The sequence below is a fragment of the Archocentrus centrarchus genome, chromosome 6, assembly GCF_007364275.1.
Source record: "Archocentrus centrarchus isolate MPI-CPG fArcCen1 chromosome 6, fArcCen1, whole genome shotgun sequence".
Taxonomy (NCBI): Eukaryota; Metazoa; Chordata; class Actinopteri; order Cichliformes; family Cichlidae; genus Archocentrus; species Archocentrus centrarchus.
In genome coordinates this window covers 26,889,955-26,949,414 of record NC_044351.1, presented here as the reverse complement: position 1 = coordinate 26,949,414, position 59,460 = coordinate 26,889,955, and the positions used below count along the sequence as shown (strand labels likewise).

The following is a 59,460-nucleotide window of genomic DNA, read 5'->3' as shown; positions in this document are numbered from 1 at the left end:
TGGAGGAACCCCACCTCTCTTATATCCCAAGTTGGCAGGTGCAAAATGGATCATAGTCTCATAGAGATTGTAGTGAATGTAGATGTTTGGGTCAGTTTTCAGGTTAAACTCTGTATTACAAGCTCCAGGGACTGGATCAGTGCCCAGGTAGGGGATCAGTGCCTGCCACGGTGTGACCCTCAAGAGAGGACAAGAACAAGTAGAGGGACATTTGACCCGCCTGGAGAGCTGACAGGAGCCCCGAGTCTTAATCTTGTGACTCAATCCTGTGCGTGTTCTACTTTTATTGTGCTTAATAAAACTATATATTTTTGCATTAGCCATAATTTAAAGATCAGTGGCTGCATTTCAAATTACTTTATGGAAGCTCAGCAGAAGCTCACAATTCAGCTTGTTTTCCTGGGGTTACTAGCTGGTTAGTCCAATTATGTATTTGTGCCTGTGTGAAGAATTATTGGGAAAAAAAAAAGTATTATCTCAGTGTATAATGGAGGTTTGTGTGACCCTCCAAAGATATGTGTCCTCAGACCATTACTAACCTGATGCCAAACCGGTCATGCTGGATGATGTTCTGAGCAGCATAACATTCGTCGCAGCGTTTCCAAGCTCTTTCACGTCCGTCACATGTGCTAGTTCTCATCTGTGAAAATGCAAACACCAGTGCCACTGGTGAACCTACAAGTTCTGATGGTCTCTGGAGAATGCCAGTCAAGCTGCACAATGCTGGGCTGTGAGCACAGGTCTCAATAAAGGACAATGTGTCCTCTTACCACCCTCATGGAGACTATTGGTTCAGAAACATGCATATGAGTAGCCTGTCAGAGGTAATTTTGTAGGATTCTTGCACCTTGGGGTGGTCTTTTTTGTCCTCCAAGGTCAGGTCCTCTACCAGAGGCCTGGGAGCTTGAGGGTCCTCTCAGATGTTGTTCCTGGAATCTGCTTGCACCCTGCTGTTATGTGCTGGATTGTCTCAGGGGAATCTCTGCACAGCCTGCACATAGAGTCTTGCCTTGTGTGGTAGACCCCAGCCTCTATTGATCTTGTGTTTAGAGCTTGTTCCTGAGCTGCCATGATTAGTGCCTCTGTGCTATCCTTCAGCCCAGCTTTGTCCAGGAATTGGTAGGATTTTTCGATATCAGCCACTTCTTCTATCTGCCGGTGGTACATGGCGTGCAGGGGCCTGTCCTTCCATGATGGTTCTTGTTCTTTCTCCTCTTCTTTCTCAGGTTTATGCTGTCTGAGGTACTCGCTCAGCACATGTATTTGCATCTTCTAGTAGGGTGCTCTACTACACTGAGATCTGGTGATTGTGGAGGCCATTAGTGTACAGCATTTTTCCAACCCTCCACCGTCCTATTTTGGTGTGTCTGTGCAAAATGTAGCCTCAGTTTCCTGTTCTTAGCAGACTGGGCTGATCCCCAGTGTGGTTTTCTGTTATTGTAGTCCATCTACTTTAAGGTCAGATGTGTTCTGCTTTCAGAGATGCTCTTCTGCATACATTGTTTTTAACGACTGGTTGATTGAATTACTGTTGCCTTCCTATCAGCTCGAAGTAGTCTGGCCTTTCTCTGCTGACCTCTCATATCAATAAGATATATTCACCCAGAAAGCTGCTGCTCACTGGATAGTCTATCTTTTTTCGGCCCATTCTCTATGAATATTATATGATATTTTTATTAACAAGCAATTGAACAGATGTACCTAATAAAGTGGCCGCTGAATGTATGCAGCATGACTTTACTGGACTATACAGTAGTTGGTGCTATGTTCTCAGATTGTTCTCAGATTATATTTTCTTTGTCTGTTTTCTGATGCATATAGTTTCACAAGTATAATTTTGTTTTTCTCCATTTCAGCAGTTTTGTAAAGATTCAAATGAATTTTTTTTTTTTTTGTCTGAACACTTTTTACTCTGCATTAGGCCTAAATTTTAAAGTACTCTTTCCAAAGTCAGTAAGGTTTTCATTAAAGTAAAAATCTATCTGAAGTCTTAAAATGGGGGTTAAAGGATTTTTGTTCATTGGGCACAGAGCTGAAGTGACTGACTGGCTTTTCATGTTTCGACATATATACAAAAGGCTTTCACTGGTCTAGTGTCTTTTGTACAGGTGAGTCTGTGTTGTGAAAAATGCCTTAACAGTTTTGAGAACTGCATTAAGCGTGCTGATCATGATATTTCTGCTGCGACAGTTGTGCCTTGATTGAGAAAAACAATTGAGAAAAATTGTAAAATTGGCTATAAATGTTTTTTTTCTTCTTATCTTTCAGTTTTAAAGAAGAGTTAATCTGGTCTGTGTCTTGGCTCCTTGACTATCTAGCATTTTTAGCTACAGTAGACACATACACATGTAAACATGCACTCACACACAAAGCCTGTCACACAGGTGTGGCATGTATGTGCAACAAAGGGCACTTATACTCATGCATGTAGCAACTATATTTGCAATTCATTGTTAAACAGACACTTGGCAATGGTCACTGCATAACTGAAATTACACTTTACTGATATCACCATCACTTTTTTGGTGTGTCAGTGTGTGTGTGTGAAAGCGAGCAAAACAAAGACAGCGAGAGCAAAGCAGAGATAGCTTATTGTGGGACAGTAAAAATTGGGAGACAGTGCACAAAAAGGGAGAATTCAAGGGTGGAGGAGGGAGTGCTCTAATAGCAGAGGTGGATAGACGGAAACAGTTCAGTCTACAGTGGTATTGTCCTGCCAAGAGCAAGCACTGGGGCAGCATGGAAACTTTCCCCCTCTGACTCTCAGGCAGTCGTAGGAGAAGTTGTCGGTATTGGATATCCAAGAGAAGGAAAAAAGGAAACGGTAAATTAAAGATCCAGACGTGGATGGAAAAGTTTGTCAGCTGAATTGAATAGTTTTGCATGTAATGAGATCCACTGTTTTAGTGTTTCCTTCTGAAGCCGCTTCAAACTTTCTTGAAGAGTGGTCCATCTGATTCATTAAATAATTTTCCTAAATAGTTGGATAAAATAGGCTGTGTGGTAACTAATGTGACAAAGATGCATGACAGCATTGTGCACGTTTGTAACACTGTCATGCTGACAAACGCTGTCCACAGATAGATGGACACAAACACCTGCCAAAGTCCTCAAAAGTAGGTCTCTGTGAGTAGAACAATTTACCCTGATGGCACAAAGGCACACAACATACACAGATTCGTAAGGTGAAAACAATACTACCTAAGCTATTTAAGTTTCAAATAATTACATGAGTTTTTAATGAGACACTTTATCGGCAAAACATCTCACATTCAGTGGATCTCACACAAAAGTAGCACTTTATTAGCATTTTAGCATCTCGATGCATAGAAACACAAAAAAGTGGACAGTTAGGAATCACAGAAACACGATCAAAGACGGACAGCAATGAATGAAAGAACACTTTGAGTCTAGGATTGAGTTAAAAGTGGCCTGCTGCTGCTGTTACAGGCGAGGCACATATAGTAGGTTTGGAATACAGCATGTTATGCGTGTTATGTACTACATTCAGGGATGAGGCAGAACTGTATCAGGGGAACCAATTATCATTTTTGGCAGCAGCTGTTTATAATACCATTTTCATCCCTGCTGACAATCTATAGCAGATGTTTCTGAGATACAACACTGTGGGACTCAGTGGCTTGTTATCCATCAACAGTCAGTTAACAAGTCGTCCAAACTATAGTAACATTTTGTTCATGGAACATGTAGGTGTTGATCCACCACCATGACATACACCAAAATACTGCCATAAATTCCAGTGACTTTGTGTCATGGCTCCTGGTGTAATGAAAAAAGGCAAAACTTCAGAATTAATAATATTTACCATCAGTAAACAGCTAAAACACAAGTTTTGGCCCTTTAATACAGACCACAACAAGCTGACTGCAGCACGTAGCTCTCGCTAACAGTGTGGTATAACTTCCCAAGATCATAGATTTGACTTATTAAATTAATCAAATTAAGAAGCAGATCAGGGAATTCCAAAGAAACATAAATTACTGCCATGATGATAAATGATTACTGTACTCAAGCAGTATTGCTGTGTTTTTTTTAGTGTATTTTCCTGACAAAATCTTATATTTGAGGTTTGATACATGAGTACCTGAATTAAGTTTTTAATCATTTTAACTCTGAAGTTAGCCTAAATAAAGTTCTATAGAAGTCTAAACAAAGTATTATGTCTACCTGACATCCAGTACATAAATCATTAGCCTGTCCATCCTACACCAAATTAAACACTTGCCCCTGTGCCATCAACACTAAATAAGTGGTCAGATGTAGTGGCCAGTTAAGGTCAGATTCCTCTGTTTTTTCTTGTCCCATGTTCACACAGTCGAATGGACTGGGTGCATGCCGTGCAGCAATCCTCTGACTATTAATAGCAACCAGTGTCATGGACAATCTGGATAGCGTGTAAATGTAGACCCCCCCCCCCCCCCCCCCCCCCCCCATTCCCCCACAGTTGAAGTTACCAGCCTGACCTCTGACCCAGGAGCCCGGCTGTGACAGTGCTGCCGGTAAACTTGAATTTCAGGGGTTCGAATGCAAGCTTGAAAACACAAAGACATGCAAACATATGTTTGTGTGCAGTGCGTGCACATATGCAAAAACACATTTTCTACAATGCAGCATTTGAAACAGTTTGAGGCAGGTAGCGGTTCAAATGTGTCACCCAAGGTACTGAACACTTGCTACATTCAATCATTGTGGGAAAGACATAAGCCAAAGCATCAACTGACTGTGAAGCTTCTTTGTCTCCCTTTGTCTCTTGTGCTCAAATAGAAGCACTGTAAAAAGCAAAACAAGACTGTCTTTTTCTACACTTATTTGGCAATATATAATCATAAAGTTGCACACAGATGTCCAGAGATTTTTAAATCAGCTGCATTTGGAATAAGGTGATTAGGTAGAGCATTCACACGGGTTCCCACAGACTTATCCAGTGTCTCTGCCCCTGCCAGAGCTATGCGATAGATCAGGGGGGTAGGAGGGGTGGCTGACATGCATAAACGGGGACAGGAGCAACTGATCTTCAAGGTATGTCAGTCAACACTCTTGGGATATCTGGTGCACTGCACCAAGGAGGACCTCAACCTACAAACATAACAGCATTGTTCCTGATCCACGATCCCCCTTGTCTTATTTTGGGGTCCAATAAAATTGTTGTTGGATACTAAAAGAGCCATAACCATGTTACAGTAAGAATTTTGTTGAAATAAATGGATGGCGACAAATCAAACTGAAATGAATCAACATGAGCAGCATACAGTTTAGGTTTCAAAAAGTTACTGCATAGCAAAAAATATGCTTCTGTGAGAGCATCAGCAGCATAGCGCAGTGATTTATTATCAACAGTACGAGTCGACCAGAAATCCAGTGAATCTATGTTGACATTATAACTCAAGATGCAGTGAATGCCAACGGTCTAAAATGCCAACAAATGCCACTTTCAACCAATCGAACATCACCTGCCTCTCTTGAGGCACTCATAAACAGCATTCCTGCCCTCAGATGTCTTTTGTACACGACATGAAACTGAAACACTCACACACAACTAAACCTCATACAGTTTATGACATACAGGTTTTTTATATATATTCCAACACATATTGAATCCACCACAGACACTTGCTTTGAGAGATTCTTTTTATTGCATTCGTGAGCATAATCCCATTGGCTGGACAAGTTGTTGCACATGCTGGAATGCAGATCATTCACAAAACAAGTGACAGTAATAAAAAGGACAGAGAAAAGAGTATCTGCATGTAAAAGCCATAAACTCATTTAATCATCACCATCATCTTGTATCATGTTGTCTGTTGAGTATTGGCTTTGCTTTCTGTGCCATCAATTTACTTTAATGGTCTATTCTTCTGTGTGATAAAGTTTTACATACATATACAACTAAGGTTTAACACCAAGACTAGTAATTGATATTTGCCTGTTTGACTTTTGCCAGTTTTTTTTTTTTTTTTAATTTGAAAATACAGCTTTTTGTTATAACATTTGTACATAATGCATAATGGGCTAAGTTTATTTGTTTTGAGCTATATAACTTTGGCCCCGGAGTTACAGCAAAGATGTGTGATGGATAACAGGTGGCTCATCTCACTTTGTAACCAGCAAATCTGACAAAAAAAAAGTTCCAAATCTCTGCAGAATTTGTGGATTAATAAGCCCAGAGATACCCCCACGGATACACACATACACAAAAGAGGAAAGAAAAAAAAACAGCAAAAACAAACGTACAGCTTGAAGACATCATTGGTCTTCCCTGTTTCACTTAGATCATTCATAATTTCAATATTAGTCCTGGACATCACCCTTTGCTTTTCATTAAAACATCCAAGGATCTAATTTGGATCAGGCATGGTATGTTCCCCGACCTTGCCATTTCCAATAGACGTTCCTCGCCGTCTACCAAACCAGCAGATGACAAGTGTGCCCAGTCTTTACGCATGGAGAGCTGCGAGAGTCTGCGAGCACGCATGGGGGTCCCTCCCTTCCTTACAGGCTGCCCGTGGCCTCCTCACCCCGGCGGGCACCTCCAAGACTCTGCCAAACCCCCTTGATCCCCTATTTCCCCCTCTCTACCTTTCCTCTAAAGAAACAACCCGGCGTTACGTCAGAAAGTGCAGGGCAAGCAAGACAGCGTCTTAGGAGCTATTCGTAGGCATTGCTGCCAAACCCGGTTTGAGGCTGCCTAAGAGCTCACTGCAGCCAATGCACTTTACAAATTCAGCTCTTCTAAAACATCAGCAGTATGTGGTAAGTCAGTTCCTCATTCATACCGTTTTATTTTTGCGCTGGGCTTTTGTTTCTCACAGCTTTTTTCACATGACAGGTCTCTGTTGCTGGCACAATTGCGCAAAAACCCCAAACAGCAGTGTAAACGGTGTAATGATAAAGAGTAGACTGGTTCACACTGTAGCCTCACTGAAAACACCATGACATGATGAAGCACCAGATGTTTTTGACGCTCAGAGGTTTCTGCAGCATTTTTTCTGTTTGACTCTTTGCTGATCTCAAAAAACAACATGCCCCACGCTCGAAATAGGAACCCTAGCCCCATCCCAGAAGTAACATGGGATACGGGATTGAAGGAGATGAACGAGACCTGGAAAGGAGCTATAGCCTGTCTCGGGGTGGCCGTTTTCTTCGTAATGACCATCGGGATCATATACTGGCAAGTGGTGGACCAGCCAAACAAAAACTGGATCCTTCGGGGGACTTTCAGTGGACTGATTTGGGAGAGAAAAACCCACTCGCTGGTCATACAGACCCTGACTGAGGATAAGACCTACGTGGAAATTGACGTCGGGAACGTGGGGAATCCCGACATAGAGATTCCCTTCGTGAGGAACCTGTGCTGGCTTAATAAAACTGAGTTCTGCTACACGTGGGACTCGGTGGCTGAGGTGAAGATCTCGCTTGAAGTGAAAGAGGATAGGGAGACGGAGTGTTACAGCATGACTTGGGCGCCGGTACACTGTCATGTGGAGCTGAAGGTAGGGTTTCTCTCAATTTGCACACGAAATACATACGGTACCGCAAAATATGGAGTGCAAAAGTAGTTTTACGCTTTTTTCAGGCTAGGAACATCCATGTCCCCATTTGTAGTTTGCGTTAAAGGAAAATGATAGTGCGCTGGTTTTGCTGATATCCCATTTCGTGAAACTGTAAAATTTACAAGTAGGCCCCTTATTACTGTAACGTAAGGCAACACATTTTGTAGATCACAGTTTTTATGATTGTTATTATTTTTTTATATTGGTGATCTACGAAAAAATATTTGATTTCACTTACTGTTCATAAAAAGTCTTAACGCAGAAGAGACAAAAACTAGTAGATATATTTAAAGTGGTGGAATTATCCTTTAAACAGCAAACCGAGCGCCTTAAACGCCTATTTTGTTGTTATTTTTTCTCTTTATGGGATTTGTGTTTAATTCCATCATTTTTTCTTGATTAATTCTGACATTCACTGCAGTTTATGTGTACTTATTCTTAATTTAGCTGGATGTGTTATCTTGATCTCAAGTGTATAGCCACGAAATTGTGTTAAATTGCATTAAATATTCTCGTGCACATAGAGTGCTGTGAAAAAGTATTTGCCCCCTTTCTGATTTTTTTTTTTTGCATATTTTTCACATTTACTTCTTTCAGATCATCAAGCAGGTTTTAATATTGCACAAAGATAACCCAAGCAAATATATGATGCAGTTTTTAAATGATATTTTCATTTATTAAGGGAAAAATCTATCCAAATTTACCTGGCCCTATGTGAAAAAGTATTTGGCCCTTAAACCTAATAACTGGTTGTGCCACCCTTGGCAGCAAGAACTGCAAGCAAGCATCTGGAATAATGGGCAGCGAGTCTTTCACTGTGAAGGAATTTCTTTGCAGAATTATTTTAATTCAGCTACACTGGAGGGATTCTGGGCATAAACAGCCAGTTTAAGGTCATGCCAAAGCACCTCAATCTGATTTAAGTCCAGACTTTGACTAGGCCACTCCAAAACCTTCATTTTGTTTTGAGGTTTTTTTGAGCCACTCAGAGGCAGATTTGCTGGTGTTTTTTGGATCATTGTCCTGCTGCATAACCCAAGTGTGTTTGAGCTTCAGGGTATGAACTGATTGTCGGACATTCTCCTCTGGGATTTTCTAGTAGAGCGCAGAATTCATGGTTCCTTCAATTACAGCAAGTCGTCAGATCCTGAAGCAACAAAGCAGTCCCAGACCATAATACTACCACCACTATGTCTGACTGTTGGTATAGTGATATTATGAAATGCTGTGCTAGTTTTAAGGCAGATACAACGGGACTGAAGCTTTCCAAAAAGTTAAACTTTTGTCTCGTCACTCCACAGAATATTTTAACAAAAGTCTTGTGGCTCATCAAGACGTTTTGTGGCAAATGTGAGATGAGCTTTATGTTCTTTTTGGTCAGCAGTGGTTTTCGGCTTGGAACGCTCCCATGGATGCCATTTTTATCCAGTCTCTCTCTTATTGTTGAATCAGGAACTCTGACCTTAACTGGGACAAGTAAATGGACTAGTTCTTATAAAGCGCTTTTCTATTCAGTCAGAGCACTCAAAGCGCTTATACAACACGTGAGGCCTGCAGTTTTTTAGATGTTGTTCTGGTTTCTTTTGTGAGCTCCTGCATGAGTTGTCAGTGCACTCTTGGAGTAATTTTGTTAGGCAGCCACTCCCAGGAAGTTCTAAATCTTAAATCCTCAGAAATGATTTTGCATGATGTGTTTTTTTGTTAGATTTAAGTTTTTTTTTATTATTATTCAATGGGTCTGGCAGGTAATCAGGCCTGAATGTGGCTAGTGAAACTGAAATCAGCATTCCAAAAAAATGAGGTTAACCTCTGTTAATTCATGATTTAACACAGGGCCAGGTAAGTTTGGATAGCTTTTTTTTTTTTCCTTCATAAATGAAGTCATCATTCAAAAACTGCATTTTGTATTTACTCATGTTATCTTTGTTTAATATTGCAATTAGTTTGATGATCTAAGAACAGAAATGAGGATGGGGGCAAACACTTTTTCACAGCACCACAGGTGGCATGTTATGCTTCTTCCCTTTCCCTTTTTAAAGCTCTTGAATTAGGTACACTGAGTTGAATACGCTTTGTGTTCAATCTGCATTTATAATTTATTTTTTAACTACAAAGTACTTACTGTACTTTCCCCCTGTTGCAAAGTTTGTGGAGGTTAATCTGTCCCCACTGGAACATTCCTCGACATAACTCCCTGTCATGTGGTGCGACTGCTCAAAGAAAATCTTCTAAACCAAAGTTGCCTTTATTTTCATAATTTCCAAAAATCCTGCCCAGGGCCTCTCAGGTGACTACTTGGCACGAGTTTTGAAACTGCTTAACAGAGCCCAGATTTGCTGACATGAAAAACTGAATTTAAGGTCTGCACATTTGTCTCTAGAAGACAGAAGGGAAGCATTCATTAAAAAAAAAAAAAAAAACTCTCACCCCCCCACCCCCACCCCCCCCTCCCCCCATGCAACACTTTCTAAGACAGATCATTTATCAGCCATCACACCAGCATGCATTTTTGTACTGATGTAACATATGTAACCTTAATCAATACTGAATAGCAAATATTAACTATTATGTTATAACATTTGCAATTACTTAAAGTAAAATCAAACTTTAAAAACAGAAACTGCATTCATTATGGACTTAAGTCTCCTAAAACATTTACATGCTCTTAAATAATTAGTTATATAAAGTTGCTGCTTTAATGCATTTAAGGCTTTCTGTTCTGTTCTCAATTTTTTTTCTTGTTATTTTGTCAAATATTCATAAAATGTTGGTGTTAGTTTAGAAGTTTGCTTCAGTGTGTTAAAAACAAGAGAAGCTTCATAAACTTAATCCATTTCATTCTTAATTCTGCTCCTATTTTGTTAATGTATGGCTTTTTAAATGCTTGGTGTTTATAAAGTTAATTTAATTAGCTAATTACTGTTTTATATTTCAATGTCTTCTTGAATGTAAAAGTTGCATTCTGGCTTTTTTTGGTTCTATGTGCGACTGCATGCATATCTGCACACAACTGTCTTTTTTCAGGACTGCTTCTCCATGACCAACATATCCTGGTATGGGGGTGCCAGTGTTCGGGGTCAGACTTGGCCGATTAATGATCAGAACACCACAATGCAGCCCTTCATCGTCAGTGATCTGAAGGACAATCCCTCTGGGTTCGGCTCTGCCCTAGAACGCTATTTCCTTGGCTCATCGGGTAAGAGGTCGCTGTTGGGATTTACTATAAATCTTCTCTGCACCTATGCTTTTACAACAAGAAAGATATTTTCAGCATGGGATTGGCAGTTTACCACACTTGCTATTGATGCAGGGTTAGAACAAGGACTTTTGAAATCTAACTCCACATGAGCAGGTATACCATGTGTGGTGCAAATCCCAGGGCACAAGGGAAGCCCTGTGGATGTTGCTGTGTTTTCCTGTCCTCTTTAAATGTTTATGTTTGAGCTGAGAAAAATGGTCCTGGAGCAGCATCTGTTAAAAAAACACAACTTATTGGATAAGCTTGCTACCCCACAAATATAGTGTAAGATGATGCTGTCTGTGGCATGTCAGTTTATTAATTTAGAGATTAGACTACAAAGGCAATAAAGCCACCTATAGCGTCTTAAATTAACTCTTAGGAATACCAGAGTAATTGTCTTTTGTTTCTATTAAAAGAGCAGTTTGGATGGAGGCCCTGCTGACTCTTATAACTCACCAGGTTATTTTGGGGGTGTTAGATTTTATCCTGGGGGCAAGTGGGGGAGGCAGGGGCTGCTAGCGGATGTGAATGGTTAATATGACTGATGAGGAACGTGTGTGGCGTGAGTGTGTATGTGTGTTTAGCACAAATCTCATGGACTATGGACTCTCAACTTGTCTTTATGTGGTGTTTGGTTTCTGAGCTACTGCTTAAACTAACTAATCTTTGTTCCTGTTAGATTTTGATGCCAAAATTAGATCATTATTATTATTATTATCAGCAGACTGACATTGGTTGAAACAACTTTGCACATTCTCATTTCTACATGTAGGCATCACATGTAAAGCGAATATGTTTAAATTCTGTAAATGTCTGGGTTTGTATTTGCACTCTAAAAGATGAATATGAAACAAAAGATCAACATCTCAGCTTCTCAGGTGTTTACATCTGGATCTGATATGCAAGTCAGAAGATAGCACCTTTTGTCTGAACCTATTTTTCTTATGAGCAAAAGTATTGGAACAGATAAGCTTAAAAAAGATTAAAGTGAATAAAACTTCATATTTAGTTGCAAATCCTTTGCTTGCAGTAAATGCATCAAGCCTGTGACCCCCGACATCACTAAACTTTTGTATTCTTCTTTTGTGATGCTTTTCCAAGCTTTCACTGCAGCCTCTTTGAGTTGTTATTTGTTTTGGGGAGTGACTCCCTTCAGTCTCCTCTTTAGCAGGTAAAATGCTCTATAAGGTTTAAGTCTGAAGATTGAATAGGCCAGTCTAAAACCTCCCACTTCCTGCCTCTGATGGACTCCTTTGTAGTTTTGGCAGTGTGTTTTGGGTCATTATATTTCTGCATGATGAAAGATCTCCCAATCAGTTTGTTTGCATCTTTCTGTAAATTGACAGACAAAATGTTTCTGTAGACTTCAGAGTTCATTGTACTGCTGCCATCATGGGTGGCATCATTAATGAAGATTAATGAGCCCTTCCAAGAAGAAGCCACTCAACCCCAAGCCATGACATTACCTCCACTGTGTTTCATAGATGAGCTTGTATGTTTGGGATCATGAGCAGATCCTTTATTTCTCCAGACTTTAGCCTTTTCATCACCTTAATAAAGGTTAATCTGTCTCATCAGTGTATAAAACTTTGTCCCAGAATCTCTGAGGTCTGTCCCTGTACTTCTTCTGGCCTTCCAAATCTTCTTTTTAATTAGTGGTTTGCATCTTCTGGTGAATCCTCTGTACTTTTGTTCATAAAGCCTTCAGCAAACATTAGATTCAGGTACCTTCACTCCTGCCCTCTGAAGGCTGTTGCTGATGTAAAACAGTTGTTTTAGGGTCTTTCTGTACAGCACTTACAATGTTTCTGTCATCACCTGCTGTTGTTTTCCTTGGTCTACCTGTTTGACATCTGTTACTTAGTACAACCAATGATGACTTTCTTCTTCGGGACATTCCAAACAGTTGTACTGGCTATGGCTAATGTTTGTGCAATGGCTCTGATTGATTTTCCATCTTCTCTCAGCTTCACAATTGCTTGTTCTTCACCCATAGACAGATCTCTGGTTTTCATATTGGTTACTCCTCTAACTATTAATGCACAGTCTTCAGACAAAAGGTACTATCTTCTGAAGTGATGGAAACACCTGGAAATAAAAGCTGAGATGTCAGTCTTTTGTCTCATATTGATTTATTTTTATTTATTTATTTTATCAAACCCAATGTTTTCAGTCTCCAGCAAAATAAAGGAATTGGCCTCACTGTTCCAATGCTTTTGGGGGGGGGGGGGGGGGGGGGGGGGGGGGGGGGGGGGGGGGGGGGGGGGGGGGGGGGGGGGGGGGGGGGGGGGGGGGGGGGGGGGGGGGGGGGGGGGGGGGGGGGGGGGGGTGAGTAAATACAAAATTCAAGTGCTAACCTGTCACAGGGAAGGGTGTGACATCACTGGATGAGAGGATCCAAACAATCATCTATAATGACCTCACTGATTGTTAGCACTAGCTTCACTCACATTCATTCGCATACTGATGGAACCACATGTATCCACATATACACACTTACACATTTTGGTATGTTATGTAACAGTGACAGGCTTTGCCAGAGTCACATGACTTAAATCCCTTTTCCACCTTCTGAAAGGATGCCAGTAATTATCTGGACCCCTGTAACCCTTTGTTTCTCTTTTTGGCTTTGCACAGAGCACACACACACACACACACACACACACACACACACACACACACACACACACACACACACACACACACACACACACAGTCAAAGATGACATGAGATCCCAGTGAGATCAACTGTTTATCTGTTGCCAAGTAACCACTCACAGATACATAGCCCCAAACATAGCAAACTGATGCTCAGCAATGACAATGATGCCTGTTGGAGCATTAAAGGTATATTTAACATGATATCCTGCTTTAAAGTTCAAGGATGTCTTTGTTTGGTCCAGGATTTGCATAATGTGCACATTAGGCCCCAGAGAAAATATTTTTCCATGGTCAAAGACATATTAAAAGTCGCACTTGGCTGCTTTCCTGCTGTTTCTTATAGGTTGGATATATTCCAAACATTCCAACGCTTTGATTTTAGGTTGCCTTCAGATACTGGACATCCATCCTACAGATCACAAGAATCTAACTTTCACATGTTTGCCTTATTTGCAAACAATATAATCTCTCTGATGCCCGTGTGGTAAACTGACACCCTTTCAGTCCATTCACCCAAGAAAAGTTATTTTTGTAGCGTACTCCATATTGCATCACTAACGCTGCAAATAGAAATGTTACATTTGATTAAACTGCAACAAAGAGGCTTTCCTCACTTGCTAAAACTTGGTAAATTTGTGAATTAGCATGCACCTTTGCAAGATAGAGCTTAGATAGAGCTTCAGAGGCAGTCCAGTGATGCAGTGTGTTTTAGCATTAGAACTGACAGCAAATAGCCACCTCCTCAGACCACTACACATATCAAACCCCAGTCCATCCATCCATCCAATCCATCTATCCATTTTCTTTCATTTATAGAATTCAGGGTCACTGGGGGCTGGAACCTATCCCAGCTGTCTTAGGGCAAGATGTGGGGTACTCCCTGGACAGATCAAAAGATAGTCACAGGGCTAACACAGAGAGACACACACTCATTCACATTCACACTTATGCCCAATTTAGACTTACCAGCCAACCCAACTTGCATGTCTTTGGACTGTGGGAGGAAGCCAGGGTACCAAAGAGAATCCATGCAGGTATGACAAGAACAGGCAAACTCCACACAGAAAGGAGAGGAATGCAGTTTATATCCAGTTATGGAGTAATTCCAGTGTGGTAGAGTCACAGTAGTTTGCATGCTGTATTAGTCACTTGCCTTAATTTGCAGTCTTTCTTATTTGTAACACACATCACACATCATATGCATCATATTGGCATGTTAATTTGAATAAATAATTAATGTTATTCTATATAAGCTGCACTAGGCAAAATAACAACACTTTATCCTCATCCAGAAACATCAGGTTATCGGTCTTCATCAGCTGCATTTAGCCTCCTCGTCTGCGCAGCAGCTCAGACGAAAGAATCACGTGAGCTATGGCAGATTAAAATGCAGTGTGATTGTGGCTACACTCAAGGTTATCATAGTGAACCAAAACCAAACTAAAAGTGCAAAAAAAAAAGAAAATCCATTCCAGTTAATTATAATAAAACTAAAAGATAAACATTTGACGAAAGTAAAACTAAGTGTAAAAGTTTGTCATATTGACAAAAAAAAAATACTAAAATAACAATAGCAACAAAGGCTTTGGGATTATGTCATAACTTTGAATTAACTGCCTTCACAGTATTGTGTCTGTATTGTCATGTGCATTCCATTGTGTAAGTTCATACCATTGACTAATACCTCCCATAAACTTAAAAAAATAAGAAAAAACTAGAACTAAATGATTAAAATAAGCCAGAACTGAATTAAAAATGTATTGTAAATAAAAACCATTGAAAAATCAGCTATAAATATTATGATGTGTGGGGATCATAACTGTTTTAGAGTTATGGCTAATAGTAGTGGGACAGGAAACAATTACAGCAGTTTTTATGGAGAAGAAAATCCACATTCATGTGTGGATATCATTATGGGTATTTGTGAGGTTATGCAACTATGTGAAAGTTTAATCAGGAAAAAGTGATTTGTTCCTTTCTTTCTTTTTTTGGGTGGGGGGGTGCATTGAAATGTTTATTCAGCTTTCATGTAAATCAATCAAATCTAAATGAACGCAGCATGAAAAAATTACTTTACAGATTGTCTAGAAATATAAAGAAGTCACATAATATAAAACTTATTCACTCTTTATTAGCATATGTGGCTTTTCACCAGTACTAAAAGTTTCTTCTTAGGATAAGTTGCCCTTAAATCCAGCTGTCCACAGCAAACCATGGTTGGACCAGTGCTGCTCTCAGCAAGACAAGTTAGCTGCAAGTGCACAGTACCCTATGCACTTGTAAACACGTTCACAATGCATTTACAGTGCAGTGATATGGGCTGCACCATTTTTGGACTTACTCTGATGGCTAATGTACTGTAAAGAAGAACTGCTATGCATCACTAGCGCTGAATATGATTTTGGGGTGAAAAAAGGAACTCTAGTGTGTTTGTTTCTTCAAAAAGCAGATTCGGTGAAGGCAGTACTCCAATGGTAATAAAAAAAGTAAAACAACCACCATACGCCTTTCCTTTTTGTTTAATATTATTTGTTATTAATGGACTGACAACACTTTCATCTGAGCTGCCTTCCTGAATCTGCTTTGGAGGAACAAACGAACTGCAGTTTTAATGTAATATTAGGCTTCACGGCTGTTTGAACCCACTGGCCTTTGCATGAGACCTGTCTACACTATCTCTAGTTAGTCAAAGGAGAACATTATAAGTATGGTGGGCAGAATGGAGCTGTGGCTGACATTGCTAACTTAATAGGACTCCTGGGGATTGTTAAAGAGCATGACAGATAGACTGAAATGTAGCGCAAGACAGCAAAGTAAAGCTAGCACACTGTACAGTAATTGTTGATATTAAGCAGAGAATCAAGAAGCGAGGCAAAGAGTAGCAAAGTAAAAAAGAGGCGGAGAAACTGGATGAAAGAGATACAGCATGCCACCATGCAGCTGAGTGACATATGAGAGTGTTTTCAACTTGAGGAACTTATCACAGCCCCACCTGTCTTTATCCATTCAAAAACAACTGGACTAGTAACAACAGATTAGCTATTGCTAAAGTGACATCCTGCATCAAAAACAAAACAATGGAATATTAAGTAGACGATCTCCTACAGCTTAGTCGTACTTTTCCTCAACTAGATGTCCCATGGCTTGACGTGTAAATACTGCACGTGTTCGAAAAGACAGTTATCATGTACTGCCTCTCGGCTTACTGCAATACTGGAGAGAGGTAGAAGTAACAGGAAACTATGTCTCTTTATTTGTGTCCTAAAATAAATAAAATGATCTCATATGCAATTTAATGAGATCTTTAGCAGTAAAGGAAACATAAGAGGCTAGTTTGCTAAAATGATTATGTGAAACACATTCATTTGTAAGCAAAAATCACTATTTATGTCCAATGTGTGTCTAATTAATTCATCCAAACACGGGTATGATTTATGAATTTGAATGCTAGTGTTAGACGATTAGTTTGGGATGCTGGCACACAAATGATTAGTGAATTATTAGCCAGCATTTCTGTCATCAAAAATGGAGGACTTCATTCTTTTATGGCCATGTATGCAAATACTTTATACTGAGAGCAGACAGCCTGGTTGGCTTTCATCAAAATTTCTCCAATTGAAGGTTTGGAACAATCCTGCTAGCTTTTTTAAAAGTGATGTGTTATACTGTATGTGTAACTACTCTGTAACTACCAGCCAGTTATTAATCTTGTGTTTCTAAATAGATTTTTTTTTCTTCATGAAGTGAATGTCACAGAACATACTTTCCACAAGACTCATGGCACTTTATAACAGCTCGTTAAGATATTATACAACTTCTACATCATTTTATTTTCATTTTATCATTAACTTCTCTTTCCTTTACCATAATAATCTGATTATTTTTCCATACTTCTGTCTCTGATTCCATATTTCAAAGTGGGATGATACTTTATTGCTCCAGTTCCTTTCTTGTTTGGTATCTTTAAGGTAACCAGCCAAGCACAAACAAAGAAAAGGGGACAAAAGTCAAGCAATCATCATAGATTTAGATTATTCTTTCAGATAATCAATTTTATCTAATATAACAGAGATTTATGTTGAAAAGGGAGAGAGCAGTTAAAACAAAAACATATTTCCATTACCCAGTAGGAAGGAAGGAAACCTCCCCAAAGAAAAATGAATAATTATCAACATTTTTTTAATGTAGTTCACCAGTACTCACAGGAAAAGAAGTTCTAAGAAAGCATGAACACATTTGGGGGTTCAAAACAAGTGAATGGGATGTCTTTTATAGGCCTTTCCCAATTGTCTTGAGGTTGCAAAGACTAAATACTAAATACCAACCCAAGATCAAGATGTCAAACGTAGGACACAGGGAGACAAGCTGCTCCAAAACGCTCATCTGTGTTGCTCAATAGGTCACCAGGAGGTCCCTGGGCAGCTGCCCCGAAACCTCGACACTCCCGGACAAGTAAGATGTGAAACACTTCGAGAATGACACCGTTAGCCAGCTGAAGCTTTGTTAAAAGCAAGCTGTCATCTCCTGTATGAGAGAACTACTGAATGAAAATCACCCCCACAAAATTTTCCACAGTTGACCTCCTATACTTTCCATGAAGGGCAAGAAGCAAGTGATAGAAGAAGGGCTTTTTAAATGGAGTGTTAACGCAACATCTTCTGTACTCTTGTGTAGTTACAGTATCAACCTTCTTCACATAGACACGTAACTGGTCTCTGGCTGCTCAGGTCAGCTCCCCTTCCTTTCTTTAATCCTGAACTTTAGGAACTTTTTGTTTAAGTGAGAATTTCCTAATATGAGTTAAACAGTTTGCTAACTTCAACACTGAAGCCAAACAAAATGTATTACATCAGCTATCACTAGCTTTTGGGGGTTTGTCTAATCTAATCTGTTGGTAGTGAAAAGGACACATTTGCAATGTTTGTACAGAACACAGTGTCTCACCCTTGGAACAATAAAACTGATTGATGATAGGAGTCGAGCAGAGAGAGTCTCTTTAGTGTTTCATTATTTCTTCAATAAGTGGGATTGGAAATTTACTACCATGGCAATATCCCAGTTTTGTGGCCATCAGTTTCTTGAGGTCGGGCACAGAAACTAAATTTCCATTGTTAAAGAAGTGCATTCCTAACACACACAAACTCAAACACACACACACAGAGTTAGTGTTTGAATGCACAGTTTTTGCACAGTTGTCATAAAATAGGGTAGAAATATGACAGGTAAAGGAGTGCAGTTCATCTGGTCTGCAGCAGCAGGGAGTCAGACAGTAGCATTTTCCTTCAGACCAGCCACCCTCCAAGAGCTCAGACACCAACCACACTGAGACCTTACTGATCCCGGTGAAGGTGCACAGGGTCACCTCTGCTTGTATTGTTTTTCTTGGAAGGTTGCAGTTTCACATGTGAGATCATCCATGTATGTACACATATATCTAATGTTTTTTTTTTATTTTTTTGTATTTTTGCTCAACAGCTACAAAACTGAGGAATGTGTGTCAAATCAATCCAATCTGCACAGCAAACTTGTGACATTTTTACATTAACTGATGCTTTAAAGGCGAGAGGATACTTTCTGTCAGGCATAAAATTTCACTTTTTGAGAACTAGTAAAAAAAATTTATGGGAAGCCTGGAATTTTTAAGAAGTTGCTTTAAAAATAGGGTCCAACCTTTATCTCCTGGGCACCCTACTATGGGAGTAACTTAAGACTTGTTCACTTTCTTTAAAATGGCAATAAATCTGCAAACAGATGTGATGCATGTCTGTATCTTACAGAGCATAACAAAAAGGATTAGAAGTTTGTTTTTTAAATAAGAAGTTCACTGACAGGAAAAAGGCATACTGGTGCACACGAAGTGCTTTGCATAAAATTTCATAAACACATACTTTAAAAAATGTTCATTTAATCCGAGATGGAATAACAGGTACAGCAGTTTAGGATCAGATTGCCTCATTTCCTTGAAGCTCTGCTGTGTCATTTCCAATAAAAAATAAATATGACCCCAGAAGTCATGCTTGCAAATTCAATTCCACTTTCCACCCTGTATGCATTTTAGTAAAAGCCACTGTTTGCAGCTTGATCTCCGCATTAGTCTACGAGGCTGCCTGGTGTCTGGAGTAGTCCTTTTGTGTCTGTTTCCACTGCCTGCTTTCCACTTCCATCCTTTCATAAATCTACAACATTTTCTCCACTAACCACTTTATATAGCACTGTGCAGTCTTTTTTTTTAGCACCCTTGCTTTATTAAAATTTACATTTTCAATTGCATCCATTCCACTCCTTTATTATTTAAAACATTTGTTTTAAATAATAAAGATATGATAACCCCTATCATAAATATTTCCTAAATAAAATCTACCTTTATCTGCCATTTATAAATTTGTAACAAACAGGTGGATGTTGACTTAATACCTTGTGAGAGGCAGCTGAGGTGTTACAAGTATCTCTTTGACATTATCCATTGCAAACACGTGGGAATTACCCTGAGGTTGAAGGCTGCTCACAAGGCTTTTAAATACTGATCTCTGAAACCATTAATCTGATTATAAACCGGTACATGAGTATCCTGCCTGCTCTGGGTCCCTGCTTCCATGAGAAAACAGTAAGCCCATTGAAACTAGAGAGAGCAGCTGAAATGAGCCGAGGCTTCTCAGACTGTCTAATCTGTTCATTGATTGCATACAAATCTCAAATCCCAATTTGGTTACTTTGAGCAGCTTTTGCAAATCTCACTACGAGGTCAGAGTCTGTCTTAATAGCTCAGATTGGCCTTGCTTTTGCTGGCCTTAGCTGGGATAGAACCGTAGCCGAGCAGAGCACAGAGGAATTGAAGGTTGTTAAAGCTGGGAGGGAGAAGGTGGGAGTCAGGTTAGGGGAGAAGTGGTGAGGGTTAGGGTAACCTGAGAGGGACAGGGCATTCCTTGCAGGGCAACTACATCTGCAGACACAATTTTCAGCTACACATACTCTTATCATTGCGCATGGCCTCTGACAGGCTGTATATACATACAGTAGGAGAAATCTAAAGAGGTTCTCTTATCTGAAGGCTTTTAGGAGGATAAAATTGACAAATTTAATTTCAAGTGTTCTTCTTGTTGGTTTTGTCATTAAGAGAGGGGAATAAGAGATGCAGGGGGCTTGTTTTTCCAAAGCAAGCCTAAACGAAAATGAACAAATAAAAAGATTTATATTTTACTCTTAGTGTCACTTTCCAGGCTACCTGAATCTCATTTCACTGGTCTGCAGTGTAACCTGCCTACTTAGAGGTTGCCAGCAGTCATAGGGTAAACTCATCCACCCGTGTGCTGCTATATCTCATTCTGGGGAGTGTTTTTCTTACATCTGAGTGGAGCAATATCAGCTGACAACAGGCTACACTCTACCTCCCATAACACTCCATCCATCATACTCATACTGGTCTCAGTAATACTCATGCACTATGTCATATAAGTGGAATCTGCAATGGACCATCTTATTTGCACTGATCTCTACCCTCTTTAACTGTTTGAATTACCTGACTATTCTTTTGCATCGATGTAAGACCTGGACCGTAACTTTATATTATGTCTGTTTATTTGACTCCCTAGGGCAAGATTTGGTTGGATAAGCATAATGTAAGCTAACGACCTGCACCCGTTCCTGTCTGCTTCCCCCATAATGCAGGTTGTCGCAGTGCTTGTTTCTCCTGATATCCCCCTGCAGCTTGGGCTGGACAGCAGACAGCAGTTCTGCCTGCAGTCACTTCCAAGTATGGAGCGGCTCCCTCTGCAGTACACTGTGTGTGTGGCCCACAGTGTAAAAGCTGCTCACCAGGAAGCAGTGCAGCAGCTCTCCGAGCACAGCAGGGAGTTGCCCAACATGAAAGCACTGCGGTTAGTTCAGTTTAGATTTAGATTAGACGAGATGAAAATTTCTCTCTGCTTCATTTCTGGCTATCATAACAGTGGCGCACTGGTGTGGTTGGTAAGCACTGACTGAAACTTTAGTGAGCCATAAACTGTGCTTAACTAGTCCTGTGTGATTCCTCTGTGTGCGCTGCAGGCTGCCATTCTGGAAGCTGCTCGCCAACATGGATTCGGGGCCGAAGGTGGAGAGGGAGATGAGGACTTTCTCGAATCGTCTGAAGAGACACCAGCTGGGGGAGGGAGGCATCAGCCTCAATGAACATTCCACCACCCTCCTCTCTGATATGGTACACGATACAGACACACACTGGCTACTGAACTGTGCTGTGTGTTCTCCCAGCCTTTAAAGTCTTTCACAACTAAAATTCACAGAGTTGAGTTTCAGTTGTAAAAATATTTTTTCAGAGGCAGGCCCAATCTGGGTAGGACAAAAATCTCACTGGTTAAATTGCACCTTGAACATACAGAACCCAAGATTTACAAGTTCAAGTTAAGTTAAAGTTTAAGGTGATTTTTTTTTTTAAATAAAAAATAACCCTGTCTCTTTAACTTACTACCACGCTACAAAGTGCCTCTTTAATGTTAATTTTGGTCTCCACCCACACAGCTCCCTTCAATCAAATTAAAATATTTCTCTCTCCCTATCTGCTAATTGGCATCCCAACTGGCATCTGTTTTTATCCAATTGTATTTAGCTTAAATTTTATTATACATCAAAAAACATTACAAGTGTCCACATGGTGTTGACCGTATAGCTACATAGAGGGGGCATGCTTGCATTATGACCAGTTGTTGTAGTCTGTTGATACAAGGTCCTGAAATGAGAAGCCACTTTATGGAGCTTCTATTTTCAGCACTTCTCTTCCTTTACTACTGAAGTATATATTAATGCAGCCAATAGAATGATGCATATCATCCTTTCTTCTTTCATCTATTTCGTCAACAGTGTAGCTGCAGATTTTCATAATCCACTTCTTTAACCGTGGAGGCAGTAAAGCTGGTGAGGGTTCACTGGTCAGAGGCCCGCAACTGGTCAGGGATAGAGATGAAAGCGTTTTCTTAAGTGGATCTCCAGAGCACTAGAGGCAGGGCACAAGGGAGGGTTCAGTGAAAAGTTGCAACAATACAGACTAGGGCTTTTTGCCTTTATGTAGAAACATGCAGGACATATTTTCAGCACACTTTGTGATTTTAAAGCTTGTAAATGTGATACGCCATCATCACATGTTTTCAGATATTTTTGACCTTTTTATTGATACACTTGTCCATAGCTAGTGTGCTTTTATTAAAGATATCTTTTTCTGTACATTGCAATACCAGCAATTTTTTTATTATTGTTTCACATTCATCCAGTTCCTTTCCTTGAATGTTATTGCAAACTGCCCAGAAACAACACCACTGGACTACAGTCAAGTGAATCTATGTCAACACCTGGTGATGTTCCATTACAAAACAAATATAGTTGAGAGAAGACAAACAGAGCCTCTACTAATAGATATTAGGTTGCTTTGAGTGTGGTAACTGTAGGATGGCAAAGAATTGGGTGTGTTGAGATTTGAAGGGACCTCAGCCAACTGGAGCAAATGATCCCAGCTCGATGCTGAAATATGACCTGGGCTGTACAGCAAAAGAGAAGGCAGTCCATCAGTCCATAATAGGTCATCTTCAGGCATCTCTTTATGTACATGTACAATGGTAATGTTCCCATTACATGTTCAGGTGTGAAAGGACAGAAAGACAAGGAGAAAATATGAAGAATATAAATGATAGATGCCTTTATTTGGTGAACAAGAGTTTCCTCCATCCAGAACCTCTAGTTTTCTGGTACATCAAAGATATTAACCACCAGTTCTGTTGGTGCTACATCACCCTGTTCCCCTCCATCACTTCTATGAAGAGCCAGTTAAGCCTACAGTCCTGCATGGAAACTTATGGAATTGAATTTGTCCACAGAGTGTAAGGCTGCATAGAAGTGTGACTGGCAACGATGATCCTCCCTCACTCGAGTTTTATAAGTGTTCATAAATTATCAGTCAGACTACGAACTTTTATTTTGCAGTTTTCATTTTACTGTGCAAGGACTTGCAGGCATTGAACAGACTGGGGTATTAATAAGTTTGCCTAGCTTCTAAGTTCATTACAGAGACAATAAGTGAAGTAACGTTTTTATAATTTTAAAAAAACAGCTCAGAATCTGACTCATTATTTCATCTTCTTTGTATTTTACTTTTTTCTGGGTAAAAAAGAAGAAGTAATTAATGATTACCAAAAAAAAAAAAAAAAAAACCTTCTAAAAAAGATTACACAATATGATCTAATCTACCCTTTCTTCCCCCAGCAACTTCATATCCTGGGGCCAGTCTTCATATTCTTAAGAAGGTTTTGTTCCACAGTTATATAATGCAAAATCTCTGTTTGACTCTTAACATGTAAATCCCAAAGGATTATAACGTATGCCAAATGGTTCTGGCAGAGGTATATTGTATTGTCACAGCTACAAAGTCTGCAAAGCAGTTTTAATAAGAAGTATGTTCATAGCACCATTAAACTATTGATGCTCAGCATTGTTGTTTCTGTCTCTCTGCAGGACCATGACTACCTCAACAGCAGGAAAAGGGGGATGTCCAGAGACTGACCAGGGACCTCCCACTTGTCAAGCTTCTTACATTTCCATCACCCTGTCCCCTTTCCTGGGTGTGGACACCACACAGTTCCACACCTCCCTTATTGATGGCACTGAGGCCTACTGGCTCAGTCTCCCTTCAGCCCCTCAGGGACAGCTGGTGAGGCGTGAGAGGCACACACTATCATGCTGTAACCCCTTAGCTGCGTGTACTCCACATTTGAACTTTTGTAGCTGAGGTTTAATGTGTTTTCATTTTGTTTGTGTTGTTGTGGGAACAGAGTTTTAAAAAGCCTCCATGTTCTCATTTCATGTTAAGTGCAGTTTTCCTGACCAGTGAACTCTCCTCAACCTACTAGAACACTTTATTCAATCAACATGAAACCAGACAGAGATTTGGGGATATTTTCCTCTGGCACTGCAGGCTCTCTCTATTCATCAGTCCCAGTTTGATAAAAAGCAGAGGAATGCAAATGCAATATGGACAAATCCAGGAAATCTATAATTGCAACAGCAAGTTGCACTGTGGTTTATAATCACATCAGTTATCCATAGAGAAAATAATAGCAGTGTAAAATAAACTCCAATTAGAATGCAGTTGCCTCTGTCCCTCCATCCAGATTCCTGTGATGAGCCAGTGGCGAGGAAAGTTCTGTGTAAAGCTGAACATCACAAATCCAGGAGCAGTGAGCGGTTCCTGGACAGAGTAGGAGCCCTACAGGCCCATTTAGGGATGGAGTACATCATGCTGGAAGGGGGCGAGGGGAATCTGTTGAGGAGCATGCACTTCGGCCACCTCAGTCTCTGGGTGGAGACAGTTTACATCAGCCTGCTGGCTGACCTGGCCACCAGGATAGGAGATTCCACCATTATGACTGCAGGGACACGGTAATCTGTCAAAGAACTGACATTGGCATTGCTCCCTGTAAGGCACACTCATGTTTATTATGGGTTTTCTGTATCTCAGGTCGAGCCACAAGCCCCTCTTTGTGAAGATGACCCCCCTGCAGTCTGATTGGAGCCCAATGGGCCTTAAGGCTATCATTCCCAACCTGATGCACCACCACTTTGCTGGGATACAACTTCCTCATTCCTGATGCAGTAGGTAATACCACAGCCTATGGGTCCCTTTTTTTTAATATAATGATATATCATATAATGATATTTTTTTGCCTTTTTGTGAAAACTAGAAAACAGCCATTGATTTGTGTGGCTTTGGCAAAGTTGTGTTTTTGGTGTCTGACACAAAAATACAATGTATTCTTGTGACATTCGAAATTTTTCTGATGGTGCCTCACAGCCAGTCAGAAGCCGATGTCCTCTGAAAAAAAAAGTACTTTGAAGTGGGGAAAAATGGAAGCTGTCAGTAGTAGCACAGAGAAACTAAGAGGCCTCATATAATTGTATTCAGACTATCATGAAACATTTCAAACTGTTAATTTAATAAACACCATCCATTACTGAAGTAGGTGTGAGAGTTGTATAAGGATTTGTCTAATATAATGTTGTAGCTTACACTGGCTAACAAAATGCCACTAATTAATATAATCAGATCCAAAATGATAAATTTATCTTTTTTAAAAAAAAAAATTGTCCAAAATAGAGAAAACATAGCAACTTACATGATGTGTTTTCTCTCTTCTTTGTTTTTTTTTGTAAATGTACAAATTAATGTATCAATACCCACTGTTAATTGCTTTGTGATTTTTTCCCTGCCTCTGTGCAGGTGGGCTCCCTGTCTGGAGACCTGGTCACAGGATGATGAGTTGTTCATCCGCTGGCTGGAGATTGCAGGCCTTTCTTCCTGTTATGAGCTTCCACACACCACCCTGGATCTTTGGAGAGGACCAGGTATATAACCAGTCGCCTCATGTAGCCACCCGACAAACTGAGTTGGCTGCCATTAATAGCTGTGTCATCCACATTGGTGACAACCTAGTAGGTTCACATTATTTTCCCGACTTGTTAACCAGATTTTCACTTGTGACATTTACTGTAGAGAGATCAAGTGTAGTGAGGTGTGAATGCTGCCAATTAGATGTTCTAAAAGGGGAGTGCAAGATTATCCTCTCTCCCCCCCTGCTGCTGATGAAAAAAGGGACATTAGAGAAGGTGGTTCATTGACCCAGCAGCCACCCCCTCAATTTTGAGGGTCAGCGGCTGAGAAGTTCCCACCGATGCTTTTGGCAGAAGAGCTAGAGGACTGCTGAGACCCGATCTATCAAAACTCAGATCTGACTCTCTCCTCAGCAGGAGGGGCAGGACTGAACCCCATGTCCCTCTCCGTGGGAAATTAGGAACATGCTATTCACTGTGCACAGCAGGAAAACAAAGCCTAAAGTCTCTGATGACAGGTATTGATACTTTTGACAATGTGGTACCAGAGCTCAGGTTCCTGAACAAAAAACGCTTTATGCTTCTTCAGAGGAAGAAGGGTAATGCCCCCCACCCCCAAACCCCCACCCTAAACTCTCTTCCCCTTCCCTTCCCGCCTTTCCTCATCTCATTCACCTGTGGTTAGGAGTCCATCTGGTTTGAATTACAATCTCTATTCTAGATTTATGGCTCACTCTCACTCTCACTCTCAAGGGCCACTTCAGCAGGAATGATAATGAATTTGAGGACAAGTCTTGGAAAAATACTTTATTGTGGCAATTAAGATTTCCATGAGTAATTGACAAGTGTGACATGGTGGGAGTGATCAAATGAAAATTTTCCACTAGGAGAGGACTAAAGCAGCAAAATATATTAGTTGTGACTTGTGTTGCGTGACAAAGATTAAAATAGGCCTTTTGGATAGCAAGGCATTTGACAGCAGCAATGTTTTCCATTTTGGTCTCTTGCGTGGTCTTCAGTTTATAAACCCAGATGAGGAGATATTTTAGTGGAGATAGACTGCTGCATTGCACTTGATAAATTACTCTTTTATGAACGTTTTACAGTATTTTTAAATTTGTTGCACCTTTATTTCCAGAATGTGAAAGACTACAGTCGGTCACAGACAGGTCACGGCAGCATATAGGTTGGAGTCGAATAGCAGCAAAACCTCAAAGCCACACATATGCCTGGCTTCTCAATTAGGGAAAGATTCACTCAAACCAGTGCTCATTCCTACAAATGGTCTTAATCCCAAGTCATAAAAATACATTTTTTATAGAGGCGGTCAAGTTTTGTTTTTGTCGTGAGACTCTGAAGAGGATGTGACCCTTCCAGGAATGCTGAAGTCGTTTGGGCAAAAGGAGACAACAGAGCCTTTGGCAGAGTTAAAACCCACTAAGTCAACAGTGGGTGACTGTTGAGTTCCGTCTGCATGTCTGGGTGCAGAGATGGCACAAATGTCCTTAGCAGACCTCACTGTCAATATTTTTCTTGTACTGAAATCCTTGTGGTGGATGATTTAGTTTAGGAAAGCGCTTTTTTTGTCCCTGGTTTCAGTTTCTCCGTTGGTCCAGATTTCTTGAAAATATATTTGGATGAATAACAGGCTAAGTGGTTCTGAATGACAATACAGCCCAACAAATAGGCAGTGATCACTTTTATGAGCCAGTTTCTTTAATTAAGTCATTATAATCCTAATTGTTTCCAATTGTTTTGTTTTTTTTTAACTGTAACCCACAATAAAATTATCCTCTTATTCCACTGGTTATCCGTAGGTGCTAAACCTAACTAGGAAATACCTAGCAAGGCACCAGAGGGATGTGGTACCACTGATTGAAAAGTATGCAGAGGAGTGGCAGATGACAGGAAACCCCATCTATCGGCCCATGTGGTGGCTCAGTCCCACTGACCCCATGACCTTCACCATCAATGACCAGTTCCTCATTGGAGATGAGGTGAGTTAGTGGAGCTAATATACTTGGCGTGCTTTGGCCACTTCAGCCATAACCTGATGTCTTGCATGTGCAGTTTCCCTTACACACAGCATATGTGTACATGTATTTTCAGGTCCTAGTGGCACCTGTGGTGGAGAAGGGGGCAGTGCAGAGGGATATATATTTACCTGATGGAGGCTTTCAATGGCAGGACAGTCAGAACGCACAGGTGTTCGATGGAGGGACGTTTCTACAGGACTACCCTGTGCCCCTGACGGAGGTGGCTGTTTTCTTACGGAGAAGCTGACTCGGATAATCGATCCACTGAGTCATGTGATTTATCCTGTTACTGTTTTTAATCAAATTCTTTTTTTTTTTTAAGTACTTGTGCTGTTCTTAACTTGCACTTTTCTACTAAAGACCATTGACCCTGCCTCAAGCGCTGTCTTGAGACAATTTGTAGAAAAACTTTTTTATACTTGCACTTTACAGTTCAAAATAATTTGTATTTTTTTTTCTTTGATGTCATTTGTCTTCTTTTTTTTTTAATGCTGATTGGTTTTACCTCTTGGTGATTTGTTTCTGGACTTTTTCATCCATTCTGCTGCTTTTTTTTTTTTTTTTTTCCTTTTTTAATGGTTCCAGAGAAGTATGTGTGTTTACATACTGCATTTCTACAGTCTTTAAATTTGTAGCTGCTGCTGGCTCTCTTCACAAGGAGGAACAAAGCAAGCTCCTTGTTTGCATAAAAGAATCTGAATTTCTCAAGAAGACCAAATGAAGATACAGAAAGACAAGGAAGACGGTTAAAAGGGCTTTTCAAGAGAAATGCTTACTGGCAGGAAATTAGGTCACAGGAAGCTACATACAAGCACCATGGTACCATGTGTTTTGCTCACTCAATGGAAAGGCTTTTACTTGAACTCATCAGGCCAAAGGGCTGATGTTTTATGAAAGATGAATGTACCTCAAGTAACAGATATTCATTGCTTTACAAAGTTATCAGACACAACAGCCTATCACCCCAGAGTACATGTTCTTAGAATAGTTTTCTCAACATACCACTCTGTTGGACATCCATGAATGTCCCTTTGTACTGTATGCTGATGAACTTGAGGCCAAGCCACTGTCATTGTAACTTTGCATATTTAAACTTAGATTAGATTTTACCTTCTTATTAACCTGCTAGCTAGCTTTTAAATGGGTGGTTCTTTTTTTTTTACTGACTGCTGATGTATTTTTACATGTGAGACAAATGAAGTTGTGAAGACAATCTTGTTAACGACACCGCATGGGTGGAAAGGTGATTTTGGATAATAGCTTGACATTTGGGAAAATAAATGTAATCAGTTACTTTTATCTTTTTTTTTTTCCTAGAATACTGCTACTCACTTACATTCGTGACTATGAAGCCACCACTAGCAGCCATGAAGACTTTGGACTAGGTATAACGCTGGCCTGGTCCAAAACATTCAAAATCTCACTTTCAGCTCTGGTAATACTCACAAGTTTGGAGATCATCTCACTTGCCTCTTATGTGCAAGTACGAAAATTTATGTTACACTAAGTGTCTCCTGGTTATAGTTACTTTACAAGCACATTTGAGTGTAGTACAGATTTTTTTTTTTTTCAGCCTACTTTCAGCATAAAAATACATAAATGTTATTTCCCCAAATGTTGAGCCAAAATACACAGCCAAAGTAACATAAATACAATGCGCTCTTTTGTAAGCATATCATGTTTGCATATGAGAGCATTGGCTATGTTTCAGACAAAACAGTTTCTGTGCTGGATTCAGCTCATATTGTTGAAAGCATGACCTGATATTTTAAATCACAGAGATGCAGAAGCCACCTGACATAAACCTTCATGAGGAATTCAGTTTCTGTCCTCATGTGTACTTCCATTGCTTTCTTAAGTTTAGCTCTTTACTTGTAACAGCTGTTTGAACCCAGACTTAATGCTCCAAGCAAATGAAAAGCAAATGATACTGATTTTCTTTTTGGATTATATTTAAAATCAGCCCAAGAGGAGATGTAATTTTTATACCTTGAAGTACTGCTCTATGTGGTTAGTTAGCTGACAGGGCTCTTTGTCAGTGCTTTTCTTTATCAATTTGTTCCTTACAGGACAATCTTAAATGGCCAGCAGTGATGATACAGACTCACCACTTATCTCCATTAAATTGATTGTGTTGATTGATCTAAAACTTTTACTGTATCAACTCAAACACTCAGGTCTAATGAAGCTTATTATCAGATCACCAAATGTCTTAGTGCAACGCAGTATGTTGTGAACACACTGACGTCTTAATCTCTCCCAGGGCAGAATGTACAATGGACACACTGTGATTTCTCATAGCGCTTCATGTGAGGAGCTTTTCTTTTTCCCATTATATAATGCTGTTATGGAATGCTGTGGTAGGGTCACATAGGAGTTGCAGCAAAAGCTTTGTTGTGTTATTCCTTCCCTCTACAGACTGAGAAAGCCACATGCCTTAATATGCGACAAATCTGGACGACACAGGTGTCTAGATTATTGCAGTATCAGCAATGAACGTAATACAATGACTGTGCCATTACGAGTGTTTTCCTCTCTTCTGTAACTCAGATAACATAGAATGACAAAGTTGCAATAAAGTTTACATTTTCTTACTTCACTTCAAGTCGAGACATTTTAATTATTATTGCTGCACAGTTCTCATTTCAAATCCCAGTCTGTGAGTCTGTGAGTCTGTGAGTCTGCAAGGTTTTTTTCTGTCTCCATGCTGGTTTGTGTTTGACTGTGCAGGCAGTGGAAATCTGCAATTATGCTTTCTTACATGCCTCCAAAGGATACTGTGATATGCTTCAAAACCACAATATGGCAAATGATCAAATTAAAATTTCGGGATTCAGATTCATTCTTTTTTACTCATGTCGTCTTGCATGTGAGATCCTGTGTGTGGCTCTGATTATTAACACTTTACCCTCTTTCTTCTCCTTATGCCAGAAGGTCTATGTCTATATCTGTGAGCAGATACTGACAAATAACATCTGCGCTAATTCCATGTAAACCTAATAAAAGTTATTTATAACCTTGGTGAGCATGCAGTGGAAGAGATTCTCAGGGGAATCACATTCAGCCCAGATGAATGTGAGCTTCTCTTCCTTACCTTTCTCTCTTGCTGCCACTTGGCTGAGCTCCACCTTGGGGCCCCGGTCCCTGCTCCTTTAGTGCAGTCAGACAGGTGCAGCTAGCTGAAGACATTCAGAGTCCCTCCAAGCCAGCCACCAAGCTCAACCTCTCCATTTACACCCACGCTTTAATCATGCAGATTCATGTGGCACTTTTAAAAATCTGGGTGCAGTTCTCAGCCAGATAAAATTCACAAGACACATTAGTGTGTATCCAATGGTTTGTGAGGTGATGAAGATACAGTGTTAGAGACGTGAGAAGACTCTCCTCCAGGGGACAGCAGAGGTTACAGAGTTAATTCGTGTGCTAAACCTTAAATGACCTTTATCTTATATAAAGTTCTGTATTTTGAGCTACTAGCCAACTGTTTCCACAATATAAATTGTGCACAGTTGTGTGTATCAGTTTTTATAATGTTTAACATTGATCATTCATTCTAAACAGTGAATCTCCCACTGTGAGTTCCACTTTAATGCTAATTCACAGAACAATAGTACAGATCCAGCCAGAAATCCTGCGGTCAAAGACATCCACCCAATGTTGCTAAACTAACATTTAGCAGGAGGTCCAATTATTTTTTTCCTCGGTCAGTGAATCAACATTTAACATTCAACCCAATTAGTTTGGGGCATAACCAAACCTTATGTAAGTTGTTGAGCAGTACAGGAAAAACAAATTGTCCTGCCAAAAACCCAAATCATGAATGACACAAATGATCTACATACGGTAGCAGCAATTAGAACAATGTTATTCTCCGCTGTTAACAACTACCAGTGATTACCACCAGACAAAATGGAATCATATCTACCCCTGCATGCATGAATAGCTTATAAAACAGGATAGGCAACATTGGCTCCCTTCTTTTCTTTGAGCGTGTTGTGGAGCAAGTGGCACATGGTGACAAGCAGAGGCCACAGATCTTTCTCAAAGTCTACTTTTAGAAAGTGCAAGTCAAGGTTTTAGGTTTCAGTGTCTGCTCCTGAGTGAATGGCTTTTCCATCTTGCCAATTAGGCGCACAATTTAAAAGCTTGTCCACAAGCCAGTGGTCGAAGCTTCATGGTTTTGTTATCAAGTAAGTGAAAGTTTTACATTTTCAGCAGAGAAGCCCTCCTCAGCCCTCAGATGTTCCGCAGTGCACAGAATGTCTGCACAGACTTAATGCTTTTGAAAAAGACAAAGAAGTGACTTTGAAAGTGATCCTTTTTTCCTCATGAGACCAAACAGGTTCTTGGATTGATGAGGAGCAAGCAGACCTCAGGAATGGAGTCTTGAAATGTTAGTCTGCTATCAGAAGCCTGAGGCAGGCTGACATCAGGAGTGTACCATTGAGGAGGTGGAGGTGTATGCGCGCGTGGGAGAGAAAAAGAGAGATAAGGCTGGTGCACAGGGGAAGGAAAACAGTCACATGTAATCATTTCCTGCGTGCCCTCTTTGGAAATCTGTCACCATGCAGTGTCTTTAAATGTCTTCCATTTAATTTAATTGTTGAATGCACCCTGAACCGCCTTGTGGGGGGACTTATTAATACTCTCAGAGGCGGAACTGACTCCTGGGTGTCATCCACTTGAGCCCAACCACCTGTCCAGATAGCAGGCTAATGCCATCACCCAGCTTCCCTTTTACTAAGTCAACACTGAGCTAAGGAAGGAAAGATCTCATTTTCACACCAGAGCAGATTCAAGAGGTTTACAAATTGTCAGAAGCAAGAAAAGCTGATAAACACAGCTATGACCTTTTGATGTAAATGGGGGTGGGAGGATCGGGTTGTTGAAGTTAAGGTAAAATGCAAACAACGGATAAACAATCATCATGGTGCAAAGTGCATGACCTTTGGGCTTAGGGGAGATTCTGAAATTTACCAGGCTGATGGATGAAGATGGCTGAGGTAGGAAGGTTAATAAAAAAATATCTTTAAGAACAGATAGATTGGCATGATTTTTTTTTTTTAATTCATGGTCCATAGAGGATAAGAGACTTTTGGAAATCCCTGATTATTACACTTAGTGTTTACATCTTACCAAGTTGCCATGTTCCATGCAGACTAAGGGTGACCAGACCAATTTGTTGGCAACTAAAGCAATCCCAAGGTTTTTGGCATACCATCTCTGTCATCGATTTCACCATGCTTCAGCCAGCAACTTCGAGGAAACAAACGCCAGCCAGTTGAGGAGTACACATTCTTCCCTCGCCCTCAGTGGTTGTATCACATCCAATATAGGTGACAACTCCACAACAATTACAAGACAGACCTCTATAGATGTGTATAGGGGACTGACCGCCCACAGGGCAAATGGGGAAATTTTTATATAAAAATTCCCCATTTGACCTACGGGCGGTCTTTGTCCTCCAAGCTCGGGCCTGGGAGCTTGAGAGTCCTGCGCAGTATCTTAGCTGTTTCTAGGACTACACTCTTCTGAACAGAGATCTCAGATGTTGTTCCTGGACTCTGCTGGAGCCATTCTCCCAGATTGGGGATCACTGCCTCAAGCGTTCTGACAGGAACCACTGTTACCTTCACCTTCCACAAGCTCTCTAGCTTGTCTCAATTTATTGAACTTCTCGTGTTCCTTCTTCTTGATGCCGCCATTGCTTGGTATTGCAATGTATTTCACTATGGCTTTCTTCCTCTGTTTGTCCACCACTGCTATGTCCGGTTGGTTTGCCATCACAAGTCTGTCTATATCTAGAAGTCCCACAGAATCTTAGCTTGGTCATATATATACATACACACACACACACACACCTGGACAGTCTGTGGTGCAACGTGACGTTGGTGGATGGAGCGAGACATGATGTCCCAGATGTGCTCAATCGGATTCAGGTCTGGGGAAGGGGCGGGCCAGTCCATAGCTTCAATGCCTTCATCTTGCAGGAACTGCTTACACACTCCAGCCACATGACGTCTAGCATTGTCCTGCATTAGGAGGAACCCAGGGCCAACCGCACCAGAATATGGTCTCACAAGGGGTCTGAGGATCTCATCTCGGTACCTAATGGCAGTCATGCTACCTCTGGCGAGCACATGGAGGGCTGTGCGGCCCTCCAAAGAAATGCCACTCCACACCATTACTGACCCACTGCCAAACCCACTGCTGAAGAATGTTACAGGCAGCAGATCGCTTTCCACGGCGTCTCCAGACTCTGTCACGTGTGCTCAGTGTGAACCTGCTTTCATCTGTGAAGAGCACAGGGCGCCAGTGGCGAATTTGCCAATCCTGGTGTTCTCTGGCAAATGCCAAGCATCCTGTACGGTGTTGGGCTGTGAGCACAACCCCCATCTGTGGACGTCGGGCCCTCATACCATCCTCATGGAGTCGGTTTCTAACCGTTTGTGCAGACACATGCACATTTAAGGCCTGCTGGAGGTCATTTTGCAGGGCTCTGGCAGTGCTCCTCCTGTTCCTCCTTGCACAAAGGCGGAGGTAGCGGTCCTGCTGCTGGGTTGTTGCCCTCCTACAGCCTCCTCCACGTCTCCTGGTGTACTGGCCTGTCTCCTGGTAGCGCCTCCAGCCTCTGGACACTATGCTGACAGACACAGCAAACCTTCTTGCCACAGCTCGCATTGATGTGCCATCCTGGATGAGCTGCACTACCTGAGCCACCTGTGTGGGTTGTAGAGTCCATTTTCATGCTACCACGAGTGTGACAGCACCACTAACATTCTAAAGTGACCAAAACATCAACCAGATAGCATAGGTACTGAGAAGTGGTCTGTGGACCCCACCTGAAGAACCACTTCTTTATTGAGTGTGTCTTGCTAATTTCCACCTATTGTCTATTCCATTTGCACAACAGCATGTGAAATTGATTGTCAATCAGTGTTGCTTCCTATGTGGACAGTTTTGATTTCACAGAAGTTTGATTTTCTTGGAGTTATATTGTGTTGTTTAAGTGTTCCCTTTATTTTTTTGAGCAGTGTACATAAAAAAATGTGTGTGTGTTTGTGTCCCTGTGTGGCCCATGTGCCTGGCAGCAGATAACCGGATTATTTCTGTTCTGTTCTAAGAGAGGGCGAAGCAGACACACAGATATAGAGCTATTGTTTTAAAAAAGAAAAAGTTGTCTACAAACTATATTTTTCACTTTTGAAAGCTTAAGAAGCACCAATTAAGCAGGAAAACAGAACTTTTGCTGATGTTTAAAGCAGTTCGAGGCTTTATTTTGCTTATTGTTGATTTTTTTATGTCATTTATGTTAGGCCATTTAAGTTGGATTGAAGAAAGGATGAAGAAAAGTTGAGCTAATAGTAAAGTTGGACTCCATATGTGGTGAAACAAGATGGTGCGTTGAACTGTGAACCTGTTGAACTGTGCATTTGGTGCAAAACGCCATCTGCTGGACGTTTTCATCCAGACTGGTAGGCTCCATCTTTTACTGCAAACACCAGTAAATTCAAGACTAGCACAGGATTAACAATTCAGGACAATTAAATTAAAAGAGACTTTATTTGTATTAAGAGTCTGTTCAGCCTTCTGCTGAATTATTTTGAGTTTTGTACATTTTGAACATTTTATCTTATATTGAATGACCATATGTGGTAATACTATGAATGGTATTATTGCAAATGTCAACTATTTTGTTGGTTAAACATAAGAAACATTGGGACTATTGAGTCCTAACATGGAACTCAATAGAAGTCGATATTAAACTGAAGAACCAAAATAGATATTGAAACTAGAGAACTAAACTAGAGTTACTGAACATCGAGTTAACTCAAAAGATAAAAAAAACAAAACAATTGGATCGAATTGAGATCTGGTGACTGTAGAGGCCATGTGTGTACAGTGAATCTGTTGAGTTTTGTGACATGGCACATTATCCTGCTTTAAGCAACCATCACAACACTGTGGTCATAAAGGGATGGACATGGTCAACAGCAATATTCAGGAAGGCTTTGGTATTTAAAGATGCTCAGCTGCGTTAAGTATCACCACTGCGAAAATATCACCATTATACCATCACCAGCCTGAACTGTTGATACAAGGCAGGATGGAGCCATGCTTTCATGTTGTTGTCATCTACTTCAAGGTTTGATGTGTTGTGCATTCAGACATGCTCTTCTGCATATCTTGGTTGTACAGTTCGCTGCTGGGTTACTTTTGCCACCATGAGCTGGAAGCAGTCTGGCCATTCTCCTCAGACCTGAACATCAACAAGGCATTTTATCTCAGACAGCTGCAGCTCGTTCAGACCAGCCAGTCTGGCACCACCAAGCAGGCCATCTTTAAAGTCACTTAAATCACCTTTCTTCCCCAGTCTGATGCTCAGTTTGAACTTCAGGAGATTATCTTGACCATGTCTGCATGCCTAAATGCACAGAGTTGCTGCCATGGATTTGATAAATAGATATTTTGATTAATGAACAGTGGAACAGGTGTACGTAAGTAAGTGATTGTAAGTAGCTGAATTATCTTTAAATTACACACAATGGTGGTCACAGGTGACCCCATAACAAAAAGACAACGTAACACTAAAACTAATAAAAACTAAACTGGAAACAAACTGAAATTAAACTATATTGAAAAACAAAACACATACATACCCTTCTCTAGCGAGATAAGTATACAGTGTATGCAAGAAGGGACATCCCAGAGGTGATGCAGCTATCTGACATTCACTTTATTGTTAAAATGTGGTTTGGTATATCAGCTGCTTGTCTTTTAACAGTTCTTTAAATTAAAGGCAAACATATACAGCTTCATCTTTAAAAACATGCAGCAGTGTAAACATGAGGTTTAGATAAAAATGTCACACAACTACAAGTCCGGGATAACAAAACTGTCATGTCAAAAGAAAAGGAAGCATTTTGTCCATTTTACTTCTTAAACCAGCAAAGCTGTAACTTAGGGCTCATCATTTGCAAAGGTCATCTGGTAAATAAGCAAGATGTTTGAAAATAAAGATGCTAAAACCTGGAAAAATAAATATGATGTACTGACAACATATACATTATTAAAAAAAAAAATGCATTCCTATACGTGATTATAAACTTGCATTTCCTAAAAATAACTGAAGAGAAGACATGATATCTTACTTTACTGAAGAGACCAAAAACCGACTGATTCTTCACCTCATCTAGACTACGAAACAACAGCTGCAATACCACTTTGCTACAACCAACAATCTGATTTCTCATGAAAGGTTACAGACTTTCTTGATGGGGCAAAAAGCTACACAGGTTGTTAGGAGTTGATAATATAGGGTCTGTGATGGAGTGCACAATAGAGTTAAAGTATAGTTAACTCGCTATCCCCCCACCCCCAAAAACAAGCAACTGTTGGCCTCACACTGTGTCAGATTCACAGTGTCCTGCCAATCCTCATTTCAACAGCAAACGTCATGCTACGTTACCTACTAGCTCGCTGGGATGACATGGCATTGTACTGCATTTCAACATTTACATTTCTGACATTTACATGTCAGCAAAAGCACTCGTTTTCAGTGTTGCAGCCAGCACCCTAAGATACAAGGCCAAGTCAGCAAAACAACCTGAGTATGAAAACAACAAACAAGCAAACGTCATCTGCCTTCGTTGATACATAATAAGAGTCATAGCAGCTAAACCTGAACAAACACACTGGCTGTGCACTTGGGTCTGAAAGGCAATGGACATCAACTGAGAAGAGAGTAGCAATGCGTTGATATTCAAAATTACACTGATACATTTCTGATCCATGTTGAACGTTTGCAATCACAAATGCACCGTTTTAATCGTATAGGTGTGAAATGACTGCGTGCAACTGCTGATCCTTCAGAATCATCTTCTCTTTAATAAACTGAGCTATATGAAATAATGATAGCACGCAGCATGCAATCTACTGATGATATTTAATATCAAGTTTGCTGCTTTGGTCAGTTACATGTGACTCAGGAGCTGCAATTGAAAAACTAAAAGAAACTTAAAAAAAAAAAGGATAAAAATAACACCTAGAACAGAAATAAAGATATTGCACCATCTTGCAACTTAAAATGTGATTCAAGTATTTGATGATGCCACTGAACAAGCTGAAATTTGTTAATACAAATCTGATCTCAGACTAGCTTTTTTCCCCTCCCTTTCTGCCCTTTTTTACATTAGTGGGTCAGTAAGGCACCGGTACGTACAGTCTTGTGAAAAAAAAAAAAAGATAATAATCTTTGATCTGTGCACTACCTGTACCCAACACCACCAGAATCTCACCATGCCTAAATATACAGCAAACATTAGCATCTCACAAACAAATAATAATAATAATAATAATGCTTCCAAATACCTTTCAATCACCCTTATTTCTATAACATCAATTAACATAAAGAACCCCAATCCAACAAGTGATTCTGTACAACCTTTTTGAATGTGTTTGTTATGTTTTTCCACCAGCAAAGAGAGCCATCACTTGGCAGCTTTGTTGTTGAGCTCAAAGAGACCCAGAATGTCCAGCATGGCCTGTCTGATGTTGGTCCCAAAACGATGCGAGTCCTAAAATAGTAAAAGATTTTTGTAAACCTTTTCAGTATAAATAGAAGAATAAAGCATTGAAAATTAGTGAACTTACAGTTTCTGGACTTGAGCGTTTGCTGGAGATATGGAAGTTGATGAGGCTCTCACCAAGAATGATATAGGAGACACCATAACCATCATCAGCCACCTTGTGGGCAAAGAAAGAGAGAATAGAGTTTGATTTCATCCCATCCACAGTAATATTTTTACAGGGTTTTAATATTTTCACATTTTTTTTCCCTAATTTCAGATATACATAAAGACAGGGGGATGGGTTATATAACCTGATGTTTATTGGCTGCAGGAAAACTGGACAAAAAGTCGGCTAAAGATACTGTGAAAGCTGATGGACAACTTACTGGACCAAAACCACCTCCAGAGGACACATATTCTGGGTGTCTGACCAGATCAAAGAGCTCAACTTGCTGCATAGGAGTCTGGCTAGTGGACAGCCTCCACGGCTCAGACAGGACCTAAATGTAAACATGAATAATAATAATATAATAATAATAATAATAATAATATGAAATTCACAGATATCAAAGATATCTTTTTCATTGTATAAAGTACATGAAAACTAGCCCAACTGTGCTGATTCACACTGACAATCACATCTGTGCCACAGGGTAGTTTACAAGAGCAAACATCTAAACATTTTCAGAGCATTTATCCGGCACAAAACCTGCGACAACATGCTTATACCTCCTTCAGGAAGGGCGAGTCCTCTCCCAGGTATTTGGAAACCACATAGAGACAGAAAAGGTGGCGATCGATGCCCTGTCCTGTCATTGCCAAGCGGTACAAGCTTTGATGTTTTCTGCTGCCAGCTTGAGCAACCTGAGACGCTCTTCTCTCTGCCAGAAAGAAATAAAAGTGAAATATGACAATTTAATAACATGGCCAACAAAGTAGAATAACAGTCAAAAATCAGTAGCATTGTTATTAGAGGTGTGGCCGGGTGTAGTTGAGACTTACTGTCTCATCTCTGATCATGGAGAGAACAAAGGCACAAGTCTCAGTGGTGCAAGAGCGAACGGTTTCTGTGCGACCTTCCCTGAACATGCGAGTCATGGAGGCTTCATACGTCAGGCAAAACTTCGCTTTGTCCTGTTGAAAGAGTAGATCAGAATTAAAACAACAAAACACATAAACAGATATTATTACAAAGGTCAGTAACTTTTAGGAGGCCTATGTATTACTATGAATAATTATAATGGTGTGACTACATTATCAACTTCCATTATGGGAATGATAAAGGAATTATTTTAAACTTAGGGCTGTGCAATTAACCAAATTTTGATTTTGATTTTGGCTCCAAATAATCATAAAAACAGTATAACTGACAAGGAATGATTATAATTAAAATCATTTTGTCACATTACGCTCTGCAAGCATACTCTTGGGCTGGAATTATGCTTCTGCGTCGGCTTTCTGTATTTTGATTCAGAAACCTCTCTGAAGCCAATACAGTAACCTGGTGTTTTTCTGGCTTTTTGTTTTTTTGGCATAACCTGACGTGCACCTCCTGAGAAATGTAACAACGTCAGATTGATTGGCCTGTCAAGAAAAAAAAAAAAAAAAAGACCACAAAGAGCCAGGACTCAGGAGGGAAAGAAAAAGTCCCGGCATTTTACTTGTTTCTGTCGGCTGTAATGCAGGTAAAACACCAGGACACGGCTGCAAGATGACGGCGAGGTAATTAACACAGGCTTGCTGCACTGTGGGCTCTGCACCATTCGCAACACAAACACACAGCAGCTTTGCCAGAATAACAAGTATAACCAGTATTTGCTGTGTCGGCCTCAATAATTCTGATTTAGTGTGAAGCCGAACATGTTTTCTGTTTGCTCTGAGCTATAATGGGCCCGTCTGACTGGAATCAGGGGAGTAGAACTGGGTAGGGACAGTAGAGACACGTCTCTACCAATATCAAATCATGTTCATTATGTCCCTACCAATCACGGGGCATGATTAGCAAGAGACGGTAGGGAGATGTCCCTACCAATATTTGCTCTGCGGGTGTAATTAGCACTCCTATTCATCATTAAAAGCCCTGGAAATCGATTTGAGTCATATCCCTACCAATGTTAATACCAAACATTTTGAATATATGTACATGTCAGTATGTTGTGGCAGTCACTAAAATGTGACTATTTATTTATTATTTGTGTTTAATTTGTAATGTATTTATTTATATTGCAATTTATTTATTTTTTATACTTTATTTATATTTAATATTTTATTTATACTGTATATGTATTTTATTTTCAATTTATTATTTATTCACAAGAGATTGTAGAAGTGCACTAGATTTCGAGCTATTCACTGTTGTTTAAGTGCAATAAATGCAGTGTGTTTACAAAGTCAAGGAGTAATCGTATTAAATAATCCTGATTTCAATATTGACCAAAATAATCATGATTATGAATTTTTTCCATAAACGAGCGCCCTGATCAAATTAAACACTAAGAAAAATGTACTGTGTTGTGCATCATATGATCAAATAAAGTGCAAAAATAATAAAAAACAGACCCTTAAACTAAAGCTGAACAACGTTTTGATTAATTATTAAATCATCAACTAACGCTGGTTGACTGACTTCAAATGTATGCTGGCTGGCTAGTTGTGACTGCCCTCTGCTGGAATTTAATGTAACTGAATGCGACTGGACAGCATCCAAATGCATCCATTCAATTGATTTTATTAGGTAAATTAAATATTTTCTTTAATATAATAAAAAAAGTTCAGATGAGAAAAAGAGACAACAGTGGGATGAGGGCACTTACTCTGTAGTGGGCCAGCTGCAGGGCAATCTGGATGAAGGCATCAGGACTAGTGCGGCACTTCTTAATCAGTCCCTTTCCAAAGTCGGTGAAGGGGATAATGTCACAGTCCACATCATCTGCCAGAGTTCTGGCTACTGTGAAAGAACCCTCGATGGCCTCTTGGCACTAGAGAAATAAAGATGACATAACTGTACACTCCCCTCCAAAAGTATTCAACCAGTGAGGCCAATCCCTTTATTTTTGCCATAAAAATCAGTATGAAACAAAACATCAACATCTCAGCTTTTATATCAACGTATTTACATCTGGATCTGATACAAAGTTCAGAAGATGACACCTTTTGTCTGAACCCACCCATTTTTCTTGTGAACTAAAGTATTGGAACAGATAAACCTAAAATAGATCGCAAATCCTTTGTTTCTAATAACTGCATCAAGCCAGTGACCCACTGACATCACTAAACTTTTGTATTCTTCTTATGTGATGCTTTTCCAGGCTTTCGCTGCAGCCTCTTTCAGTTGTTGTTTGTTTGGGTGAGTGACTCCCTTCTATAGCAGGGGTGGGCAAACGTTTTGGCTCTGGGGCCACATTGACTTTTTGAAATCTGACAGACAGGCCGGGTCAGCACCAGATACATATCAAACATAAACATAAAAAAGGCATTACAGTGTTAATATTTACATTTACTTTTAGTGGGAACAGTATTGGTTTTGCCAGTGCATCGAAGTCTGGTGTTAGTTTTGTTGTAGCAATTCTCAGAATCCTCGACATCAGTCATAATTATATGATTTGATTTGGGCAATTCTCTACCAATCTTTAGCAAGCCAGATTAAAAAGACCAACGGGCCGGGCGTGGCCCACGGGCCATAGTTTGCCCGCCCCTACTCTATAGGGTTTAAGTCTGGAGACTGACTAGGCCAGTTTAAAAATTCCCACTTCCTGCTCCTGATGAACTCCTTCGTAGTTTTGGCAGTGTGTTTTGGGCCATTCTCTTGATGTATGATGAAGGATCTCCCAATCAGTTTGGTTTCATCTTTCTGTAAATTCCTGACTCCTGAGTTCATTGTACTGCTGCCATCATGCAAGACATCATCAGTGAAGATTAATGAGCCAGTCCCAGAAGAAGCCATGCAAGCCCAAGCCATGACAGTACCTTCACTGTGTTTCATGGATGAGCTCATATGTTTGGGATCATGAGCAGATACTTTATTTTTCCAAACTTTAGCCTTTCCATCACCTTGGTAAAGGTTGATCTTGGTAAAAGTTAATCTATCTCATCAGTGCAAAAAATGTTTTGAATTTCCGAGGCTTGTCTCTGTACTTCTTGACATATTCTAGCCTTCCTGTTCTTCTTACTAATTAGTGGTTTGCATCTTCTGGTGAAGCCTCTGTACTTTTGTTCATGAAGTCTTCTACGAAAAGTAGATTGAGATACCTTCACTCCTGCCCTCTGGAGGTTGTTGCTGATGTCACTGTACCACTCTTTCTTTACAGCACTTACAATGTTTCTGTCATCAACTGCTCTTGTTTTCATTGGTCTACTTATTTGATATCTGTTACTTAGTCTATTGGTGACAACTTTCTTCTTCAGGATATTCCAGATGGTTGTACTGGCTATGGCCAGTTGTTTTTCACCCATAGACAGTTCTTTGGTTTCATGTTGATTACTCCTCTGACTATAAACGCACAGTCTGACAGGCAAAACCCAAATCTGAAAACTGAGTGTAGACATTCCACGCTATTTATTATTTGAATAATCAATGCCATAGGACACAACTGGGAAACAAAACACACCTGTCAGTCCAATACTTTTGCTCACAAAAAACAAACAAACGGTGCCATCTTCTGAACTGTGAATCAGATCCAGATGTAAATACCTGGAAATAAAAGCTGAGATGTTGATTTTCTTTTGTCTCGTTTTCATCTTTTAATGTCAAAGCCAAATGTTTTCAGCCTACAGCAAAAATAAAAGGGATCGGCCTCACTGTTTCAATATTTTTGGAGTGTATGTTTTACTGAGATGACAAAAAATATATTCATGATGTATTTTATAAAAAAAAAAAAAAAAAAGTGAGATTACTAAAAGTCAGCTATTATTAGACTAGTTAGAGCAGTTATTTTGTGGCCAGAAACAAATTCAAGCATCTAAACATCTTTACAGGTAATTAAATACCAGCTCTGGTATACTTATTTATGGTACCACCAGAGGGTAGCCAAGCTCTGTTAATATCAAATTAAGTTTTCTAGTACTTACCTCAGCAGGGATGTCCCACTGCAGCCTTTGAGGGCCAGGCAGGTTAGGATGAGGCTGCCCAACACAGTGACCATCTTCAGTATATCCCAGCCTAGGGTCCATGTAAAGTACATGCTGCAGGACAGTCACATTTTAAAACAACTGACTTCACATTTCTGCTGTATTTTTCATTTAATTTTAATTAATGATCACGTTAACTATATTTTTTACTTGTGTTGTCATTATGCTGATGACGGAAGACATCCAAATTTTTTGTAACTGACAGTCAGGTCCACGAGTATTTGAACACTGATGCAGTTTTTGTTTGTTTTGCTTCTGTTCACCACCATCTACACAGATTTTAAATGGAACAATTTGTTTCAATACTTGGATTAAAAACCCTTTGTAGTAAATAACTGACTGAGGGATAGAAACCCACTGTAATTCACCACATACTGTTTCTCTTCCCTTAGCATGCTTTGCTAGACCTTTAATGCAGCCACCTTCAGTTGCTGCTTGTCTGTGGGTCTCTGCCCTCTGTTTTGTCTTCAGTAACTTAAAAGCATACTCTGTTGGTTGAGATCTGGTGACTGACTCAACTACTGAAGAATATTTTTGGGTCATTATGTATTTGCGTGAAGCACTGTCATGATCATTTTGCAGCATTTGGCTGAATCTGAACAGAGAATATAGCTCTGTACACTTCACAGTGTAGGCTGCTACTATCACAGTCACATCATCTATAAACACTAATGGCCCCATTTGACTGGCTGCCATACATGCCCATGTCCATGTCTTTGACAGATGATGTGGTATTCTTTAGATCACAAGCTGTTACTCTCCTTCTCCATACTTTTCTCTTCCACCATCCTGGTACAAGTTCATCCTGGTTTCATCTGTCCAAAGAATTTTTTTCTTTTCAGAACTGTTCAAACGTCTAATTTGGCCTCCTTGTTCTTAAGTATAATGAGTGGTTTGCACTTTGTTGCAAACCCTCTGCATTTACATTCATGAAGGCAGCTTTTGATGGTAGACTTTGGCAATAACACTCCTACCTCCTGACTTGGCTGTATTAGTTGTCTTTGGTGGTCTTCCGGGTGTTTTGGTGTTCCTGACCAGAAAAGTCTTGTTTTTACAAATGTACCAGACTGTTGGTTTGGTTACTCTTAAAGTTTTTGCTATCTCTCTCTGATTGTTTGATTTAAATCCAATGTGGTGGTATACCCAGGCAAAATTAGAAAACTTTTGCCCAAATATTTATGGCTCTAACTGTACAATTTTTGCCATTATTATTATTAGATATGGTATTTATTTTTTCAACAAAAAATACCGACATACCTCCCACAGATGGCCAATAATTGGAGCATCTGCCCAGGAATGCTCTGCATTTAGTCCCATGGTGCCATTCTTGAAAACTATCAGATTAAAGGACTTATCAAACCACCTAAAGGATTACAAAGTATAAATAAAGATTAATTTATAAATGGGTTAATGCCACAAACTTACTGACAACTGGCATTAAAATCTATAAAATTTATGCCCACCTGTCATAGCATTTTCCATGGAGCAGGGACTTGGCGTAACTGTCCAGAGACGTGACTGGGTTATCTGCATCGTAACGCTGCTCTGTGTCATCAAGAGTAACGAAGAATGCTGCCTTTTCTATGGCATCCAGAGACTGCTTGTTCTTACCACGACTGAAGTATGTCTCACGGGCCTTTGCCCAAGGGGTCCTAAGAAGGTAAAAAACAGAAAATCAAACATTTATTTAGGTATGTTACACGAGTACATGCACATTTTTCTTCATCAGTATGGGAAAAGTGTAAGCAGTCCTTGCATTTCTGTGGTCAATACCACACCCTTTACTACTCCCTAAAAACTAAAAAAAACCTCATGTCTTGTTGCAGTGCTGATACAGGCAAGGGCTCATATTATTCCAGCTTATCATGAACATTTTATGAATATATCAATAAATAACACAGAGATGACAGGGCTCTTTCTGCTAATAAATAGTATATTGGGTGGAGCTCTTTGATGTCAAGTTTTGATGACAATTTATTCCAAATATTGATTTGTGATCACATTTTTAATTTCTCAAGTATACATTTGTCTGAAAGAGCAATATAATTTGACTTAAGTCAGGCCTGACTGGAGTTTTGCAGAATAAGACATCCTGGCAACACCCCTGTTTGAGGCCCTGGTATTTGATTTGACTATGTGATTGTTAGATCCCATGATTGCAGCGATATGCTTCTTACAAGATCTGTGAATAGCACTGATGACTGGGACAAAAATGTTTGATTACGTCCCACAACTGCACATCAGAGATGACCTAGGAAACATGCCCAACTTGGAGGAGTTACAGAAAACCATCAGTCAGGTGAAGAATAAAGCAATCGATCCTGATGGTTTACCCGCCAAGATATTTAAGTATGGAGGTCCTGCGCTAACCCAGCAGTTACATGTTTGGATTATCAAGATCTGGGAAAAGCAGGTAATTCCTGCAGACCTCAAAGATGCTCTCATTGTTCCCCGTTTCAAGAAAGAAGATAAGACCAACATATATGGTCGCCTGCTCACCCACTGAGACGCCCCTGTCAAAAGCTTCACATGGTGAACTAACTGGCGTTGTGGACTGTCTTATCTAAAATTGGACTTCATTACCATCCTTCAGCTACTACATGATGGCATGATGGCCACCATACTTTCAACATACCTACTGGAGTCAAGCAAGGATGCATGTTTGTTTTCAATTTTCATTTCAAATCGTCTACACAATGGATGGAAAGCTCTTTCACCTAAGCAGGTTAAAGGCAAAGACTAAGATATCTACCACCTCTGTGACTGAGCTGTAGAATCCAATGACAATGGTGTGTGCACTCTCTCGGGAAATTACCTTCAAACCATACTATGTGCTTTTACTAAAGCCTGTGAGAGTCTTGGCTTGAAGCTAAACATTTATAAGATCAAAGTGCTGTTTCAGCCACCACCAAAAGTAGCTACGGAGGAGCCAGAATTTGTAATCAATGACACAATCTTGGAAAATGTCACCCATTTCTCCTACCTTGGTGGTCACTTAACAACAGCTGATACCAAAAGTATCGGGGCGGAAGTACAGCATCGGGTAAAGCGGGGCCTATGCACCTTTCAGGAGGCTCAGGAAGCATGTTTTTGAAGTAAAGGAACTTTACGCTGAAACTAAGGTGCGTGTCTACAAAGCAGTCATTATCCTGACCCTGAGGTAGGCTTTTGGTGGATAAAGGTGTTAAGACCTATGAAGAGAGCCTACGTCAAGATGCAACCGAGTGAAGGGAGAGAAGGAAAGAGGGATAAGTCACTGACAGCAACTCTCTGCCCCCCCAGAGCACTCCATCCACCGTTCACACTGCTGCTGCAGATGCAAGTCAAGGATTGCTCTTGTTAGCCATCTACAAGTACACAAATGAGAGAGCAATCCTACTACTCTGTGAGTAACAGCTGATGATGACTAACTGTCCATGCATAGGCTAGATTTCTTTACTTCCTGTCATTTTACAGCTTAAAATGTAAAATTGTGTTGCCTCAACAATCCTGGCTACAGCTTATTCTACAATGTCACCCACCGATCCCCTGCAGTAAGTGCTGCTAGTTTCTCCTCTCCTGGCAAGGGCTCCGACTTGTCTGCCAAGATCCTCTCCATCTGCTGCTCAATCTCACGTGGCAACAGTAGCCGCCCATCATAAAATATCCACACCTTGAAGAAGCGTCCCTTATGATACACAGCTATGTGTTTGCTCTCGTTCACGTGCTGAAGGGTGTCTAAGGGAGAAAGAACAATGACAGAGAGTGACAAACAGGAGAAAGACAGTTGAAGGAATGCTGTGGTTGTGGATGAGGAGGGTAATTTATGTTTATACACATATTGTGGATTTAAACAAAAAGGTCTTGTATGCCTCATATCTTGTGGGTGACTGGTGTATATATAATCAAAAGTGCATGTTTTCTGTTGCCAAAATCTTTATAAAAAAAGGGGGCAGCCATTAATATAGGGCATGGATGTCACATAATTTTATTTATGGGAACAATACAGATGTTAGTAACCAGTAATTTGTCCCAGTAGGGAGGGTATACTGTGGGGAAAATAAGCATTTGAAACACTGCCGATTTTGCAAGTTTTCCTACGTACAAAGAATGGAGAGGTCTGTCATTTTTATCGTAGTTACACTTCAACAGTGAGAGACAGAATCTAAAAAATAAAAAATAAAAAAATCACCTTGTATGATTTTTAAATAATCAATTTGCATTTTATTGCATGAAATAAGTATCTGATCACCTATTCTGCACCAATTACCTGTATTAATTGCACCCGTTTGAACATTGAAGATGGGTCGTGGCTGGGTCTTCCATGACCCAAAACACACAGCCAGGGCAACTAAGGAGTGGCTCCATAAGAAGCATTTCAAGGTCCTGAAGTGGCCTAGCCAGTCTCCAGACCTGAACCTAATAGAAAATCTTTAGAGGGAGCTGAAACTCATTGTTGCCCAGCTACAGCACCGAAACCTGAAAGATCTGGAGAAGATCTGTATGGAGGAATGGGCCAAAATCCCTGCTGCAGTGTGTGCAAACTTGGTCAAGAACTACAGGAAATGTCTGACCTCTGTAATTGTAAATATTACCAAATATTACCAAATAATTGTATCAAATACTTATATCATGCAAAACATGCAAATTATTTAAAAATCATACAACATAATTTTCTGGATCTTTTTTTTTATTATTTTCTGTCTCACAGTTGAAATGTACCTATGATAAAAATGACAGACCTCTCAATTCTTTGTAGGTGGGAAAACAAAATCTGCAGTGTTTCAAATACTTATTTTCCCCACTGTATGATATCCACAGTTTTCTTTTAAAATAAAACTCATTTCTTTTTTGGTGGAAAATACTCAATTCAAAAACTAGAGCGGGTTGAAATGAGAAGTGCGGGAAGTGGGATGAAAAAGAAAAGGATTGGGAACAAGGATGCAGTTGGGAATACAATGAACTGAGACAATGCTTGTTTGAGCAACAGTACGAACAAATGAAACAAATTTCAAAGCTTTATTTGTATGCTCTCTTTACTGCAGTTTTGTTTTACTACCAATTTTGAGATACTTGAGCATTCAAACAAGCATTGTCCTTTTTACCAGTGAGAAAGGAAAAAATACTTACACTAGGAACAAGCCAAATAATAATATTTAGCCTACTGTGCTTCCTTACAGTAAGGACCTCCATCAATTTGAGTATTCTGGGCCCAGTATACAACAGAACTGAATTGGAAAGTAGTTCTGGTCACTGCAGCAACTCAGATCGTTCTGCTTATGAAAACACAACCTCACCTTAATACCACCTCATTTTTTAACATTATATTACATTCATAAAAAGCTCACTACTTTTATTATACATTTTTATTATTTATTTAAATATCTTCTGTTTACAAAATTAGAGATAAATACCTTCTCTTGGGGCCCCACGTGCCTGATTAAAGGCACAATACATCCACTAAGATTACGTCACAGCTCAAGGTCTCTTCAACAAGTCTTGAATTGTTCAAAATCTTGATTACAGAATTTTATGCATTAGAGGCCCTTTACACACTGGCCATATATTATATTGATTCTACAATGACTTAACAATGTCATCTAATCCCGTTTCTGTAACGTTCCCATTAAGTCATAAAAGTTTTCACAGGACTCTTTGCAGTCTCTTGAAAAACTAAGTACAGCAGCTTTTGGAGCTACCTTTAGCAGCAATAACCTTAAGCAATGTTTTTATGCATTACTTTATCTGTCTCTCACATGGCTTTGGAAGAAATTTAGCAAACTCTTCTTGACAGCGTTGCTTCAGTTAACTGAGGTTTGCATGAATTTGCTTATCCACGGCTCTCTTAATGTCCAGGTACAGCCCTTCAGTCTGGGTGAGGTCTGGACTTTGACTGGGACATTGCTGCACCTTAATTTTTTTTTCTTTTTCACCCATTTGCTGCTGTGCTTTGGATTATTGTCCTCTTGCATAACTCAATTTTGGTCAAGCTTTAGCTGTCAGACAGATGGCCTCACATTTGACTCTAGAATACTTTAGTATCCAGAGGAGTTCATGATTGACTGAATGACTGCATGGTGCCCAGGTTCTGTAGCTGCAAAACACACCCAAATCATCAGCCCTCCACCACTGTGCTTGACAGTTGGTATGAGGTGTTTGTGCTGATATGCTATGCTTGGTGGCACCGTGTATTCTGACCAAACATCTCCACTTTGGTCTTATCTGTCCTAAGGACATTGTTCTGAAAGTCTCATGGTTTGTTCAGATGCAATTTTCCAAACCTAAGCTGTGCTACCACATTTTTTTTTAGAGAGAAGAGGCTTAAATCCTGGCAACCCTTCCACACAAGTTAAGTCTTTTCTAATTGTACTGTCATGAATTTTAACACTTAATATTCTAACTGAAGCCTGTTGAGTCTGAGATGTAGGCTTTTTTCAGTTTCTTTGAGAATTGCACAGTCTGACCTTGAGGTGAATTTGCTGGGATGTCAACTCCTGGGACGATTGTGTGTATGAACAAATACTGAATCCTCCAGAGCAGAACTACTAAACGTCTGCTTTTATACCAATGCTCAGATGGGACTGCATACAGTCCTGTGAAAACACTCCTTTTCACACAACTGTATATCATAAGATTTCTGCAGCAGAAAGGCTCTCTGTCCTTTTAAATTCTGTACATTTATTTACATGAAAAATAACACTAAATTCCTTTTATTAAAAAAAAAACCATTTATTTACATCTTACCTCTGTGACTGCTTTGTCTTCTAAAAACTTATAAACTATATTTCAGTCACATGCAAATTAGTCCTTGAATGTGCACACAACAGCACACATGCATTATCAATTCATGGAGGTCAGATTTCTAACTCAAACTGATGGACAAATGTCCTGAGGAAAAGTACAGTTGGAGTAGTGTGGTAGAGGAGGCACTGCTAAAGACTCTACCTGTTTCTACACCTGGGACACGAGTCGTGTTGAACATATGCTCGTATTGGGCTGAGCACATGGGAATAGTGTGTAGGAGCATGAGCTGCAAAGCAAAAGGGGAGAGTCAAACACAAAGAGATGACCAACTAATTCACTAAAATCCCACAGAGAGCAGCAGCAGACAAACACCTACATGAACAGGAGACTGGATGAAGGGCAGTGGGAGTGATGAGGATTGGTTTGATAAGCAGTCTTAAGGAGGGGGGGGGGGGGGGAGACCTCAGAAGACTTCCAGGGAAAGAGGCATGAGCAAAGTCCAGAAACCAGTGGCATACTATCTCAAATCCAACAGCAAAGCCCCAATGCAACAGTATTATTTTAAGTGAAATTTGGATACTTTCAGAATATTTTGACATAATCTATCACATAAACAAATTTTAATATGTATATCTATTAAAGCCAATAAAAGCACAGGGCTGTGCTGCTGAGAATGAGTATAGCAGTCAGGGTTTCCAAAGGCTGTTGCCACAAAAATGACTAGGCGTATAGTGGTGAGCGGGCAGGACAGACATGTGCCCTCCTCTTACCTGTCTCCACACCAGGGATGCGGGAGGTGTTAAACATTCGCTCCCACTGAGCTGAACACAGAGGAACCTTGTTCGCCAGCAAGTATATCTAACCCAGCGTCAGGCACAAAACAGTAAAACAGAGACAATCGAGTGTGAGTCTGTAACAGAGCGAGCTCATGCAACGATCTTCGCACAAATGCATACAATTGGTTTTGGCAAGGGGCAAGTGGGCATTTTCACAACATATTTTGCTGTTGTGCAAATGTAATAATTTGGACTTAAGCATCATGCTGCTTGGTAAAGGCAAAGGGCTCAAAGAGATGCAGGAAAACAAATAGCACTAGAATGTGTTAGTTTATTTACTAAGCCTTTAGAAAATGCTTGCGATATTGCTTTGTCCATAAATACAGCTGCACTTCAATCACAACAAGCACAGTGCATGGTTAGATACAGTAAGCTGTGGGTGAAAGAGTATAAATGTAATAATTATTGAAACTGTACTAACAAACTTACATCCAAGCACACAAGAAATGGTTGAGAAAAAAAAAGAAGCTTTTCATTGTAAACTTAAAAAACAAAACACAATGAGATAACAGCTATTAATCAGTAAATTATGAGTTAAATATTTACATGTAGCTAGCGCGTATCAATAGGGAATTTATATAACTACTATGTACGTTTCACACAGTTCAACAAATCATTGAATAAGTCAAACAGAGGAGCTGTATACTCACAGGTTTGATCTGAGCTCTGTCCAGTTTTCTCCTGTATAGCATGATGGCATGGATGGAATTACCTGCCCTGGCAGCCTGGATGGAAGTGGGGAACACGTACAGGAAATCCTGGAAAGAGATTATCGGTAATAAGTTCTCATATCTTACTACAGGTAGAGGGGGCAACCGAAATATAAATGCATTTAACCAGTGTTGCTATGAGTAGCACAAAATGTGTAGTTAAAAAAAAAAAAAAGGTTTTATTGAATCTTGGTAAATAAGTGAACAGTGGATATTAAAAACATATAACCAGAGACAACAGTGAGGCATATTATGATCCTGTTTTTTTTGTTTGTTTGTTTGTTTTCAGCTGGTGTTTAAAGGGCAACTGCTGGGGGAAAAATATTAATGTATGAAGATCTTAGGCTGCCTTAGCACATTCTGAATGTTATAATTACTGTGCTGTATTGTGCTGAGTTTATAGTTAGTAAAGAAGAATGTGTGACCAGTTTCTAAAAGGTAATTTTTTTTAATGGTAAAAAAGGCAGATGATTATAGCGCAAGGAATCCTGTTGTAAATTTTTGGCATTGTTATTTGTTGATATTTGATAGTGATTTATGATGATATTGACCAGGAGTTTACTTCAGCAATAGATGACATTAAGCAACAGACAACCTCTGTGCCAACTTGTTATCTAAAACTTTATCCTGTGTACTTGTACTCATGTGGCTGACTAATTTATTAAGTAATGTTGTTCTAAATATTACAACCATGTCATAAACATTTGCAACTTTGTTTTGTTTAACCCACTTTAGTGCCAATATACTTTCAAATATTCAAACAAGAATTAATGCAAATGTTTATCTACAACAGAACGATAACCCATGTGTCTGGCCATTGATTCTTTGTAGTAATTTTAGTCAAGGACTATATGCGTGCAAAGAGGCTTTGCAAGCAAGAGCAGGGATCCATTTATGTCCAAGACACAAACCAAATAGTTTAGTGACAGATATATGATTAACAACTGCACACAACTGAGACATCCGCTGTGCCCTGACTTTCTCACTGATACAGGCCAAAAAAACAACAACAACAACAAAATGAAATTCATGCAGATGCTGACTGATGACCAGTCATCCTGCAGAGTTCACTGGATTGACTATCACAAATATGACACAGACCTGGGCCAGTCAAACCATCCACAAGGTAAAGACCCGCTGAATTTAGGTGACTGTCAGCAAAGATTCTGAAGACTTGAAGTCTTCAATCCCAAGATTGTAAAACATTAGCTGTAAGTTCCCCTGAGACACAATCATAAAGTATATTATTACAAAGGTTGCCCTGGGGTTAATTTTTTTTTTTTTTAAACAAAGTTGTAGAAAATGCTGTAATACAATAAATAATTTTTAAAAAAGTTTGTCACAAGTTAACTGCAGATTACGCTGAAGGTCTAGAGTCAACCAACTCAAATATTACACATAAGGAGTTAATAATTAAAAGGCCAATAGCCTTTGTAGGTAATTTACAACTATCCACATTCTTTGGGGTCAAAGTGGTGATAAAAGGGCCACGCTCAAATGACAATCTAATGATTCAAAGATTTACGAATTTACTCAGGTGTCACCAAAAAAAAAAAAAAAACACTACACATCCCGTCAAGCAAGCAGACAGTCGGTGGGAACCTCATTACTGAATCTTCAAACAAAAGGCTAAGTCACTGTTACCAAACAGGCACTGAGGTAGGGTTGCTTTACCATGGCATAATAGTTGCTGTTGACCATGATGGGTCCACGGCCTCTCAGGTAAATGTACTCTTCCCACCAGTCACTGACCTGTGCCAGAAATGGGGGAGGGGGACACGACAAAAAATTACATATTTTTTTTGATGCATTGTTTTTCAGGTTAAGACTGACCCAAGACCCACAGCAGTGGGCAAAATTGTGAAAAAAAAACAGTGGGGCAGAAACAGAGAGGGGTTCTTTCTAACTCACATAGTTGGATGCCCACCAGGACTTGAGTTTAAGGTACCACTGCAGCCTGGGTCCCAGATTCTTCTCAAAGTCTTGAGTCAACCCTTCCATCCGTTCATACTTCTTATCATCCATCAGTGGGCGCACTGATTCCAGGTACTGAAAACACAGGAAACTTCAGGGTCAAAAAGAGTGAGTGACTTTCAACAAGGAGCACAAGAACACTCTCCTCCCAGATAGACAATCACAGGCAAGAAGGAGGTCAATTTTCTAGCTCTGCCTTGGGCCAAAACATCAAAACACTTAAAAAAGAAAAAAGCTGACCTGGGGAAATGTGAAAATGAATACAAATCACTGCCTGTATTCCACTGTATTCATGGTTTTTAATTACCTGAAATGGTTTCTGAATGAAAATTTTAGTCTTTTTTTCTAATCCTCATCAAAACACAAACTTTAGTGCCAGTCCAAAGTTAGGACCTTTATCAGCAATCATAAATGTGAATAAAAACACAAGACAGGAAATTACCCTTTGGCAGGTGTCCTTGATAGAGGGAAGAGGTAATCGTGGCAAAGAGTTCTGGAAACTGTACAGCATTGGTTTCCGGCCAGAGAACACCTTCACTAGAATCTGGACAAGCAGAGCAGATAAGGCAGTTTGAATTTACACTTTTGTTTCACCTGGAAAGCTGCAGGGTATGGGGCAAAGTCCGGACACATGACCAGTGGTATAAAACAAAAGGACACAAGTAGCATTTTTAGTATGGTATATACGTAAGAATGGCTTGTATCTCTGCTTGGACCTATCTGACAAAGAAAGTGACTTAATTTTAAAAATTTTCATCTTGATGCTTAATCACATTATGCTTTAGTAATAAGCTTTATCTGCTGTATCACATTCATCTTATAAGTAAAACGAGCACACAAGGGTACGATAGTGTATACAAATACAGTATACAATCTTAATCCTGTTTAGAACATTTGATTTTACATATGAAGAGTGAACCCTTTTAGCAAAAGCATGGCACTCTAATTTCTGACACATGTGGGTGGCTCTTACAAAAATAATCTCAAGTGCTAAATAATACTGCTGCAAAAACAGCATTATTTATTCGTGGGAAGGTCTATCCCTGCAACATTCCTCCAACTGGCTGCTCATCTGTGAACTGAACAGCAGCGCTCATTGTCTCACCATCCACACACGAGTCGACCAGGACAGGGAGCCATGACGTTCTTGCATCCAGCCATGCCATGACAGCAAGGACTTAAGGACATTCCTCATTATCATTATTATGGTGACCCACAGGCCTGTGCCCACCAGAACTCCTCCGACTATCCTCTGGGTATCTGTAGACATATATCGGCTGTGGACAGAGAATGAAACATGAGGAAAGACAAAATAACAGCAGCAAATCAACCATGCAACTGCACAGTGGACAGAAAGAATGGTAAATTTGACTTAATGGTACTCAATATGTTTTTGTAACTTAGTCATCTGAAGAAAAAAAATACGATGCAAAGTCATTACATAAACAATAAATTTTCAAGCTTGGCCAAATGAGCACTGCACTCAACAGCACAGTGGAAACACCGGGCAATCATTGTCACATAGCTGCTGTCAGACTTGGCCCAGTCCAAAGTCAACAAAGACACACTGACTCATGACTGATAAACGATGTAGGCCATTTACTCTGATGGGATTAAAACAGTTTGATTAATTTACTGTTAGCAGCAAAGTCCTAAACCGCTGTTATGTAGTGTAGCCAAGGTTAACGAGAACAGATTTAATCATGCAGGATGTTTTTCTTTTAAATCTGTAACTTCAAAGTCTCAAACATTTTAACACCAACTAGTAGTAGTGCTCTAACATTTCTGAAAAACCCTAGCACTGCTGGTAAGAAAAGCATTAAAAAGCTTTATATGGTTAAGACGTGTTTACACAAAATCACTTAACATGACTAACACTGTTAAGAAATATTAAAATCAGTTGTGGTAGGTGGCTGGAAAAAAAAAACTGTGTAGGAGAGAAACTACTTTAAAGACTAATTTTACACCTAGAACTGCCACAGACCTGCATGAAGCACGCGCATTACTGCAAAAAACGGTCGTAAAAGCTTTAATTATGAGTCAAACACATTCCACTGCCCATGCATTTGGCAAGATACCTGCTTCTAGCCAAGCAACACCTGGCTAATTCCCACTGTGTTTGTTCAGTTGCTTTCTAACTAACTGTGTACTATTTTGTAAACAAATGACCATGGTAGTTAGGTCTGCACCTATATGCAATGTATTTTACAAGGACAGTAATAGAAGTAGTAAAAAAGTACTTTTTTTTTGAAAATAGGAAAAATATACTAAGATGGCACCTTGTGACATCAACTTACCTGATAGGTATATGTTGACCCAGCTTGGTAAACAACCCCAAAGATGGATCCAACTGTTTAAATTTATTGTAAGTCATGTAGGACCCGACCACAATGGAGAACCCAGCTGGGCTGCCTGGGTACACACCAGTCATTACCCCATTCTGTGAAAACGCAAGTCAAAATTGAGGATTAAATTGAGGTCATCTAGGGTCACAGATGAAAATGAAATGACTTCATAGCGTGTTATCTTGGGTCATGTGCATACATGTGACAAATCATTAATTATTGAGGCTAAACAAAAGAGGAATGTGTGAAAATGCTAGTAGGGCTTTGGGTTTGAGTCATGCTGTATGACGGTGTGTAAACAGATAACTAGGCCAAAGGCTAGGACACAAAGAACAGGCAGGAAGGTTACGGTCACAGCTGACTGTTTGTGTGAGAGAGGCTGACCTTCTAGTGTGAGCAACCCAATAAATAAAACAGCATTACTTGGGATCTTGTTGTGTTGAACAGAAAAGAGTAGTAATTGCTGTGTGAATACTGATAGTCACTACTAAACAGAAACCCTTTGAACTTTACTTTGTTTGTCTAACACTTCCTACCTTGAACCGAATGAACCTTTTCTTCCAGGAGTGGAGGCCAGAAAGGTAGACCTGGCGGAGAGCCTCATGGGACAGCTGTAGGTCAATGCCTTCAGGGGTGACTGTGAACTGAAAAGCCACCGCCTGGTGCGCTTCTGCCATGGTGGCTACCGATGTATAGGGTCACTGAGAGGAAGGAAAGTGCAAATAGCAATGTTAGCAAACCGGCAGTTTCAATAAAGTTTATGCCACAGATAAAAGATTTAAGGAAGACGTCAATCAAAAACTGATCCAAATCTTCATTCTTGTTCCCACAATCCCTTTGTCACAAAGGTAAACACAGATCCTATCTTCAAGAGCGGTCACACCGCAATAAGGTCCAACACAGCTTGCTGATCTCTAGATAAGGCTGCGAATAACTGGTATGAGCCAAAAGCAGTACAATCCTGTGTATCAATCAGCTTTTATTACAGTGTCTTGATAGCAGTTGTCCCACACTGCAGACTACCTCATTTTTTTCTATTTACTCGGTTTATCTGAAGGTAATCAATAACAGAGGCTGTAAGGATTCCTATTGGATTTTTAAAGCAACAACAGATGAATGGAGTTACACTGGTAACTGCATAGTTACTCACACCAGCTATTGTCCAAGGCAAAACTGTTGCAAGGTTTAAATGTGGACCATGCACATGACCATAAAGCAATCCATTTGTCATGTGAGGAAGCACTGATGGTTAAATATTTTGAAAAATCTACACCCAAAAACTAGATATTATGACTAAAGCCCGAATCTGACCCTAATTTGTTGTTGTCTTGCATTAAAAAGGCTTCACAATGGGCACGACTCTCAGCTTTGTAATTTAATTAGCATTAAATTAGTGATTTAATTAGCATCCTTCAGAAATCCACTTCATGTGCATGCTTTTTTATTTGTTCAATATACCAATTAGACAGGTTCCAGCAAATTGACATCAGAGGCCATGCACAGGTAGGTGACCTCTTACAAATATCTGAACTGGTTATACTGGTAATTCAAGATAACTGATGTTTGGAAAGAGGTCCCTATTGTTTTAAAACTGTCAACCTTAGTCAAGGTATAAAAAGGCTGTATGTACTCAAGATGCACTTATTAAAAATCACTATTTTATTTGTTGATGTAAAAGCAAAATAGAAGAGAATGTCAGTGTCCACCATTAATTGCCCCACCCTTTAGTTTTGGAAGACTTTTTAATACAAGTCGTCTCACTAAATGGTAGTGCTGGAAGTAACCTTGATCAAAGGGGAGTCTGATCTATTGTATTTAAGCAAGTGGGTCTTCCAGCTTAAATACTGTCAAAGACTACATTCCCCACTCCATTTGTTCTTTCCTATTGTCATTTATAAGGCAACAAAAAAAAACTATTTTCAAAATGTTTGGGTTTTTGTACCGATGGGAACCAGCAGCTAGCTTTGAGGGGTATTTGTACATAGTAGATTTAATAATTTCTCGTACAAACAAAAGACAACGTCTTTTATCCAGGTCAAATGAAACGTGAACGAGCTAGACAAATTCTGTAATATTTTATTTTTATTTTATGAGAATTCTTAAAAAAATAATACTTCTAATACTGTTCTTTGAAAAAATATTGCCGGAATTAATCCTCTAAAATTACCAGCATGACTCAGGTTTTGCAGATGTGTTCCTAAATGACCAAGGTCTTATTCGCTAAGAGACGTTCTCTGCAAAGTTCATCTTATTTGGGAAGGAATGCTCTCTTTTTTTTTTTTTTCCAGGGTCCATTTTTATTTCATTCAACAACAGCACTCTGAAAGCAGGACACGTCGTTTCTTCCAGTCCTCTGAAGGCGCAGCATCCACAGAGCAGTGTTTCAGCAGCCAGTCCCCTCCCCCAGCTACTTTCCAGCATCACATGATCCACCCTGTGCTGCAGAAACTAGGGGAAAGGTCGCAGCACAGCGCCGCTTAGATACCGCGCAAAAACCGGCAACACAGTACTCGCAAATTATCGTGTGCCACCCAGCAGAGTCAAATGTGGTTACAAAGAAGCCACTGACTGCGCAGCATTTGGTCTGGATATTGTATAACCGCCAAAACCTTATTCAACACTGAACAAACCATTTTAACTACCCCGTTATCTTTATACACTTGCTATTATGTGCATTATGATTGTGTCTACAAACGCCACATTCACCTTATAAAACCAGCCGTTATTACCAAAAACACACACAGGCCCGTAAGCTATACAAACAAACTACATACGCGTACAGGTTAAAAGTGTAATATTATATCAAATAAACTCCCACGTGTTTTGTGTGAAATGAGGTCACTAGTGTGCACTCTCAACGTAAATAAATTATGTGTTATGTATTTAATCAAAAATAACGCTTTCAGCACACAAAATTGTTTTTACTGTAATTTCTGAATGTAAACATGCTCCTGCACTAAAGGTATGACTCCTGCACTAAAGGCATGACAAGCCAGAGTTTGCTGACCTTCACAGGTAGGTGACACTTACACCCGTCACTAAATGCGTCCTCGGGTACAGTCATATAATTTGCACTCTCCGTTGCTTTACAATGAAGCTGCGCGCGTTTTGTAATGTGAATAGAAATACGCTACCCAATAAATTACCTTTAGTTGGACTTTTGCTGGCATTAATGTTATGAACAACAATACAAAACAAAAAAGAGAGAGGTCATCGGGTCAAATGTTTACATTTATACAGATATTCAGTAGAGGCCTCTTAGCATGCATTCTCATAACCTACACTACAACAGCACACTG

General features: G+C 39.9%; 2 protein-coding genes across 2 annotated transcripts; one reads left to right on the top strand and one right to left on the bottom strand.

Moving 5' to 3' along the window:
* The first annotated feature begins 6,538 nt into the window (after positions 1 to 6,538).
* Positions 6,539 to 28,239, top strand: LOC115782253 (SITS-binding protein). Its single transcript, XM_030732342.1, is given in 20 exon segments — positions 6,539 to 6,771; positions 6,848 to 7,511; positions 10,596 to 10,767; positions 19,907 to 19,915; positions 21,149 to 21,347; positions 21,517 to 21,667; positions 23,968 to 24,004; positions 24,007 to 24,042; positions 24,045 to 24,163; positions 24,624 to 24,693; positions 24,696 to 24,773; positions 24,776 to 24,822; positions 24,824 to 24,891; positions 24,971 to 25,067; positions 25,069 to 25,104; positions 25,730 to 25,759; positions 25,761 to 25,796; positions 25,798 to 25,854; positions 27,657 to 27,836; positions 27,949 to 28,239. Coding segments are annotated over 19 exon segments (2,067 nt in total). The 5' UTR covers positions 6,539 to 6,771; positions 6,848 to 7,040; the 3' UTR covers positions 28,123 to 28,239.
* Positions 28,240 to 35,948: 7,709 nt separating this feature from the next.
* LOC115781459 (carnitine O-palmitoyltransferase 1, liver isoform-like) lies at positions 35,949 to 56,862 on the bottom strand. The gene is given in 19 exon segments (XM_030731109.1): positions 35,949 to 38,452; positions 38,529 to 38,621; positions 38,833 to 38,946; positions 39,176 to 39,288; positions 39,291 to 39,327; positions 39,449 to 39,580; positions 41,260 to 41,424; positions 43,514 to 43,627; positions 44,831 to 44,936; positions 45,037 to 45,225; positions 47,095 to 47,290; positions 51,067 to 51,154; positions 51,783 to 51,890; positions 53,517 to 53,594; positions 53,754 to 53,891; positions 54,259 to 54,360; positions 54,922 to 55,093; positions 56,114 to 56,256; positions 56,698 to 56,862. Coding segments are annotated over 19 exon segments (2,316 nt in total). The 5' UTR covers positions 56,839 to 56,862; the 3' UTR covers positions 35,949 to 38,365.
* Between the last annotated feature and the right edge of the window lie 2,598 nt (positions 56,863 to 59,460).